This window comes from Dipodomys merriami, unplaced genomic scaffold (genome assembly GCF_024711535.1).
Source record: "Dipodomys merriami isolate MVZ:Mamm:240054 unplaced genomic scaffold, mDipMer1.0.p SCAF_2, whole genome shotgun sequence".
Lineage (NCBI taxonomy): Eukaryota > Metazoa > Chordata > Mammalia > Rodentia > Heteromyidae > Dipodomys > Dipodomys merriami.
In genome coordinates, this window is record NW_027203381.1 from 63,790,567 (window position 1) to 63,862,655 (window position 72,089).

A 72,089-nucleotide genomic window follows, 5' to 3' on the forward strand; every position below is an offset into this window, starting at 1 on the left:
ATTATTTCCCCGTATTGAAGGGGAGGAAACTGAGGTTCAGAAGAATTTAATGTCCTTGCCAAGGTCAGAGGATTAATTGGAACTAACTTGGTCACTGAAGCTGAGTCATTGTGAATTCCAGCCCCGACTGGAGAAAGAGTGGAACTGGTTCCCGTCAGAGCAGGTGGCTCCTCATTCTTAGAGCTGTGACTGCCCTTGTTATTCATTGGCACAGACAAGCCTCTCACTACTTAGCCCTGGCACTGGGTGCTGACAGTCCATCTCTCCTAGGAGTTGTTAATGACACAGATATCTCCATGCTGGATCAGTGTGCCCAGTCATGGTGACAGAAAGCCTGACAGCCTTCCTACAGGACCTTGAACTTGGGTACAGAAAAATAAGGCTTGATGCTTAAGTTCAGAAGCGGTGACAGCTTTTATCCTTGCTTACTATCATGACTGACAGGGTCTGGAAGATGATTCTTCAGAAACGTGACAGGAAAGTCCTCTGGAGAGAAATGAAGTACAACCTGATGTCTAAAGAGTCTCCAGAGCGTGGAACTTGTATAGAGGTTTCTGATCCAAGTATCTTCCCTCCGTTTCCCATTTGAAAAGATAGAATTGATGGCTACTGGTCCAGACGCTTGACATAAAGGTTCAAGCCTAATTTAAATCGTGCCATTTCATTTCTGGGATCTCTTTCAGCAGCAGCTGGAAGAAAATTTTTAGCAAAGAAAACACATTTTTTTCTCTCCCTCTGTTCTTCACCATTTTCATTCTTGTAAGTTTCGGTCCTAGCATCAGTATTCGAATGAAATTCTACAAAGAGGAAACTACACAGAGAGTTCATCATTTGTGCAGCGTTATCTTTGTCTATGTGGGTGGTGATGGGGTGGATGGGGAGAATCAAACCCAGGGTCCCTCAGCATGCTGTCTCTTAAAAGAGACAGAATCTTATTAGATTGTCCAGGTCTGCTTCAAATGCAGTCTTTCCATCTGATCTCTGTAATAGTTGGACCTACATGCATACCAACACTGTTCCGTACAGAAGACTGGAAAAGTCAGCAATAAATTGTTGTTACAGTTCTTCCTAAAAAGCATCTCATAAGCATTGAAAAAAAGAGAAATACTTAACAGCTTTTCTGTGTGTGTTTTGTGCCAGAACTGGGTATTGAACTCAAGGCTTTAGATTCTGGCTTGACTTTTGTGCTTAAGACTGGTACCCTACCACTGGAGCCATACCACCACAGTCAACCTTCTGCTGGCTAACTAGGGAGAAGAATCTAACATATTTTTCTTCCCCAGTTGGCTTTAAATAGTGCCCAGCTCTTAATTACTTATTAATTATATATATATGTATATATTTAAATACCAGCCTAGAGTTAGGCACAGTTTTAGAAATGAACAAAATTGTATAACAAGATAGAAAAAAATAGGATCTTCACTTCTCTTGGAAATATTAAAAATGTGTGCAGAAACCAACATGTATATGTAAGTTGAGGAGGTGATAAGAATTACAAATTTTAAAAAAGTAAGATTTATAGGCACGTGATATATTCCTATAATTGTAACTAATCAGGAGGCAGTCATTTGAGTGTCATTTGAGGACTGCCCAGGCAAAAAAGCCCATAAGACTCTGTCTCCTAAATAACCAGCAAAACAGGGCTGGTTCAAGTGACAGAGTGTTAGCTATAATAGCATAAGAAAGCCACCATAGTAAGCACAAGTTTCTGAGTTCAAGTTCTGATACCAGAAAAACAAATGAAACAAAATAAAACATGTAACAAATAAGTGGTAGGGTACTAGCCATGTAAGAAAGTTGAGAAGGAATGAAGTCCTGAGTTCAAACCTCAGTAACATCATCACCAACACAAAATAAAGAGTCTAGCAATTGATGAGGGCTTGGGTTTATGCTATTTTGTAAGTGCTGCTCAATAGAGGTTCATAGATATAGTGACATTTGAGCCTAAAGAGTATAATTGAGGGAATATATACTGTACAATAGTAGGGGAAGGCTTAGGATCTATCTAGGAAGAAAATGTAAATGTCCTTAGGTGGGAATAAGCTAATGTGTCTGAGGAGGGGCAAAAAGTTCCATGGAGCTGATGAAAAACTAGAAGAGCCCTGTAGGTCATGGCCCAAAGTTTTTAAACTAAGGGCATGGTACTTGCTAGGCCATGTCCTCAGTCCTTTGTCATTTAGTCATTTTTTAAGACTCAGACGGCTGTCCTGATCTTTACCCCTCATGTGTCTGGGATTACAGGCCTGAGCCACTGAACTCATCCTTAGCTAGATTAATTTCTTTAAAAACATTTTATGCTAAGTGCCATGGAAGCTCAGCATTACCTAATCATTTTTTTTCACACACAAACACTTTTGTTAGTTTTCTCTACAACAGACAATAACATCAGTCTTTTAAAAACAGATTCTCAGTTCACTTGAGGCCAAATGGATCCAAGGAAAACAGATGAAAATTAAATATTTAAATCAGTTAAAAGGTACTATATAAGATATCAACTAAAACCTATAACCACAGTGGTAGCAGGCTGAAAGATAAAACTACAGCAAATTATCTAGTGTGAACATTAACAATTATACAGCAGGAAGCAAGATTGTATTGCAAAAAACTACAGTACAATGACTAGTTGGGCCCAAGATGATATTTGGCCAGGAAAAAGTCAAGATAGCTGAATGTAAATCCAACTGGAAAGGAAGAGGTACAAAGGAGTATTCAAGCTACAGTCAAGCAGATGATGATGATGGATCAGGCTTCTTCCTCCTAAGACATATTTGCTACACTGAGTTACCCTCCATCCCCACTTCAAGATCCTGCCTAACAATTGCTTAAGCTAAACTGCTTGCTTCTGCCTTACAGGGGACTCAGCTACCAGGAAAAGGATTGAGGTTGCTCAGACCTGCTTTAAGGTATTAAGCCTTGGAGAATCTATCTCACATAGGCTGGCTTTGTTGCTAGGAACAAAGAGAAAAAAAAGATAGTATTCACATGCAAAGGAGTCCAAACTTTGTCAATCACATTTAAACCAATTTGCAGAACACGGTCAAAAGTCTGCAAATTTTACAGCAGCTGAGCTATAGGTAATGCTGCAGGTGTCATAAAATGACCAAGGAAGCCAGGATAAGATAATTCAGGTAGAAAATCTCAGCAATTCATCTCACTTGCTTTTCCCCAAATTAGGATCCGCTAACTCTAATATACCATGTGGGATATAGAAAGCTACACTGGAGCAAGCTAGGTCTTCTGCTAAATTTTTCAAATACTAAGAGAAACCAAGGGAGAATAAGGGGTGAGGTTAACTTCAGTTTTCAAAAGCCTCAGAAGTTATTCTATTATAAAGGGACATGGCTGAACAGGTAAGAAACAGATTCTCCATTGTGAGTTCTCCTGATGGCTTCTGCAATACCTAATCATTTTGATACACAGTGCTGCTTTAATAATAAGCATGGATTTGTACTTAAAAAATTAATCAAAACTCTCCCTCTTTGCAGATGACATGATCTTGTATTTAAAGAATCCCATAGACTCCACTCCCAAATTACTCAAGCTGATTCAAAACTTTGGCAAAGTAGCAGGGTATAAAACTAACCCCCAAAAATCAATGGCTTTTCTGTATGCCAACAATGAGAAAAGTGTGGCTGAACTTAGGAAAGCAACTCCATTTGTAATAGCCCCACAAAAAATAAAATACCTAGGAATTAACTTAAACAAAGAAGTGAAGGACCTCTATGATGAAAACTTTAAAATCTTGAAAAAGGAAATTAAAACAGAACTTAGAAAATGGCAAAACCTCCCATGCTCCTGGATTGGAAAGATTAACATCGTGAAAATGACAATACTTCCCAAGGCTATCTACAAATTCAACGCAATACCTATCAAAATTCCAACCTCATTCTTCAAGGAAATAGAAGAGGCAATCCAAAAATTCATATGAAACAATAAAAGACCCCGAATAGCAAAAACGCTCCTCAACGGAAAGAACACTGCTGGAGGAATATCAATACCAAATTTCAAACTCTACTATAAAGCCATAGTAATCAAAACAGCTTGGTATTGGCACAAGAACAGACCTCAGGACCAGTAGAAAAGAATTGAAAACCCAGAAATGAACCTACAGACCTATAGCCATCTAATCTTCAATAAGAGAGCTAAAACAATAGAATGGAAGAAAGACAGCCTCTTCAGTAAATGGTGCTGGCAAAATTGGTTAACTACTTGTAGAAAACTAAAGCTATATCCTTACATATCACCCTGCACCAGAATCAACTCCAAATGGATCAAAGACCTCGAAGTCAAAGCAGACACTCTGAAAACATTACAGGATGGAATAGGAGAAACCCTAGGGCTCCTTGGCTCAGGCCAAAATTTTCTGAATAGACACCCGGAAACACAACAAATCAAAGAAAGGTTGGACAAATGGGATTGCATGAAGTTGCAGAGCTTCTGCATGGCAAAGGACATAGCTAGCAAGATCAATAGAAAGCCCACAGATTGGGAGAAGATCTTCACTAGCCATACAACAGACAAGGGTCTCATATCTAAAATATACTTGGAACTCAAAAACTCCTCAAAGAAACAACTGCCCAATAAATAAGTGGGCTAAAGACTTACAGAGAAACTTTTCTGAAGAAGAAAGAAGGATGGCCAATAGACACATGAAGAAATGCTCAACATCCCTAGCCATAAAAGAAATGCAAATCAAAACAACATTGAGATATCACCTCACTCCAGTTAGAACAGCAAAAATCAAGAACTCTAACAACAACAGATGCTGGAGGGGATGTGGACACAAAGGAACCTTACTTCATTGTTGGTGGGAATGTAAACTTGTTCAACCACTTTGGAAAGCAGTATGGAGGTTCCTCAAAAGACTTCACATAGAGCTCCCCTATGAGCCAGCAATCCCACTTTTGTGCATTTACCCAAATGTTTACAAACAAGACCATACTAAAGCTACCAGCACAACTATATTTATTGCAGCATTATTTACCATAGCTAAGATATGGAACCAGCCCAGATGCCCCTCAGTAGATGAATGGATCAAGAAAATGTGGTATATATACACAATGGAATTCTATGCCTCCATCAGAAAGAATGACATTGCCCCATTTGTTAGGAAATGAAAAAACTTGGAAAAAATTATATTAAGTGAAGTAAGCCAGGCCCAAAGAAACATAGGTCCCATGGTTTCCCTTATTTGCAATATCTAGTATATGTATGAGTCAAGCAGAAAAGGTCAGATAATGTGATGTTAGGAAAATGAACCCTTAGATATGTATTTTAATGTTTTTTTTCTTTCATGCATGTGTTTCTAATGCATTTATAAGATTATCTCTTTGTTGCTTTGTATGTCCCTCCCCCAGGGTATAACCCCTGCTTTCACTATATTTGATGTCAGTATAACTTGTAGAGGAGATGGGGAAAAACAAGTCGTTTAAGGATACAGGTGGACCTGTTGCAACAATGAGAAGTATAAGTAGTCATGTCGAAAACGAGCTTTACAATGTTGGTTGGGGGGGGGAAGCGGGGATGATTGGGGGGAAGGCTGGGAAGGGATATAAAGGGTAAACAAAGGAGGAGGCTGCAATGCTTGATAAGAAATGTATGCATTAACCTGCCCATGTAATTGTCACCCCTCTGTACAGTGTGTTCACAAAAAAAAAAAAAAGAAAAAAAAAGAAATTAATCAGTCAACTGAAACACAAAATCAGAACAATGATGTGTGTGAGTTGGGGGGAGGAGGAGAAAAAGAAAATAAACTCAGAGTGAGCAAGAAAAAAAATTAATCATTTAAGTTGTTAGTGTTAGATAAGAGCTATGTTTTATTTTGTTGTGAGCATGTAATTAATAATTTTGGCTGAATAATTGATTCAAAAGAATAATTAAAGTGAATATGTGTGCTATAAAAATTTTACTATATATAGGGACGGGGATGGTGGCTCAGTGGTAGAGTGCTTGCCTTGCATGCATGAGGCCCTGGGTTTGATTCCTCAGAACCACATAGCAAAAAGAAAAAAGCCGGAAGTGGTGCTGTGGCTCAAGTGGTAGAGCGCTAGCCTTGAGCTGAAGACAGTGCCCAGGCCCAGAATTCAGGCCCCACGACCAGACACCCCCCCAAAAAATTTTTTTTACTATAGAATGGACAAATATATAATTTTAAATTTTCTATATGATGTGTGCTTTTAATTTACTTCTTAAAATAGACCTCAATTATCCTTTAATAACATGAATAAATTTCATCATAATTTGTTTAAATGGTTAAATAAGTTCTTTACAAGAGTTAGAAAGTATAACCTTAATACAAATGATTGGTATAGTCAACATTATGATTACATTTTAATTTACAAACAATTTTATTTAAAGAAAACCATTCTTTACCTTGATTTATTTTCCCAAGGTCCAAATCTGACACATTCAGGCTTTGTCTACATTGTCCCTATTATATAAAATAGTTTAATGATGTAAATTGTAAGTTAGCCAACTACTGGCAACACATGAGTGTTTATAATCCTAGTTACTTAGGAAGTTGAGACATAGAGAACCATTGTTCAAAACTAGCCTGGGAAGAAGATTCTGTGAGACTCCATCTCTGATTAGCAAAACCCAGGGTTGGAAGCATGACTCAAATGATAGAACTCCAACTGTGAGTAAGCAAGCTTATCCAATGAGTTTGAGGCTTTGAGTTCAAATCATGGAACTGGCAAAGCAAACAAATTCTACATTAAAACAATTAATATTAGGGGATCAGTAGGAAAAATGAAGGAAGAGGTGATACTGTTCAAAGGAAATGTACTCATTACCTGACTTATGTAACTGTAACCCCTCTGCAAATCACCTTTGCAATAACAATTTAAAAATTAATATTGAATTATTTTTTAAAATATCTTAAATACCTAGCAAATACAATGATGAATATAAGGTTTGTGTTTATGTAGTTTTTTATTTCTTTATTTTTTGAACTTAGGGCCTGAGCACTGTCCCTGAAATTTTTTTCTCAAGAATGGTATTGTACTACTTGAGCCACAGTGCCGCTTGCAGCTTTTGCTGAGTAGTTTATTGGAGATAAGTCTCACAGACTTTCTTGCCTGGGCTGCCTTTGAACTGTAACCCTCAGATCCTAGCTTTCTGAATATCTAGGATTATAAGCACATGCCATGGTTGCCGGGCAAATAAGAGGTTTTAAACAGCAAGTCTAGATAGTCAAAATTTTCATATTTTCTCTTCTTCAGTAAGTTTAAGCTACGATAGAGAAATTAGTCTTTGCTAACTTGATGTTAATGGATAATATGTGGAAAACTTGAGCATCCCATACAAGGATTATGTCAGTTTGAAAATGATAAAATTTAAGGCAATCCCACTACAATGTTTTCCATGACCCTAGCCAAGACACATTTTGTGTTTAATGAGTGTGAGGTACCAGTCTCAGGATGAGTTGTGGAAGCTGTTAGGTACACGTTAATACAAAGAAACAATGAGTGTTCTTTATTTTCCAGGATACAGAGATTAAAATGATGTGTGACCTGCATTAAACCTGAGGGTGGAGTGGAAGCATGAATGTAACATGTAGAGGAATAAACAAATCTTTATAAAAGTTATTTTCTTTTTCCCGGCAAGCCTATATTGCTTCAGTCAAACTGAGAGGATTAGTCCTGATACTTTTTTTTTAATGGAGTATTTTATTATTTTTTCTTAGCTGACTTTCCTCACAGTGAGGTAGCAGCAATTTAGATTTAAAGAAGATTAAAGAAGACTGTGAACTTCATCTCAAGCTACTTAGTTTCCTAGGATTCCTGGCTAGAATAGGAGTCAGTTTTGGAAATGCACAACCTGTGCTCTAGCTAAGACATAGAATGGAAAAGGATCAAGAGTAGGACTCAGAAAGTCTATGTTTAAATCTTGTCTCCATCATTAATTTTGGGAGTGTGGGAAAATCCTTCTTTTTACCAGGTCTTAATCTAATTATTTGTAAGAGAGAACACAGGTGAACTGAACAATCAAAATTTTCCAGGAGTAAAGGTAGCAATGTAAGCCAACGTGCACATTAAGAAAGAATATTCTTTCTTATATATGAAGTTTGTTTTTGGATATAATGGAAAAGTAGCGGGAGATGTGCCTGGATCAAAGGGATTAGGTTATATGCTCAAGCTCTGTCATTCCTCAGTCTTTTTTTCTCTAGATAGTTGGCTTCATTTGTTTCTGATCTCATTTTTGTGGTTCAGGCCTTAGGTATCTTAGTTTAATCTAACAATTTCTCTAGGAAAGAAATTTTCTTCCTCAACACTCAAATGTAGGCTCATTCCTCTAACCCAGGTCACATGCTTTGCCTTTATGTTAATCACTATTCATTAGCTTATGAATTTAGGAATAATTAGTTGAATTCTCCTATGTGATGGGTACTAGTCTAGATCTCTATGATACAAGGATGAACAAAAGTAAAAAATATGTATAAATACACTGATGTCCCTTCTTCAAAAAGCATTCACTCCAGAACAGTTGGTCAATACAATAATAATATAAACAAAAATAGGATGCTCTCTCATTATTCTATGTTACCCAGAGTATTTTATATACAGGTTTTTTGTTGTTGTTGTTGTTTTTTGGTCAGTTGTGGGGCCTGAACTCTGGGCCTGGATTCTCTCCCCCACCTCTTCAGCTGAAGGCTAGCACTCTACCACTTGAGCCACAGTGCCACCTCCAGATTTTTTATGCTTATGTGGTGCTAAGGAATTGAACCCAGGGCCTCATGCATGCAAGGCAAGCACTCTATCACTGAGCCACCTTCCCAGCCTACCCAGAGTAATAGAGAGAAAAGAGTAGAGAACAATGTTGGGCTAGAAGTTCTTATAATTTAACCAGGGTCTAGGAGGAAGAAGATAAGGGGTACTAACTTAATTAACCATATTTGTAGGGTACATCAGAATCAGAAATAAAAAGGGGTCAATTCTATGCAAAACACTCAGGAAAAGATGTAAAGAGATATTGGTGCTTGATTGACACCTTAGAAGGTCTAATAATTTACATTTCAATAACAATATAATTACCATAAGAATGTATAAATATTTGACATTAGTACATTACAGTCTACTATTTATTAGTTCTTAATAAATATTAACTATTAGTTCTTAATAACCATTATTTGTTTCTAATAGTTATTAATATAATAATTAGCAGAATTTAGGCATAACTAGTAATTAGTATATTACACTAATATTTGAGACTAATACTAGCTGATTAATATATTATTAATATAATATACAATTAATATAGTAATTAATAGAATATAAGTATAATAATTATACTAATTAGTATAGTAATATTGAGAGTAAAATATCACAATTTACTAGCAATTATTTATTAATAATTATAAATATAATCACACTAGTGAAGTAGCAGTATAATAATTCATAAAATCATAACAGGATAATAATATACTAATATTTGAGATAATAGAATACATTATTATTCCCAGAAATCAGATAGATTTCTGGAAGAAATCAATATTGGGAGAATAGCAGTAAATTGAAGAAGCTTGCCATGTGTTTCCATACTAGTATGGAGACCAGTTGGGACAGAATAATCTAGGACAGTGAGTAATTGTGTAAGATATAAGGATGGTAAAACTTGATTAAAGATGACAGGCTTTATTTGAATTCAGTCGGAAGTCCTGGAGGACTGTGAACAGTGAGTGGAGTGATGATAAATGAAGACAATTTGGAGGATTGCTCCTGCTGCCAGCCGGAGAACAGGCTGTTGGACCCAAAGCTGGAAGTGGTGGATCTGTTAGAAGATAAACCCACGGGGAGCTGATGGTTCTATAGGAACCCATGGGGAGAAATCACCACATCCAGGATAAACTTGGAAGACAAAGTCGACCAAGTTTGTTAATGGATTAAATATCCTCCTTCAAGAGAGAGACCAAGAACTATAAGATAGGAAGACTCAGTCTCAGGGAGGGAATAAGGACACAAATGTACCTATGTATTTCTTGGCTGTGCTCATCTATATTCCCTAAGTGTATTCATAAAGATATTTATAGCTTTGCTGGGATTGTGAAATGAGATGATGTTCCTATCTCAAGTAGGAGGTGAGCAGTAGAGGTGGCTATCTAAACCACACACACAAGTAAATTCGAATGTTTCTGTTAAACAAATCATTACATGTGATCGGACAAGAGGAGTAGTGAACACAAAAAGATCACAAAAGATGGCTAGTATAAAATCTCCAGAAATTTCCCTTTAGCTGTCGAGAACTACTAGTGATTTTTCCATTAGAAAGTAAGTGAAATCGATAGCATTATCTCTTGAGGTTGTACATATAGGCCTAAGAAATCTATAAATGGAATTCTCTCCAGGCCTAGGAATGAGCCAAAGCACCATTAATCAAATCCTGTTTGTCCTCAGACTGGTAAAATCACAAACATGTGTAAATGGAGAGCTTGGGAAGGAGCTGGCCTCTATGAATTATCAGTTTTCTCTCTTGGTTTTCTGCTAGTGACCAATTCCTCTCTTCTCTCTCAATCTCTGAATGTGCTGTGATATTTCATGTTTTTGTGCATGGGGTCAGCTGCTTCTTCAATCAGCCTGAATTTTTTATTTCTGACAACCTTCTCCATATCTGCAAGCCTTCTAAGGTGGAGACCAAGCACTAATGTCTCTTTACATCTTTTTCTTTAATCAATAATCCATGTATAACTGGCCACTTCTTTATTTATGACCCTATTGTGCCCTGTACAAACACCTCTCAAAGAGAGTCTTCTCTTAACTTCCCTCCCTCCACACAGCACATGGTTGAGATTCAGGGTACAGAAATACACTTTCCTTTACCTTTATGAAACTTATATATTTTTAATATTATTTTATTTTATTTGAGAACATACTGTACAGAGGGGCTACAATTACATGGGCAGGATAATGCATACATTTCTTACCAAGCATTGCAGCCTCCTCCTTTGTTTACCCTTCACCTCCCTTCCCAGCCTCCCCCCTCCCCCCACTATGAAACTTATATTTAAAAGCACAATGCTTGGTAGAAAGTTTGAGAGAGCAGATAGGGAACAGAGAAGAGTAATTTCTCCCTCTGATTTTTAGTTTCTTTAGAAGTAGAATTGTTAGGCCAGGTGTGATGGTATATGCGTAAAATCTCAAAACTCGGAAGAGAAGAGGATCAAGAGATCAAGTCTCACTTTGAACCACAAAGTGAGACTCTGCCTTTTATAAATCAAATCAAGTTTAAAAATAGTGTTATGACTAGAAAATATAATATGCAGACATGATGGTTATGAACATATTTGAAAATATATGGGAGGAAGCAATGTGAATATACGTGTGAAAACTGTAAAATGGATACTCAATGAACAGTTTCAATCTTACCACTAGGTAAGTTACCCTAGGTTGGTTTACCCCAAGACAGAAGTGGTTCTTGGATATTTTGACGTTTTCAGTGGTTTTTTCCAGCCCTAGCCAGACCCAGCCATACTTTTGGACTTTACTCTTTCCCTTAAGCTCAAAACTGGCAGAGCAGCTGATGATCTCAGAAGTACAGTTAGACATGATGACACTTGTCATCATTTCCCCTGAGTTAGAGAGAATTGGAGGGAATAGGTGAGGGGAATATTTGTTCTCCTCTCTCTGAAGGGCTGTTAACATGGTTAGTAAGCAAGTGTTCTGTGTGACTCCAGAAGGAAGAATGGGAGTCAAGTGATAGAAATGTTCAAAAGACTGACCTGGACTTAGGCAAGGAAAAGCTTTTCTTTTTTCTGCTCTTTTCTTTGCATGTGAGAATTGATGAAACAACTTCTGCTGAGAAATCATCTCAGCAAACCATCATGATTCCTGATCATTTATTTATTTTTTATTTAGCATATTCGTTACCTCATATAGTAATCACCTCTTCATGGTAAAAAACTTGGAGAATTACCTGGCAAAACTCTAACACTACCAAGCCTGTAATACTATCTATTAGGGAGGCTGAGATCTAAAATACGATGATTCAAAGCCACGCTAGGGAAGAAAAGTATGAGAGCCTCCCAACTCCATTCCAAGTGTCCTGGCCCATCCTTTTACATACAGTTCTACCTGAGGGCATTTGTACCTGCAGTATTAGAATGCTGTTTTCAACCAGATTAAAACTCAGTTTACTTCCTCAACTTAAAAATATATTTATTTATTTTCGATGATATTGAAGTTGATAAGGGCCAGGTGTTTGCTACACAAGTGATCTGCCACTGGAACCATGCCTCAAACTTTTTCTTTATTTTGTTCATTTTTGAGGGGGTGGGAGAGGTAGTTAGATAAGTTATTCTGTTTTTGTCCTAGAGCAGCATCTATGATCTTCCTATCTCTACATCCCTAGTAATTCAAATTAAGAGTATATAAATTTTCTCTTAAACATTATTTTATCCCTGAAGACTTCCATGGCCATATGATTGAAACCTGCATTCTCCACACATTCCTCATTAATTCTTATCTAATTCCCTTTCTATACATTTGGTATACCACAGTTTAATATACTATGAAGTTAGTATAGTTAGTATATGTATATGGCCCAACATCTGTATTCTCTGTTTAGAGTATAATATCCTAGAGGGAAGGGAGCTTGGTCTATTTTTTTTAATTCATGGCTTTTATGTTATACAACTCCAGGGGGTACCATTTCAACTTGACAGGAAATAGTAAATATTTGGTTTAAAAGAAACTGAATGAATGAAAGTATGTTTGTGAAATATTTATAGTCTCAGTAGATTACCATATACTTAATTAAAAAATAAAGCAGAAATCTAAGTTATTTTACAATTAGATTATATGTAAAAGCTAAAACATAAAAATAAACTCCAAAGCTTTTTGGTCTATAGGAAATTTTAAGATGGTAAAGAAGATCACATCAAACTATTGAAAAGTCTGGCTTTGGGTAACATAGATATTATAGTCTTTTGGGCAATTTTCCTATTTTCCTCATTAATATATTTAATTACATTATTAAAATGAACACTGTTGTAAAGAAAAGTCAAAGTTTATGAAAATATCTGTGATGGCTCAAAGGAAGCTCCTTCACCATTTATTTTCTTCTGAGGGTTTGAACTCAGGGCTTTGTGTTTGCAAGGTAGGTCCTGAGTGGTAGATGCTCTCATCTTTTTATTTTTGGTAAGGTCTCACGTTTATGCAGGGGAAGACCTAGATGCTCTAGTTCTAGTCACTTAGTCCAGTTTTCAAACTCTCTTCCCTTAATTGGCATGTGTGTGTGTGTGTGTGTGTGTGTGTGTGTGTGTGTGTGTGTGCACTTTTTCACTTCTGAAGAAGAATCAAAGCAGTAAAAGAAAGAAATTATGAAATAAGTAAACTAAAATCATATAAATGCCATTTAATTAAAAATGAGTGAAGCAATGTTGAAGATTATTTTGTGGCTTCTCTGAAAATTTATTTAAAATACAAATTATTCAAGCTCCTATTAATCTGTAGTCATTTATTGAATTAATGATACTGCATTGAACTGGTGCCATCTTGGCAACACGGTGGGTAATAGGGAATAGAGCCCATGTTGTCTTCTTGGTGGATGAAGGTGAATCTCACCCCCAGGTGATGATCATGCCTGAATTCCTAGAGGCAGGGGCAGGGATTTGGACAATAGGTTACTGGACCTGCCAGTTCTGTGCCATGAACTCTAGAGACTCTCGAGTTCCCTGTGTCCCTGCCCCCGACCATGACGCTATTTAGACCCAGATCAGTTCAGCCACCATTTGTTATTTCGTGTGGTGTCTCTTGATTCTCCTCAGGTCACCATGGTATCCCTCTTCAAGTCTCCATTAGAGTTGATTTGCTTTGTTGCGGTTGTTTTTCTGCTTTTTCTTTGCTTTACTACTCTCATGGCTCAGTTTTCTAAGAGCATTATGTGGATTTAAGGCTGCAAGTTCTTTGGGGACATGTGTCCACCTGCAGTCACTGGCTTTCTAATGAAGACTCTCAATTCGACCACTCAAAATGTGGCTTCTCTGTATCTTGTGATTGAATTCCCATATCACATTATCTGGTTGAGATCACATTGTTTGTTACACAGAAGGCTATTCTTCAGAACAGTATTTGTTTTTTGTTAAAGGCTACTGCTGGGTGTAAGTTAAAAATAGAGAATTTCAGGAAAGAAAATTTTTGTACCAAGCAAATATGAGGGAAATAACCTTCTTTAGACCACCTCCCTTTAATCCTCAACATCAATTGGATACCCAGATCCCATGACAATAAAGTGCAATGATAGTATGCAAGAAAGCAACACAATATTACAATCAATATAAACCATTGCAGCCTACACATGAGTTCAGTCAGCCACATTTGGGGCACAATTATTCTTCAGAGATTTATCCTTAGCACTGATATAGTGCAATGGTTCGCCATCCAAGCTATACGTTGAGATCCTTGAAAGAGTTCAAACTCGGTCTTTACCTCAAAAGTTCTGATAGTACTGACTTGCAGAAGATGTCTGGAATTACCAAATTTCAACCCGTATTTGTAACACATGCCTGTGATCCCAACCACCCAGGAGAATATGAGGAAAGATAATAAAAACCTATATCAAATATGTAAAATAAAAACAAACGGTCTGAGGGAACATCTCAAATGGAAGAACCACTTGCCCAACAGGAGTAAGAACCTGAGTTAAATTCTTAGTACTGAAGTTCCAAAAGCTCCCAGGTTATGGCCCCTTGCTATTTGAGAAAGGAAGTACTTTATGAAGCTCCTAAGTCCTATGTTTCAACAGAGGGGTAACTGTGAGTTGGGCTCTCCATGACTCACATAGGGCTGATTGGTGAGCTACCATCACTGAATTTCAAGTTCCTTTCTTTTCTCACTTAACCAAAAAACTGCTCAATTCATTTCATGTCCTTTATAGTCTGTCTGCTTTGAATCAAACAGCCAATGGAAGGCCTTCAGTAAATATCAATTTAATGAATTTGTACTTAGTTTTCAAATCCCAATATTGTCTGTTTGGAAAATCAGTCCGTGGAAGTTGAGAATGTAAAATCATGAGATTTGCTGAAGTTTGGCATTGACAGTGTCTTATTACCAAGTTTTAGGACCCAACAAGCGATGTCCCCCACCACGATCACTTTTCCCCCTCTTAAGCATAATAAGTATTAGCTTTTGAACTCATGTTCACTGTTACTGTAACACTACACCACACCTCCAGCCTTCATTTCTGTCAGTCAATTTGAGATAAGGGCTTGTTTTCTTGTCCAGGTGCACATCTGAGAAACCTTCATCTATGTTCATAAGGGTTTCGGGTAGCTAGGGTAACAGGCCCATGCCACTGCGTCCAGCTCTAAGACTTCAACAATCTTAGCCCTTTAAGAAGCTAGAATTGCTGGTCTCAGTCATATTAGCACTCCTCTCTTACTATAACTTTCCATCTTTTATTAGAGTTTCTATGGTACCAGCTAAAGGAAGAGACTTTTTTTTAGAGAAATCTGATGTAAATACTGTTGAAGATATGAAAGTGGAAATCATTCACCTGAGGGAAACCCACAACTAGATTCTACTAGGATTATTGGCATGGTAAATTATGTGGAAACATTCTCAGGATGTAGACAGAGCTAAGAGAAGGAGGGGAAATGTCACAGCTGAACAATGGTACTCAGACAGGAATGACCTCACACAGGGTGGGTGGCTACACGCCAGCTTTTCTTCCAGCTCATGTTAAGAGCAGCTACAGATACTACTTCTTCAAACGTCATAGACCCGGACCTTACTCTTACAGATTTAAATTTTGTATAAACAGAGGTCAAATTTTGATGAATTTGTTTAAGAGGAATTCAGAATGGACAGGAAATGATCCTGGTCTCTCACCCATCATACTAATGCCTGAGAACCACAGCAGAGCCGCAATCTCACACCTGTTTTGTCTTATTAATATGAAAATTGCTCAGGGAGTGGCCTCATTTAAAGAATTCCCAGTTATTGATACATTAAGATAATGAGCGAATGCATTTCATCACTGGCTTTCTTAAGAGGTAGTTTTGAAAATAACCTTTACACAAACAATAATGGATTTCTAGGAGGTTTTCTTTTTAGTTCTTTAGTCATTGTAGCTCACGCCTGTAGTCCTACATACTAGGGAGGCTGAGATCAGCAAATTGAGTTTCAAAGCCAGTGCCAGCAGGAAAGCTCGTGAAATTCTTATGTCCAATTAGCCAGCAAGAAAGTTAAAGCTATGGCTCAAGTGGTAGAGTACCAGGCATAAGCAAAAAAGTTAAGGGACAGTACCTAGACCCTGAGTTCAAGCTCTGGTACCTGCACATACACACACAAAATCAAGTAATTGTTCGTGTCTTCTTGTATCTCCTCTATCCCAGCCTAGAAAGGGGCCAAAATGAACAGAGATGGGACACTGCAGTGAGTGGAGCCAGGCAGATATTTGGTGGATGGCCCACAGGCATCACACATTCGCCAGAGATACATAGTGAACCAGATATTAACTCAAGCTACCTCCTCATGCAAGCACAGTGATGACATAAGTGAATAGAAAAGACATAAGGATCTTTTTTAATTAAAAAAACATTTATTGTAAAAGAGTAATGCTTTATACAAATCCCCATTACAAACCCCCGAAAATCAAGTGGATTGTTTCTGGTGTGATAGCAGGGTATAAAAATATCAAAACTGAATAAGTTCTTACATAAAAAAAATTCTGATGAATCATTTTTGGACTACAGATTATTTTGTGAATGGGAACACTTCTCTATATCATTTACATGAGCATGTCATTAGGTTCTGTGAATGCAGTAAAGGCTTTTTAAATGTTAACTCCTAGAATCATAGACAGATTTGAGGTTACTAGGTCTAAGTTCTCGTCAGACTCAATCCTTTGACTAACTCATTCCATTCTGTTTTATCATCAAGTACAATTCCCAATCTGTTGTAGCAATACTAGCTACTATCTGATAACAAAGAATCTGGAAGGTAACATTAACAAATAGCACCTAGATCCTCTTGTAAGATATAATTCAAAAAAGTCTCCCATAGTCTTTATTGGCTTTGCCAACACTTATATTTCTTTCCCCATTACATCTGCTTAGCCACAAAAGCCCTCAGTCCATATTGATTGAAGAAACTAAAACTGCCTTAGAATCCATTGTGTTCAGTGAGATGAATTTTCCCAGGATCTAGGCCTACAGAGGACAGTGCTAAATGTAGGAGGGGGAAATCATGGCTGGTTGAACAATGGCAGTCAGATACCAATGCACTTACACAGAGGTGGGCCTCTGCTTGCTATGGTGTACAGACCAGCTTTCCCTTGGGTTCTTATTAGGAGCACTTCATCATTTGAGAGATTAATCAAGGCAAGAAGCTCATTTGTCCACACGTCTCTCTTTATCATTGAAAAGTAGCTCCAAATTCTATGTACTCAAATACCTTCTTTTCTCCCTTGGTATATAACCATGTTATACTTCACCAAACTACATTTACACGTATTCTCTCTCACTGAATCCCAGTGACAGCTCTGTGGTGCAGATGGGTCAGGAATTACAAACTCTTTGCATAGATGAGGCAATAAATTTAGGGCAGCCAAATGCCTTGCTTAAACTCAGTAATTGATAGCACCAAGATTCAAAGCCAACAACTTCAAATAACAAAGCCAACGCCCTTTTCATTATATTATTTAGTTCAGGAGAAGGAGCCTTTACTACAGCTTGGAAAAGTGACAACCCTTGCTAGAATGGAACAGGGCACCATCATCACTGAAAGAAAGGAAGTTGACCTGGAGATAAAGGAAGATACAAAAAACAAGGTGTGTGGTTTCATTCTGTGACTTCAAAACTTCCCATTGAGCACAGAAAAACACTACTTAGGCATATTTCATGTTCAAAGTATGAGAGTCATATCAACTAATTAATACTCACATTACCCTTACCAGCTGGTTAAGTGTAATTATTTCAATTTGGCAGATGGGAAAAGAGGTATAAAGATTAAATGACTTGCTCACAGCTCCAGAGAGAATATTTGTCACCAGATTATTGCTCCAGCCAGTCTAGCCCTTTGTTCAGATAAACAGACCACACCCCTCTGGGAAGAAGTAAACCACATGGTAATTACATATGGAAAACTGCAGCTGAGGAGCAAGACAAAGGTAGATTGTGGGATACAGAGATGTGAATAACTACCTTAATTATTTTTTAATCACTAAAACTGTGTTATACCACCAGGATGGGCTACTTTATGAAACAAATATTTTCATAGCAAACAAGAGTATTAGGGGTCAGAGTACAAGGAGCATGTAAGAATGTAAATAAGTAAATAGGAAAACATTTGGTCATGCAGAAGTTTGCTCCACAGCTCTGGTCTGTAAGATTTGTCATTGGGTTTAAGGTATTCAAATGGGGTATGCGATGCATTATCAGGAGCAAAAGAACAATCATTAAAAAATAAGGTCCAGATGAAACAACTGCTATGGGTTCAGGGTAAAAATGAATCTTAAACACATATGAAAGGGTACACATAAAGAATAGAAAGAATCCATTCTTGGTAAAGTTGTTTGGTCTGATTAACGTAGTAAGTGATATATGACTTATTATATATGTATATAGCAAGGAGAAAGGATAGGATGCCAGTAGAGTCCTTATTTAAACAATTGAGAATGATATCTACTTTTCTATGTTAGAGAGACTTTTAAGTATGCTAATACCAACATATAGAGAGTATGAGGATTTTCCTACCTAATTTCATAGGAAAATGCCAATATACATATCTGTACATATTTAAGGGACACCCTTCCCCTCTTTGAGTGGGATCACTCACTGGGAAGCAGCCATACAAACGGCTGTATTGAAGAAAGAGGTTAGAGTACAACCAAGGCATCTCTAGCAATGGGCATTTATAAAAATATCCTTTCTTTTGTAATACCACAGTCAAAAGTCTAAGATGTTAATGTCAGTGACAGTATTTCAATGTTCATTTTCGTGTTTATCCAACAGGATTGTCTCCTCTCGCCACCATTACACGTAGTCTTTCCCACTAGAAGGTGCAGCTTTGGGATAAGGCCGAGGTGTTGGGTAAGAGGTTGTTTTACGAGGACAGGAGCAGCAAAGTAGGCCACCTCCCAGGAGGCAAAGAGAGGCAGCAGCCCAACCAGTGAAGAGAGCCTGGCCAAATTCATACCTACAAGACAAGACAAATCATTGCTGGTCAGTGAATTGCTGGTGACTTTCCTAATAGACTTAAGGAAGCACGTCGATATCCATGATCTTTTCTCTATTGAAAGTGATCCCTATGATTTTTTACATAAGTATTTTATGGTTCATGAACATATAAACACAAAACTGTTTACACTGAAATTATTGGCAATGCCTTAGTTTATCAAGCAATATGGCATTGAATACCAGCTTAATTACTTAATTATTGCCAACCACTTTTCCACATAAAGGAGCTTTAAAGTATTTTATATATTATAATGTGGGCATTGGACCATAGTTTCCATTAAGCAGCAACCATATGCTGCAGTGTGGTGAAGATTATTGAAGTGTTCTTTTTTTTTTTTTTTTTAAGAGACAGCCTGTTGGTCTTTAAATTAACACAGACTGGCCTCCATGTTGTGATCATTCTGCCTCAGTCTTCTGAGTGTAAAATTACAAAAGTACGCTGCCACACCCTACTTAGACTTCGTGTGTGTGTGTGTGTGTGTGTGTGTGTGTGTGTGTGTGTGTGTGTGTGTGTGTGTGTGCTGGTTCTGGGGCTTGAACTATGGGTCTGGGCATTGTCCCTGAGCTTTTCTGTGCTTAAGGTTAGCTCTCTATTCACAGCTCCACTTCTTACCAGAAGGTCTCACAGACCTTCCTGCCCAGGCTAGCTTCAAACAGTGATCCTCAAATCTCAGCTTCCTAAGTAGCCAGAATTACAAGCATGACCACTGGTGCCTGGCTCCATTTAGACTTTTTAATAGTTGAGCTAAGGTACCTACATAAATTAAAACCCCAAATTTATATTTTATTCAAAAGAAAAGTCTACTGAGCAGCCCAGGGTGCTTTCTAGATTGAGTTTATTCAGGTGTATATAGATTCTTGTGTTGAGCTGTCTTGTCACTAATTGTGGAAAATAGGAAGCAAGAATGGTGGTTTTGAAGTTATAAGATGTGAGTTTGAATCCTAAGGCAAACTCAGCTGCTACAATTCTGAAATAGCAAATTTACCTCTTATTCATGGTTCTTTTATAATAATCCCACCTGCTTCTCTGGACTGCATTCAAGATCAAATGCAATAATATGTAACAAGTGAATACTCCCTAGTAATAAATAATTGCTCTCACATGCACTGCAGGGATTATTACTCTGATTAAATATTGGCCTATTGACCTCCAGGAGTTTCTGTCCATGTATCATAAATGGGATGGGCTCCAACACTATCAGTGTTGTCTGTGTTTTCTGTCCGTGGGTGATTATATAAAAAGCAGCACATCTTATCTCTGCCAACACTGAGATTTTCATTACTCGTCCTAGTACTTACAAACAATAATTACATCTTAACATCTTGATGGTGAATGTAGTTATTAAGATTTAAAGATGTAAGAGCACCGAGACACTAAGCGCTGTCCTTGATCAAAGGCATTGTGACATGACAGCAAAACAAAACTAGCTCTTTAACTTGCACAACTGGCAGTGTTAAGAAAGATGACCTTTGTAAATTCAGTCTTATGGTTGAAATAGAACACAAAATTTCCAGGTGGTTAGTTGATAGTAGGAAAAACACATCATGGCTTTACATGGAGAAATTAATTATTGGGAATTAACTGCTGTATGTTTGCTACCATGACAGTACTTTTTTCTTTAATCAATCATAAACTTCTCACTGAGGGACAAAACAATCATAATCACAATATACTTCAAAATGAAAATGTCAAATATATAAACATTTATCCTTTCTATTGGTAATTGGATAGGGCCTGGGGAATGTCCTTTAGCTTTCTCACTCAAAGTTCTACCACTTGAGTTAATTGGAGATAAGAGTCTCACAGAGTTTCCTGCCCTGGCTGGCTTTGAACTGTTACACTCAAATCTAAACCTCCTGAGTGGCTAAGATTACAAGAATGAGCCACTGACATCTGGCTTATATCATTATTTTTGTTACTATTTGGGGGTAAGAAAAAAAGTATACAGATTAGAAGTTTTCTACTTTGAAGTACTTTTTTTCCCCATCAATTCAGGTTGTTAACTCAATTATCAAACTCATTTTAACATGAGTCACAGGTCATTTAAGTTGTTTGCAAGTCTGACATAAACTTCTATACAACTCTTGAAGTCAATCTGAAAAAACATGGCAGTAACAGAGCTCTGCTGAAACATAAAAAGGGTATTTTCTCAGAGTACAGCTATGTTATGCATGAATAGCATTACCTGGCATTGACGGGAGTCATAGGGTCATAGAATTCTTGAACAATCCTATTGCCATACCATGCTGTGGCAACTAAAATCACCAGACCTACAGAAATGCCAAACAAAAGACTGTTAATCACCATTGAGCATAAATTCACAGTATTGTTATAAGAATTCAATCTCATCGGGAGTTCTGACATTTTTACTTTAGTATTATGAAAATAAACTTGATTTAACTATGAGCTATTCTAAATTTTCTGTTAAGATAGATAAAAATACTAGGTCAGAGTTAGGCATATTTATCTTATTCATGACATCTTTTTTATTTATACTTCAAGATCACTGACACAAATAATATTAGCATTCAATTTACTCAAGATCTTCTTCAAAAATATGCCAGTACTGTAGATTAATGTATTAAACCACTTCTAATAAAACCATTGTTTTCCTGAATACAGAGTCGTTCACAGAAACTGAGATGACAACCCTTAGACATTCTTTTCTCTTCAACTTTTTCCAACTCAAAATTTACATTTCTTCTAGATGAAAAGCAAAATAATCGACTAAATATCAGAGAGATTAGCACTTGTCTCGGAATGGGCCAGAACACCCCAGTTCCTCCTACAACAGAGTGCAAGGAAACTAAGCTAATTTCCCCATAGCATTTTGAGTTTGGGAATATCAGGGGAATCAGTCAGAATTACCGATCCTGTCAGCTAGAGATAATACAAAATAACCACATATTTTCTTATCCAAAGGCATATGGTCAAAAGATGCACACTTTGCAGGAGGAGCAATACAGTGTGAGAGTTTTATTGTTCAAATAATAAATAATATTCTTGAAAAGTATTAGTGGAGAGGGTGACTTACCACAAAAATTATAACTGTGTGAGACAAGGCATATATTATTTAGTTTAGTCATTGTAGAATGTACATATATATGCTTCAAAATATCATGTTATGAATGGCAAATACATACAAATTTGCAAATCATTTGTACATAAGCTAAATAATTGTATATACGTGTGTGTGTGTGTGTGTGTGTGTGTGTGTGTGTGTGTGTGTGTGTGTGTATGCGTGTGTGGGGAGCTACTGGTACTTGGGCTTGAACTCAGCCTGGGCACTGTCCCTTTTTTTACTAAAGGCTGGTGCTCTACAACTTGAGCCAGAGCTCTAATATAGTTCAATATAGTTAGATTATTTTCCATGTGACTTCCCCTCCCCTCAAAAATCTGGTTCAGTCCAATTACCTTTAGTAGTTAAGCATAAATACCACCCTTTTGCCTGATGAGATAGACCACATCTAGGCTCTTGAACTTGCAACTTGTGTTCCTGAGATAGTCACAGAAATTGAAGGGGGAGGGATCTATCACAGAAGGGAGTTAAAAGGATGCAAGCAAAGTCAGAACACTGCAGTGAATTTATTCAGAGCTACTGATGTAAGGCTGCATTGTTGGGAATAACTGAAAAGTAAACTCTCATGTATAGCCCTAACCTGATCTGTGAGTCCATGTGTCAAATTTTCATCTGATTCTTGTTGAGAATATGAAAGCCAACTGACCAAAGTGTCTGTATCTGCAGATTTTCAAAGTATTAAAATAGTGAAGCACCAGTGGCTGATACCTATAATCCTAGCTACTCAGGAGGATGAGAGCTGAAGATCATGACTTGGAGCCAGCCCAGGCAAGAAAGTCTATGAGACTCATATCCAATTAACCAACAAAAAGCTGTGGAAGAAGAGCTGGGGCTCAAGCTTTAGCCTTGGGCGTAAAAGCTCAGGGAGAGCTCCCAGGCCCCAAGTTCAAGCCCTAGAACTGTTACAATGATTTTTTGAAGTAAATACAAGTGCAATCAACCTAACATAACCCAAGGAAACTGGAACTAGGTATGAAACCTTACTTAGAAAAGGTGAGAAAGGATAAATGGGAAGTCAGATTCTTACCTGCTAAGAGAAATATCATGCCCCCGAAGACAGCCATCCGCATTTTCTGCACCTCATCATCTTCCAGGCATTTCATGCACTTCATACCAACAGTGGACACAAAGATTGCTATCAGCCCCAGCAGGATGCCCACCACCATCAAAGCACGGGTGGCTTGCAAGGTGCCTGATGGAAAACATTTTACCACATGTGAAAATCATGTCAAGGCCAACAACAAGAGAAAGGAGATAGAAAATCAAGTGTACTGCAGGGAAGAGAGAAAATTAACTAGAAGTCAGGAGATCTCATTTCGAGTGACATTCCTGCTGTCATCCAACCTTGTATCTCCAGAAAAGAAAAAAAAAACACAAAACAACCCCAAACAAGGCAGATGATGGGAAAAATACCCTCTAGCCCTAACAGTTTATTAAGTTACAACTGACTAAAAGATAATTCATGGTCTATTAACTAGGGTTTGCTGAACTGATGCATATTTAATCCCTCAGTACAATGTTGATTCTGAAATAACAATCACACATGTTATTCTTGATGTTTACCATTAGTAATTAAAGTGGCTCATATGTACCTTCAATACTAGTCACCACCTTGACAGTGTAATCATCAAATTTCAGAAAAGCCAGGTGAATTTAACATATCATGAGTTCTTCTTGAGATTATCAAGGCTGGAGAAGCAAGATTTGTATCTCCAATGACTGAAAGGATGGGGTGGGAATGAGGTAATAAAAGTATTTTCTTAAAAGCAAATATACATCTTCGAGAAATTCACTTGGAGAGCTACACTCATCACTTCTTAAAACTGCCTTAGCAGTTATGTTGTAAAGTGTCAAACACTATGTCCAATGTTGTATTTCTCAAGTTTCTACTCATTTTCTAATTTCCTATTATTATCCTTGGTGTACTAGGTTATAATCAGACAGGATCAGATTTGAGGAATTTACACTAATATGTTTCTCAAAGACTAATCAAGTGGCATAAAGGTTGCCACTAGTCTGGTTAGATTTTTATCTAAATTATTCATTTCTTTGCTCCTTCAACTAAAGGTCACTATCTCATGGACAACATTTATATGTGGCAAGTAATTTGTACATGTAAAAATTATTAACAATGTAACAAACTATGGGATCTTGGGTAAATTAGCAGGCACACCATATTTCTATTATAAAAAATATTAATAATGCTACCACTGTCCAGGGAGTTAGAACAATTGATTCTTTGCTGAGCTTCAAAAGTAATTGAGATGGTAGAAAAGTTTTATATCCCAATGTCTAATTTGTACCCCAGTTTTAGTCTTTATATCTTCAGGGTTAAGAAGTTAGCTTACCAAGCATAATTAAAACTAAATACTTCTACAATTCATTATTTTTTGTGTGCTAAAACTCAGGCCCTTATACTCCTACTACTCTTATCATTCAAGGCTAGCCTCTACCATTCAAGCTACACCTCCACTTGGGCTTTTGTTCATTAGTTGGAGATAAGAGTTTCATGGACTTTCCTGCCTGAGCTCACAGACATTCCTATGTGGGTTGTTTTCAAGCTGGGGTTCTCAGATCTCATCTTCCTGAGTAGCTAAGATTATTATAGTGTGAACCACAGGTACCTGACAACATAATTAAGTTAGATATTTTTATTTTTGTTATCACCAGATATTTTTTGGAGGGGGGGTCTGGTCATGGGCCTGAACTCTGGGCTGGGCGCTGTCCCTCAGCTCTTCAGCTCAAGGCTAGCGCTCTACCACTTGCGCCACAGCACCACTTCTGGCTTTTTTTTTTTTTTGCTTATGTGGTGCTGAGGAATCAAACTCAGGGCCTCATGCATGCAAGGCAAGCGCTCTACCACTGAGTCACCTTCCCAGCCCCCACCAGATATTCTATAAAAGCAAGCTCATCTCCTTCTAAGAAGTATCAAATATGGTTTTTTTTTAAGTATTTGAGTGACAGTTTTTGGAAACCAAAGTAAAATCCAGACTTTATTTCATTAAAATAGACCTGCCTCATGAAAATACTTGCAAACCTGGGTGTGTGCATATCTGCACATCCACACCTTCACTCATCTCCAGATTCCAGACTAGTACAGAAACTATGGAATCAAAGCATGGGTTCCACAGACCACATATTTACCAGTAACTGAAGCTGCTTACATGATTATTATACTGTATTGGGATATGAAGGGGAAAGTACCAAGAACTTCCTAAAGTATGAACCCCCTATTGCATTTTTTGTTCTTTTTTATTGTAAAAATACTGTACAGAGGGGTTACAGTTACATGAGCAAGGTAATGAGTACATTTCTTATTGAGCATTGTTGCTTCCTCCCTTCCCTCCCACCTCCACAGCTACCCCTCCCCCATTCCACCCCCTACCAAAGTGGTAAAGTTCATTTTCTTTTTTTGGGGGGGATCCAGTCATGGGGCCTGAACTCTGGGCCTCGACGCTCTCCCTCAGCTCTTCAGTTCAAGGCTAGCGCTCTACCACTTGAACCACAGTGCCACTTCCGGCTTTTTGCTTTTTGCTTATGGGGTGCTGAGGAATCGAACCCAGGGCCTCATGCATGCAAGGCAAGTGCTCTACCACTGAGCCACCTTCCCAGCCCGTAAAGTTCATTTTCAACATAGTGTTTTTGTACATTTCATTGTTACAATGAGTCAACCTGTATCCTTATTTAAGGATTTTGTTTGGAAGGGAAAAAACAAAATCCTATTGCATTTAACAGCAGATTTTACAAAGACTATTTACTTTGAAGAAAAAATGAAATAAATTCTTTTTTTTCTTTTCTTTCTTTTTTTTTTTTTTTTTTTTTTTTTTGTCAGTCGTGGGGCTTAAACTCTGGCTTGGGAGCTGTCCCTCAGCTCTTCAGCTCAAGGTGAGCACTCTACCACAGCACCACTTCCAGTTTTCTAGTGGTTTAAGAGTCCCATGGACTTTCCTGCCCTGGCTGGCTTTAAACCACAATCCTCAGATCTCAGCCTCCTGAGCAGCTAGGATTACAGCCATGAGCCACCAGTGCCCAGTGAAATAATTAGATTCTTAACCAGATTTCAGATTGGGTGATACTATTTCACTTGGAAGGAAAGCACTTCAGGTAAGTGTTGGAAGTAATAAAGATGATCCATTCTTGTGCCTGCCTACAGGGTAGGTCAACTACTCCTGCCAGTTTGCCAAGATCTAGCTTTATTTTATAACAACTAGTTTTATTTACAACACTGGGGAGAAGGCTCACACTTCCGGGCAACCTGGAAGAGCTGATTATGCTACAGGAGCTGATTATGCTACAGGAGTATGATAAGATATGGGAACTGAAATGAAGCTCAACAAGGTAGGCAGAAGAAATACATAATGCAAAGCTTTGTGAGTCAGTGTATGGAATTTAAAGTCTTTTCTAGGCATAAGTCCTTGGAGGATCTTGAAGTGGTGTGACATTTCTTATACACTCACTAGAGAGATAATGTAATTAGAAAATACTTTTTTCTCAGGGGTGACATTGATCAAGAGTCATTGTATTCATAGAATACATTATTGGATGGCAACTCCTTTGTATAAATACTGAACAATAATAACAAGGAAAGCCGGGCGCCGGTGGCTCACGCCTGTAATCCTAGCTACTCAGGAGGCTGAGATCTGAGGATCGAGGTTCAAAGCCAGCCAGGGCAGGAAAGTCCGTGAGACTCTTATCTCCAACTAACCACTAGAAAAATGGAAGTGGTGTGTGGCTCAAGTGGTAGAGCGCTCGCCTTGAGCTGAAGAGCGCAGGGACAAAACCCAGGCCCAGAGTTCAAGCCCCATGACCGACAAAAAATAAATAAATAAATAAAAATAAGGAACTACTCTTTCTCTAGTAGGCCTTAAATATTCACAGGCTGTTACATATCACAGGCAACTCCACTTCATTTTAGCATAAATACTGTTTTTCCAGCCCTCTATTAATGCTTATTGGTGCCTTCTGTGATCTTTTTCCAAGGTTTCCACTGGGCTCCAGTTGCAGGGCCCCAGAATTGACCTAGCTTATATAATGTGATTGTGTTGGTCTGTTCATCAGGTATAAATGGCAGGCTATTCACCCAGCAAGTCTGAGAGCTCAGCTCAGGGTATCCTTTACAAGGAGTCAACTGAGCATCAGTCTCCTGAGTCAGGCTTGTATAAACCCTCTGATCTCCTGGCACACAGAGCACAGAGCACACAGATATAAACTACCTCAGCCTCCATCTACACCCACCTAGAAGAATGGAATATTCACAATTTTAATCTCTCTCTCCTCCTCCTGCCTCTCTTTCTTTCTCATTGGCTTCAACTTAGGGCCTCTAATGCTTACGTGGCTTTTCACTCAAAGCTGATGTCTTACCACTGCAACCACACTTCTGCTTTTTTGCTGGTAATTGAAAATAAGAGTCTTGTGGATTTTTCTGCTCTGGCTAACATCGAACTGCAATCCTCAGATCTCTGCCTCCTGAATAGTCACTAGTGAACTGTAATTGTCCGGCTTGTTTTGCCTTTTTGTAAGAAAATACCTGTGTTTTATTCCATGGTTATTTTGGCTACTTCTTTTGCAGTGTTTAAGGAGGATGGATTGTTCCATGCTTACTAATTACCCTACCTTGTTTCATTTTCCTGTAGATTAAATCATGTTATAGGTCTAATACATAAAATGTAATGGAGAAAATGAATAAAAACATACTTAGGAATCACAAAACCATAGATATCAAGGGACTTACTTAGGTTTCACTTTAAAAACTGTGAACAGTAGTAGAATAAGAATATTGGTTTAAAAAGCGACATTTTTCATTAATAACCTGGCAGCTATTGGCTTAGGGAATTTCTCTGTCTTTCACAATGTTATGCTGACATCAAACTCAAATTCTCACCTTTAATTCATTGGAAACTTTGGGTGAATTCTAATTATAATCATATGTGGAGAAAAATGTAAAAATAATGCTTACATGTACCCCTACCACAGGCAAAAGGATTGAGAACCCTAATGACTTGGAAGTGTAATTTGCTGAGCACATGTAATATCAGATTACAAGCCAAAGTAAGCAACTATTGTGTTATAAGTTATGAGGGTTTTATGTGACGATTGAATCTAAATTACAGTTTTAAGCTGGAGGCAGATGAATTCTTTCAAATTAAGGTCGTGTAGAATTTTTTCAAGCCAGAAGTCTACAAGCTGCAATTGTGACCTGGTGGATGACTTGAGTCAGGTATTTGTTAGTATTTCTGGGGACATGTGGCGCAAACCTGTACTACTAGCTACTCAGGAGGCTGAGACTTGAGGATCATGATTTGAACCCAGTCTCAATAAGGAAGCCTTTGAGACTCTTTTCTCCAACTAACCAACAAAAAGCTATAAGTGGAGGTGTGACTCAAATGGTAAAGCATTACCTTTGAGTAGATAAAGCCCAAGAGCACAAAGCTCTGATTTCAAGTCTCAAGACAGGCACACAGACACAGAAACAGACACAGACAGACAGACAGACACACACACACACACACACACACACACACACACACATACACACACTAGTTAAGTTCAGTACCTGACAAGTCATGTGGATTGTCCAACCTATATTCAATGGTTGTTAAAAGAGAAACATCTTTATCCTTCAAAAATGGTAATAAGATAGTATATAAAATATACTTTCCTTTATTTAACTCAATCTTTGAAATAGCACCAATAAACACTTCTTCAGAGAGCCTAAGGATGCTAAAATCTTGCCACATAAAACTAGATCTCCATTACCAAACAAGGAACTCTTGTTCTAGAGACAGACAGAGAGAGAGAGAGAGAGAGAGAGAGAGAGAGAGAGAGAGAGAGAGAGAGAGAGAATTCATCCTTTTTGCTTAATTTATCTTTTAATCAAATACAATGAATGAGATGACAGTGGCAGAGGAGAGAACTTCAGAAAGATGTTTGAACACGATATAGAATACTATTTGGCCCAGAGAGATATGGCTTTGGCTTTTAACTTTGAAGCTCTCTAATTGAATCTAATCTAATAGCAAATGCATTTCTTCTCAGACTCCTTAAATTTGCAGACAACTAAAGTTGTCTGTGGAGAATCTGGTTGGCATACATTAAAAAAAAAAAGTTACACTATTGTTTCTCAGCATTATTCAGCAGTAAACAGAGAAGGCGGTCTTTTAATTACACTCAGCCAGACTGATAATCTGGAGTTTAAAAGACCCCCTGAGGAGTTCTCACCACTTTCAACCTGAAAGTATAATTAAAAAAATACTTACAAAGATCTCTACTTATAAGACAAGAAATGAGTTCGGCAGTTCTGCTCTACTACAGTGATGTTGATCAACATAAGTGTAGAAAGGCAAGCATAGACAAGTACATAGAGTTTCCCCCCCCCCCAAGTTTTAATCACTTGCTACACAAGAAATAGACTGCTGTGGATACTTGACATTGTTTTTGCTACTTACTAACCATATTCTTACCCTATTTGTATTTATATCATAAACAAAACCCATTTCAATTACACCACCACCCTTACTCAGTCCTCCTTTGCATCAGTACTTGCTACTAGGTATTAGGTGGTTCAAAGGGCTGCCCAGAGGTGGCTAGAATGGAAACACTCTTCTGTCTCTGTGATTAAATAAGCTTATCACAGATGGCCATAGAACTATGCTTCTGTGGATTCTTTGCTTTGTATGTCTTTCACTTCTGCTAATGTTCAAGTTTCACCGAAGTTGCCATTGTTTGCATTTCCATTTTACTTTTGCATGAGCTGGTATCTACTAAACGTGATGTGTGAGCATAAGCAGAGGCCTGAATCAGGGATCAAAGTGGTCTAGGACGAGGAAGGTCTAAGAAGTCCTGCCATCCTCCTTTTGTGTCTAAAGAAACTGTCTCGTGACTGCAGTTGTGCCTCTGTATTACTCAATATCGCTTACTCATGGCTCTAATCAAGGAAATCTAAGCCATTCCATTGATATCTCCCTTTTGCTTAAGAGCAAAGCATGTTGACATGGGAAGGAACCTATGGAATGGAGTGAGAACAGGACCAAGCGCTTGTTTGTTGAATGAATCTTGGATTTCATCTGTTCCTCCTACACTGCCCTGATTTTGTAGGGGGGGGGGGGAGGAACTACCTGAGCCCTGGGAGATCAAGTGACTCATGATTATACAATCAGCTACTTAGTGCAGAACTAGGGGAATAACTGAGATCTTGTGATCTCAAGCCTGGACTGTGGCTTTACCTTCCACCCTTTCAAGAGTCAGAACCAATGCGGGAGACATCTGAACACAATGAACCTCTGAATGTTCTCCATCTAGCAGGCAGGGAGCAGTCTGCAGAAGGCTAAGTGGGCACTCCCCTTTCTGCCTCTGCTTCAAAGACATCCAAGTTGGTGATTTTGTTCCTCTGATTGAGCCTGACATCATGGTGAGCGGGCTGGGAAACCTCCTGACAACCAATACTCATTAAGCACACCTACACACATGTGGATTCATGCAGAGCCAGTTCAACAGGCCAGAGTGGCTCATAAACAAATTACAGAATCTCTGGGTTAAATGAGACTTAAAGAGAGTCTAGCCTAACCTCCCATTTGTCTGGTGCTTGGATCTTCCAACATTCTTACAAAATGCTTACTTACTCTCTGCTTGGATACCTCCCAACACGCAGACTCCCAGGACTGCTCAATCTTTAGAAAACTCTAGCTATTTAAAAAGTTAAACACAAAAGAAGCGATTAACTAAGCACAAAAACCAGGCCACTAACTTCCCCAAATGTTGGGAATCACATCAAACGAAGATAAGGTATATAGGCTAATGAACAAAAAATCAACTATAATTGTATCGGCCAGGTGAATAGATGAATCAAGAAAATTCTTCTCCAAGATGCTTTACTTATCAACTGATTGGTTGAATTAAAACTACGTTATACTACAACTTAGATAATAAAATCATCATCGCCATCATCGCCACCATCATCATCATCATTGCAAAAGAAAAAAGGAAACAAAAAAAGTATTGCAGTTGTATCTTTGTTTCATGCATTCTGCCTCTGAGCTGCAACATTCAGAAGTGTCAACAAACATCACAAGGGATGAAATGGAAATCAGGCCTACCATAGTAAAACCACAGTCCACCATGTAACATTTGTTACTGCTAAGACTGAACTACCTGAAGAGACCCCCCTCCCCAGCTCTATCTCACTTCTATTGTACACAGCAGCATATTCTGCAAACTGTGTAACCACACCAGGTTCCTTTAGATACTTTGTGAAGCTCACGATTTTTTTCCCATTGATACCAAAGACAGCAGGGAAACAAGAGAGTTTAATATGTGCCTTCAAAACACACAGGTGAATTCCTGCATCAGGAGCTATAGTGCTAAGTGGACTCTACTGGCAAGAGACAGCAAGCTATAATTTGAGGAAATGTGTAGCCAAGCTTTGCATCTAAAAGCATTCTGTGAAATGTAACCTTTTATGAGGCACACTATTTATGTATACACAACACAGTTAATCCTTTTCATCTCTAGGTGTCATAGAACTACACCAAAACCAGCCAATGAATCACCACCCCAGATCTCTTCATCAGGTGGGCGTGAGTGCCACTGCTCAGGTGGAGAAACAGAGACAGGTTTCCTGGGATCCATCCAAAGGCATCCAGTGAATCATTGCCCAGCTGAGAGAGAGAACCTGTGAGTCAAGGCTCTATGTTCTGGGAATTGGTTTGGAGAAAGAGGCCTCAACTCTATCTTGGATAAACTATGGTTTTAACCAAAACAGAAAGCAGAATCTACTCACAGTTAAAGCAAGCAAGAAAACAAACAAGAAATCTCCAAAATGTGTGTGTGTGTGTGTGTGTGTGTGTGTGTGTGTGTGTGTGTATTTAGTGCTCCCACCACAGTTTAAAAAGCTATAAGCACGACATTTAAGAAAGAATAAATTAAATTGTTTTAACCCAGTATCACATGTCAGAATAATTTGATTGATCATTTCCAGGATGAATCACTCTTCTAGTTGGTCACTTAAGGAAGTGAAATATATTAAGGTGAACAATTTTGCTTAGAAGAATAAAACTGATCCTTAAGGACTTCTCTGGAATTCCCCTGAGCAACTTCTCCACCTGCCAGTTGTACAAGGAGGTACTGAAAGAATTTTGTACCGTTTTCTTAAAAGTATTTCTCCTTCCATGAGGAGATTCGACCATCACTTCCTGTTTGTTCACTTTCATAGGGCAAGTCTATCCTAGGAGGATAATAATCAACAGAGAGTTACTAAACCTATAGTAATTTTGATATAAAGGAGTCCTGATGTGGGAGCCTGAAAAAAAGCTGCAATGACCCCTCACAAAACCATCTTGCACAATCATTAAATTCTCTAGGTATTGGAATTGATTAGGGAAAGGTTGACTATACCTGCACTGTAAGTTTCTTGCTAGGAGGAGTCAAGGAAAACAAGATGAAAGGGAGCAATGGCACTGGAAGTCTTTCGCACCAGAAGTCTGGAAACAAACTTTGCCAAAGCAAAGGCCCAGGTGCCTTTTTTTCATGGCAATTAAGACAGAACAGACACAAAGTACACCACAACTAGTATGATTTCTGCAGGAAGATGATCTAGTCACAAATCCTGTTTACCTTGATGAAAATTTCAGTGGTTTTTTCTAACAAGGCACCTAAAATGATTTATTTAAAATAAGGGGAAGATGTTGGGTGCTGGGGGGCTCTTGCCCTTAATCCTAGCTATTCATCAGACTGAGCATGTGGATCATAGTTCAAAGCCAGGGTAGATAAATCCTAGATACCTCTTATCTCTAATTAACCAGCCAAAAGCTAGAAATGGAGCTGTGACTCAAGTGGTAGAGCACCAGCCTTGAGCAAAAGAAAAAAAAGTCCAAGTAGAAACTGAAGCCCTGAATACTGGCACACAATAAAATAAAATACAGTTTTTTTAAAAAAAGATAAGGGGAAGGGAAAAGCCTTCCTATCACCCTTCTCTGTAACATCCAGAGAACTATTTCTTTCTGTGTAATCCTTTCCAACCTGACAATTGGGAGGTAACCATCCGTGAGACAGCAATTCCTTTGTCACAGTGGAGACCTGGAGAGGGCCCCTGTGTTCGCCCAGTGGTCAGGCCTTCCCCAGGTGACCTCGGCTGTCTCGGTAGGCCCCCTTGCTTCAATTTCCTTCCTGTCTCAGTAGGCCCCCTTGCTTCAATTTCCTTCCGTACCTTGGCCCTTCCCTGCATGTTATGTTACTCAGAACATTTCTACTTATCCTGCTTTCCACTGGCCACCAATCTGCTCTTTCTGAAATGCAGGTGCCCCTTGCTGAAGACCTTAAGTTCTAAAGCTGAACTTGTGGGAGGATCTTGTCTTCTTCAACAAGAACAACAACAAAAAAAAAAAATCCAAAGAATCAATCACACAAGTCAACTTCAGATGTGAGTAGAAAATACTTCGATGGGACAGAACCCATAAAAACCCAGTGTGTGGGTTTTTATTATTAAAAACCATGGTAAAGTTTCATTTATTTTTTAATCCTTGATAGTTGGGGATGAACCACTTTGTTTTGCACACTTGAAAAACTACCCAGATATATTACTACTACTTTTTTTTCTCTTTGCCAGAATTCTACCAATCCTAAAGTTATATACAGTCTTAGCATAACCAGAAGAGGCCCAAGAGGTTAAAATTTCAACTTGATTTTTACCTTTCCCATGTCCAGCCACCTTCATAGGAACGGAAGGTGAATGGATCTTTAGAGGGGCACCCTAAAAATGTGTCACTCAGGGATACAGAAGCCAGACAGAGTTTAGTGCTGGGCCTCAGGGCCTGTTCCTCTTCTAAATGGAGCACCTGAAATCGGATCCCCTTTTAAGACTTGGTAACCACGTAATCACAGATGAGGGCTTACAGGCGCGACTCCAGAGTCCCAAAACCAAGCAGAGGGACTCAAGGTCTCTAGGAGGCTGCTGTGGGATGGGGCTAGAGGGTCAGGGCAGAGAAAGGGGGCGGGAGGTGGGGGGGGGATGCACTCACTATTCAGATTCAGCAAGGAGTCGAAGACTTTGCACTGGATCTGCCCGGTACTCTGCGACACGCAGGCCATCCACAGCCCCTCGTACATGGCCTGGGCGGTCACGATGTTGTCGCCCGCATAGGAGTAAATCTTCCACTGAGGCAGGGCCGTGCTGACGATGGCTCCGATCCAGCCCAAAAAGGCTAGGATGAAACCCAAGAGCTGCAGCCCCGCGTTGGCCATGGCTCGCTCCGGGGACTCGTTGGCGCGTGCGCGCGCGCGCGGCGGGGCTGGCAGGTGCAGAAGGTGGAGAGTTGGCAGGTGCACGCCTGGAGCTCTCCGCAGCTCCGCGGGGCACGCGGCCACGTCAAGGAAGAGACCGTGTGCCGCCCCGCCGGAGAGGTTCCCCCTGGGTCCGGCTCGGAGTTTGTGTAGCGCCGGAGTCGGGATGCCCGAGAAGATGCCGCGGCGCCCAGGCTCAGAGACTGAGACGCTGGGGCGCTGGGGGCCCGGGATTTAAAGCAGCCCCGCCTCCCGCCCCGGCCGCGCGGCGCCCCCTGGTGGTTTCAGGTCGGCTGGACTTGCGCGCCCCGGGTAGCTCGACCTGGTTCAGCCTGCTTCTGTGTCCTCTCCTCTCCCATACATATTTCCTGCCTTACCACCTCCAACCCCCCCCCCACCCCCCGCCATTCGCTTCTCTTGGCTCTGTCCTCTTCTTCCCTTCAAGGTCATTCCAAGTCTCTCTGCAAGAGATCTCAGAGATTAGAGAACCTGTTTCGTACAAACTCATCCAGCACTTCAGTAGCACAGCCATACTCAATTCCCAGCCCTTGGCCCCAAGATGCCTCTCACTCCATCTTCAGTTGACTGAAATGCATGATCTTTTGATTGATTATCACCCTTTAACCTATCACCCTTTGCTTGGAGCACACAGAGGGACAGACAGACAGACACCTACACACACACACAGGCCTCCTAAGGCAAATACTTTGTCTTAGATAAGCCCTGGTTATCAGAGGTCTGTGGCCCCTCCCCCTCCAGGGTATTTTTCCTTGATCCATTTTGGTTCATCATATATCAGTCAGTACCCGGGCTTGCTTTAGTGGAGAGAGGACTAGGTTTTAGGAACTCCAGGTTCTGGCTGTGGATTTTTCAGTAACTAGCCATGCCTTTCCCTCCGGTTCTGGTTGGGCCTTTAGTGTCCCTCCCTGGGTCTCCAAAGCTTTCTTCTTTGGTACTCAGAAGCTGTGCTGTGGTTGGGAATAATTAAGATGTTTTCCCCACTGCTTTTTTATGTGTGGTTCCATGTGGTGGGAGGAGAAACATGGGTGGTTTTAGTAAAGACAGAAGAAACCTGGAGGCAGAAGTAAACATACAGAGAAAACAAGAGATCTCCATAAATGTACTAAAGGAGCTGCCAGGTTATATAAAGAACAGTATAACATATCCGAGGAAGACCAAGGTGAATGGCTTAAATCCTACCGCCCTCACCCATTCCCCTTACCACAACATGGCTATTTCCAGATTTCTTTGCCAATATTTAAGGCTATAAATCTGGCCTGTACAAGGTTTGGGAAGGAGTAATGAAGAGGATAACATAGAATCTGGATGAAGAACTTTAGTTCAGAACAAGATTAAAACGAGTGAGGACTGTCTTTCTATGCCTCTCCTAGGCTCTAGAACATCTTCAAGGAAAATCTATGGGACGAGATTGGATCAGTGCATGGTGCTGGTGGCTCAGGCCTATAATCCTAGCTACTCAGAAGGCTAAGATCTGAGGGGTATAGACTCTGATCTCCAAATATCTACCAACAAGCTAGAATAAGAAATGGGACTCTAGTGGGACAGCATAAGTCTTGAGTGGAAAAGCTAAGGGTCAGCAAGTACCTGGTTCCTGAGTTCAAATTCCAGTACTGGGGAAACAAACAAACAGAAAGTTTGGTGTAGAGCTTCTGAATCCCCCAGCAGATTTTCTCTATAGATTCAGAGAATCATACACCAAGTACCTACCCATCGATGTGGAGGGAGAAGCATCAGTCATGTTTGTTTGTTTTTTTGTTTATTCCTTCATCAGAGACAAGCACTCAGAATTCACTGTAGGGCTATAACTGTGTGAGTCATATGAACTCTTACTTTGATCCTAATCTTTACAGAATTAATTTGAAAAGAGTGGATTTAAATTCAGTGGATATACTGTGTACTAGCTCTTTTTATCTGTGCCAGGACCTATTTCTACCAGCTTACAGTTGGCTGGGAATTGGAAGAGTGAAGTCTGTGGTCAGCAGGCCCCTGGGTTTTGTGTTTTAGGCTGTCTGAGGCTGATGACTTCACTGCCCACAGTCGTGTTTGTGAAGTTGGGGTGACTGCTGTTTGTGCCACTGGGCTCCCTCCCCGTCCTGGATATCCTAATCATATCTAGTTTTCTGTCTGCATTTCCCAGAAGCAACAGGTGGGATAATCGCTCAGCATTAACCCCCAAACAACCTACCCACCTATACTAAACTTTCATATACAAAAGAATTACAATCTGTGACCCAGAAGATTCTAGAAAAGCTGGTAATATGCAAATGTCCTGAGATATTAGATTTTAAAAATCGGATTATCTGCCTTCAGATAAATTACTTCTTTTCTCTTCCTCAGTTTCCCTATTAAGAAACATTAGGGGTGGATTTCTAAAATGTGGTGGTTACACTGATTAGTAACTTCATCTCACCAAGGATGGGGCTCGGAGTTTTATATAAGACAAGCATTAAAGAAGTGAATTCATGGATCCAGGTTTATATATAATAAAAGGCAGTGCTGGCATTCCAGACTACTTGGTTTAAGTCAGGAGCTGAGGTAGGGAACTCCCATCCTACAGTAGTTCTCTGTGAGATCTAAACCAAAGGAGCATCTGTATTAGGACCTGTTGGCTTTTTGCATGGACTTAGTTATGTTTATTATGTGTTTCTAGCTCCAGGCAAGGGTAAAGGGTTCACCGTGATGACCCTTGATCATTTCTGTGTCAGCCAGCAGAGATTCTATACTTTGAGGAACCCGAATCATGTGGTAAAGTGTGGACATATCAAGACAGGTATGACTGCAAACAAGAAAGAGCTCACTGATGTCCTCCGTGTGTGTGTGTGTGTGTGTGTGTGAGAGAGAGAGAGAGAGAGAGAGAGAGAGAGAGAGACTGATGCATGAGCATAACCCCGGGCCCACAATCAGCGATAAGTAGAAGAGATATGTAAAGAAGTGGTAGTGAAAGGTAATAACAGGGTGGGAGAAGAGAGCAGACAAAGTAGATCTGTCCTTTGTCTAACAAGGGACAGGGAGAGAGATACTCAAAAATGGCCTATGATGGCAGTCAAAAGGCTTTGGAGAGGCAAAAGCTTCCCATAGTGATGGCGCATATTTGTGGTAAAGTTTCAGAATCTCTCCAGTGGTAAAAGGTCGAGTGGGAAGACACATGGCTAAGTGAGCATCCGGCTGTGTGATTGTTTGGTGCTTACACAAACAATCATAGTTCACATGTGAAGCTTTTGTAAGAATTTCAGCATTAGAATATGCAGGTAACTAATACTAAAAATATTACTGGTTTTGTTGTATTCACTTCTAAATCAGACTCTTGAAACTTCTTGGAGCTTTTGGGAGGGTAGTAAGGGGTAATAGTGAAAAATATCAACTTTTGGAATTCTAGTGACAAAATAGTGGAGAAAGTTGAAAAAAATAAAAATAATTGTATTGTAATTATTAAGGTACAGAGGGAAATGAAAAATCTTATAAAACATTCTGTGTCATCTTTTGAATGAATCAAATGTCAAGGCTGTTGTGAACATTCAATAAGACTAATATGGTTGAATTGGCGAGAATGGTAGTGAGTATATAGCAAGCACACATAAAACTGTAGTTATTGGGCTGGGAAGGTGGCTCAGTGGTAGAGCGCTTGCCTTGCATGCCTGAGGCCCTGGGTTCAATTCCTCAGCACCACATAAGCAAAAAGAAAAAAGCCGGAAGTGGCGCTGTGGCTCAAGTGGTAGAGTGCTAGCCTTGAGCTGAAGAGCTGAGCGACAGTACCCAGGCCCCAGATTTCAGGCCCCATGACTGGACCAAAAAAAAAAAAAACAAAAAACAACTGTAGTTATTATTATGTTTGAAGAGGTCAAGTTCAGCAAATCTGATGGCCTTACTGTTACAAAGGCTTCTCCTGCTGATTCAGAAAGACACTTTCTTGCTTCAATGGTAGGAGAGTCTTATTCAATGTCATGATGAAATCACGGTGACCAGATACAAAGTTTTTGAACAGGAAAATCCGTGTCGGATCTGCAAACAGAAAAGGCTGCATGAGAGGCAAATGCCTTTATGTGAAAGCAAAACAAAACAAAACAACAAACCTGTCCCAGGTCCTGCACAGGTTTCCCCTCTGAGTACCACAGATTTTTTCATGGCTAGGACCCATGCTTGGGAAGAGGCCAGAACCAAATGAACATGTGGTTCCAAGCATCTCTCTTCTACAGATCAGGGATGATTTTCAGGGGCCCAGGAGACAAAAAATGCCTTAGTTATAAACATTTATAATCAAAACTGCTGTATACGGACATAAAGCATCCCCTTAGTTTCTCTTTTCTATGTCTGGTGTGGCAGAGCTATCTCTTCAGAAAAACATAATGGAAAGATGACATTTCAGCTAAAATCTATTAAGTCAATCATGAATATCTCCTTTGAAGAAAATTGGTGAGGAACTGTGCTCTATATCACTTTGCTTGTGTGGTTGGGGAAAGTTTCCCTTTAATCATTAGAGATGCTAGAAACCCCTAACTAGTCTGATCAGAGAGTTAAGGCCTAATTGGTCAGCATACTTTATATATCTTAATATAATGCCATGTGCACTAGAGTTAGAGTATGCCTGAGAACCAGAACAGGTGGGAGGAGTCATCATGGGATAGAGAGAGGAGAAAGATGTATGAGAGAGAACTTAATGTATTGCTTCATTCAGTTATGGGAACTCTCAAGCTTAGAGTTGGTAGCCCATCCCTGTAGAATCAGAGTTGATGAGGCAAACATTCACCTATTGAGGAACATTTCAATTTCTTTGTGCACTGTAGGCATCCGGTGCCAAGCTAGCTATAGGCAATATCTGATAGAGGTTGGGATTTTATCACATATTAGATAATACATAGAAGTGATCACAGAATTTCAAAGAGGATCTTGAACAAATTTCCTTTTAGAAAGTCTTGTTTAGTTAGCAAGGGGCAGAGAGAGAAGTTAGTTTACTGAGGAGCTTGTTGGAGCGGCATAGAAAGGGGTGATGAAGGAGGTTGAATAATGTCAATGCAAGGCATTGGTCACAGAGAGAAAAATGCGCCAGGCAGAGATGGTAAAAGATGAGTGAGGTTGGTCTTATGCACCTGAGAAAAGAGTGTAATTTCACAAAATACTGAATGAGATGATTGCTCATCCATGGGGACATTATGTGTTTCCCTAAAGGACAGCCATGGATGCAAAACCTGATTCCAATTCCCTATCATTTTTGACATTTTGGAGATAGAGGGTAAGTAGGAGATTTGGGGCTTGTTCAGTATGCCAGTCTGTACTGGGGAGCCTTCCCAAGGGACTATGAAAGGGAATTGTGATTTATTTTAACTAGTCAGAATCAACTCTCCCACATTGTATTAGCAAGAGGAGTAATATAGTTAGATGAGGGATTCATGAGGAAGAATGGATTATAGAAATCTAAGTAATATATTTAGGCAATTTTTTCTTGAAGGGTGATTATAAGCAGCAAATATGTTTAGTAGAAAGTTAGATGCTGGTGGTATACACCTGTAATCCTGGCTATTCAGGAGGCTGAGATCTGAATATCATAGTTTGAAGCCAGCCCAGGCAGGAAAGTCCTCGAGACTCATCTCTAATTAACTACCAAAAGGTAGAAGTGAAGCTGTGAGTCAAGTGGTAGAGAGATAACCTTGAACAAAAAAGCTCAAGGACAGTGCCCAGATACTGAGTTCAATTCTCAAGACTGAGACCAAAACCAAAATAAAACAAAACAAAAACACACAAAAACTCTTTAGCAGAAGAACTGCCTGATAAGAATGGCATTTTTCACATTACTCTGAGGTGTGAGTGGAGAGTGGACTGCGGATGGGGAGGATGGCGAAGTCCAACAGGGAACTGAAGGGAGAAGGCATGCTGGGACTGAGAAGTTCAAATAGAGAAAAACATGAGAACAAAACAGTTGAAAGACTGTGTTTGGATTAGACCTTTGGTATGCTGAAAATCAGTTATTTGTTTAATTAAGAGATTGTTGTAATATGTTGGCCCAGAGAGAATAACATCTCCCAACACTCCATACTATATATGACAAAATGCAAGATTATACAAAATTCTGTATAAATGTGTCCCAGTTTTAGAATAGATACACCCAAGAGTTTACTGAATTCTAACTGTAAGTCCATTGTTCTAAGCACTCTAAGCCTAAGACTTTTAGATGCAGAAATTTGAGTTCCTAGTTCTTAACTGGAAATAGGTTATTTCATCACCCAAAGTGGGTTCTATTAAATAAACTACGTTATTAAATTAACTATGTTATTTTATAATATAGCAAATTGGGTCCCATCTTCTAACTAATGCTAACTGGCTGCATGCCATAAGGACTTTGTTGAAGTCAATGTGGTAAAATTGTCTAGCTATACCTCTCCCTTCTTGCCTTCTAATTCTAGCTTTTCCATGTTAGCTATGTATTAGCAAGAAATCAGTTATGCTCTGGTTATAAATAAGCATATTATTAACATCCTTGGTAATAGTAAGCAGTGGAATATTATCTATAACATATTTAAAAGAGGCCTAACACAGGTTAACTGCTCCATGAATCTTAGCTCTTCGGATATTTGGAAGCCGTGAGTATTAAAAGCAGAATATAATGGTGGGGATGGATATCAGAATGAAGATGGAGATATTGCAAAGGGAGAAGGTGCATGAATGGTGCCATATAAAGTATAAACGAATCAGAAGTCACTGAAGCTAATTTTCTAATGGTCTACATATGTGTATGCACTTGTTAAACATCAAAAAATAAAACAACTGAGCTCCAAAAGCCTGCTACTGTTTCAACTCTGTTTTTTGTCTTGTTTTTAGTCCCAGCCAGGAAAGCCTTAGAAGATTTATCTTAGGGCAGTTGCACAAAGCACAAATTATACCTGGGATAGACAGAATCAATGAGTAAATGTGAGTAATGTAAAGTGGTCAAAGGACAGCATTGCACAAGTCCCACAGTTAGGCATGAGTTGGAATCTGACTTTTCTGTCACTCTGACCTGTGTGATACCACCCACTTCTAAGGTGGGCACCAAGAGATGAGTGAAATTTGCGGCCTGAGAACTCTGGCCCTGCCCTGTTACAGTGACTGAGCTGCCCAAAATCAGTGGTTAACATCTACCTTTTCCGAAGTAGCTGTCTTTTTCCACCTCCCTAGTTGGCGATTGCTGCCACTACATTCCTGAGGGCTTCATTAAATATTTACTGAGTACACAATTTACCAAATGCAGTTCCAGGACTTAACAACAGGCAAAAACTTGCTTCTGATGTGTTACAATATTGTTTGTTGTAAAGATTGCCTTTCAAAACCTAGACAAGTTGGAGGGAGAAATCATTCATTAAATTAAAGGCACTACCTGTGCTGTTCAGTTTGATAAACCATTGTTACCCTCAGCCATTTAAATATTAACTAATTAAGATGAAAACAAAGACATTGATTCTGTTGTATTCGTGTCATTTCAAGTGTCCAGCTTAGCTGGTAGTTACATTTGGGAAAACACAGAGAAAATTGCATCATCTCCAATATTTACCTTAGTTAGTTCTGTGTGCTGAATTTTCTAGTCAAAGTTCCAAAACAGGTGAGAACAAACGTATAAACTTTCCATCCTTTGAGGATTTCTGATGATATCCTTCTCAGTATGAGTATATTAGAATTCTTTGTCTACTATGAAAATGAGCACAAATTTAGTAGCTTGAAACAATAAATTTAATATCTTAAAGTGTTTTGTTCGGTAGTTCAGAAAACCAAAATGGATCTCATTGGTTTAAGTTAAGTATCAGGGTTCATGCACTTTTTCTGGAAGTTTATTCTTTCCTCATGATTCTAGAAGCCAGCATTTTTTGGCTTGTTTTTTTCATCTCCACTTTTAACTAAAGACATTTTAAAACAAATACTTTTATTTTTTATGAAGTCATTTATCCAGTTCTCTTCTCTTCCTTCCTTCCTATACTTGTGAGCCTCTTGTGATAATAATTGGTTCACTCAGATGCTTCAGGATAATTGATGAGCAACTTAAAATCTGTCTGCAACTTTAATTCTCAGTAGAAGGGTACATTTGATTAAAGTACTTTTGTATGCATGTATGGAAATGTTATCATGAAACCCATTTGTGTAATTAATTTACTCTACAATAATAATTATGATGATAAAAACTAATTCCCTCATTTCCATACAAGGTAATATGTTAGCAGTTTGGAATATTAAAACATGAACATCTTTAGGGAGTAACATTTTACAAAGTACAGTGATTTCCTTGAAGAGACAGGCTATGTAAATATGTTGCTGATAATTATTCATGTTTCTAATTTAAAAGATTCTGATTACATATCAAGTAATTTCAATAATTAATTATGGAAAACAAGGTATTAATAACTTGTGCTTAATATGCACCAGGAAGTATGTGCTAAAATTCTAACAGCTTACATATGAACTCAGCAACGAATGAACACAGACACTATTAGCACCTTAAGTAACAGTGTGAGGTAAATGAAGGCAAACAGTGCTTATAATTAGAAAAACAGAGTTCTCATCCTGGCACAATGACGAATCTGTGCAATTTCCCTGGGCTGAAGGGTTTCAAGTAACTACAAGACCAGATAATATAGTCTCCATAGGCTCTTTCAACTTTTTAAAACATTTCTTTTTAAATTAAGATAGCAGAAAAGACAAGATTACAGAGAAACACAGTAGCAAGCAATTCAGGAGTATTCTGTATTCAAACAAAAACAAGACAGCATGTACTAGTATGCTGAAGAGACAAAGCCAAATTAGATTCAGAAGGCTACTTTTACAATTCAGTTATCAGAAACACTTTGGCTGATGAGTTAATGGAACTCGGTAGGAAGAGCTACACGGAGGCCAAGAACTGGGCTCAAGTTAAGTTGTACTGGATGAATGGTTAGACAGAAGGCAAGACATTTGTATTTCCAGTTGGCTGACTATGGGCATTATCTGTAAGTTAACACATGTTTAAGCAACATTTCATGTCCATGCTTAATTTACTTAGAAGTTTAGAATAAAAAAAAGAAGATAATATTGCCATCCAAGAAGCTACATTTCTGTCAAAAGATACCAGATGGTAAGCAAATAAACCTCTGTACTAGACCAGGTTTACAAACAACAGAGATCTGCTTGGCAGTGCATGCTAGCCTATAGCTCATTGGAGTCATTCCACAGAGAGACTGACTTCAGGGCTGCTTTATAAAATGAGGTAAGCAGGTGCTTCCAGAGTGAGCTGAACTTAAGTTTAGGATCTTCAAAGAGCCGCACATTCAGATCCAGGAGTTAAGATATCTATTTCTAATAAATCAGTGTTAGTTCTGAGAATCAGATTCTCAGCAATGTTTCAGCCAACATCATTCTAGATATATTAATTAATCTCTGTTGACTTTCCCACAGTACTATAGCTTAAATGTATATATCCTTACTCAAAATCTGTACATAAAATGCTATCTATCTATCTATCTATTTATCTACCTATCTATCTCTATCATCTATTAATCAATCATCTACCTGTCTTTGAGTAGTTTTGGGAATTGAACTCAGAACCGCATGCTTGAGCGACATTCCAAACCATTTTCGTTTTTAGTGGTTTTTGTTTGTTTGTTTGTTTAGATAGGGTTTTTACACTTTGCTCTGTGTTGGCTTTGGAAAGCAATCCTCCTGCTTCTGCCTCCCAACCAATCTGGAATTACAGGTGTACATTACCACACTAAGCTTATTTTTGTAAGGTAGTTTCCAGTAACTTTTTCCCAGTCTGGCTTTGAAGCACTATCATCCCTATCTCTGCTTCCTGAGTAGCTAGAATTATAGGCATTCACTATAAAATATAGTCATAACTTGAAATTAAGTCATAAGAATTGAAAATTGTTTAATAGTGTTACATCTATGTCTATATCTGTTGATTGTGTTATCTCTCTGTACTTAATGTTGCAAAAGGGGTTGTGGTTTAAGACTGATTTGAGTAGAGAAGTTCACAAGACTCCATCTCAACCAATAGCTGGGTGCAGTAGAATATACTTATCATCCCAAGAATGAAAAGAAGCATGAATACGAGATTGCAATCTGGGCTAGCTCAAGTATAAAGTAAGACCCCGTCTAGAAAATAATCAACACAAAAAAGGTGTTGGAGGAGTGGCCCAAGTGATAGAATGCCTGCTCAACAAGGCTGAGACTCTACCTAGTACCAATAAGCAAAAGAAAAAAATTGTAACAATAGAGAACCCAAGCTAGGTGCTGGTGGCTGTGCCTGTAACCTTAGCTACTCAGAAGGCTGAGAACTGGACAATCATGCCTTGAAGCCAGTCCATGCAAGAAAGACTTTTTATCTCCAATTAACTATGGAGCTGTGGTTCAAAGTTGTAGAACACTCAGTCTTAAGCACAAAAATCTAGGGACAGCACCCAGACCCAGGCCCTTAGCTCAAACCCTAGGTCTGTTAAAATAAATAAATAAGAACCAATTTAAGATAATGCTTGTCAGAAATGTTCCTATGGAGCAGATTCTAAAGATTTAATTCTGAAGTTGGATCATGCTCCAGCTGAATGATATTGAAAACCTCATTTCTTGTGGACAGCAAGCCATTGATAATTTATTGTAGGTTGTAATGGTGCAATTACCAAGGTGATGGAGAGGCATACAATTTATAGCAGCATCGAGGGAAAGCAGTAAAATTAAGCAATGTGGGGCTGGGTAACTATTAGCAAGGGACTATTTTTTACAGCCAGGACAGAGAAATTATTAATTTTTTTAAGAAAAACTAGATACAATAGTCAGAAGTCCTCTTGGCAATGCTTAAAGACATTTGCATCACCTGCAGCTTGAGTGGGAGAGTGCTCATGGAACCCCTGAGAAGGCGCAGAACTTAGTTGTGCTAATAGCAGAACTTCAGAAAGGCTGGGGGTTTACAGCCTTCATAAGACTCTTGTCATGATCTGAGAGGGCTTGCTGCTACATCCGCAATGTTTTTACGTATCCATTGGTCTTACAGCTTAGGCATCAGGCCATTCAAAAAAGAATCCAAGTGTAGCCAATAGTACTGATGGCAATACTGCACTGGAAAATTTAGCAAGTAAGGTGGAAAGCTGCTAGTTTTTGGTGGGGCTCAGAGTCAGAAAGGACATGTCCAATCCACAGACATATAGTACATGCTGTCCTACCATGAGTTTCCTGGGACCCAAGAAATCCTATAGTGGTGCAAGAATTATCTCTAAGAGATAAAGATGCCCGGCAGAGTCTCTGGGAAGCCCCGTTGAAGAGTTTCAAAGCACACAGATGAGGTGTTGGAGTAAGGCCATATAATCTGCAGAGAGGGTGCAGGTGCTGCAAGACTCCAGGACTTGAGAGTAAACAGCCTAGCAAGCAGCATCAAGTAACCATGCCAGAGATTACTTGTCATGAATGCCAGGGGCTAGTGTTTCCATCATATCATAAGCTTGATCATCCCCAGAAGCAATCATTTGTTAACCTGAAGGGTTTCATCTTGGATAACACTTAAGGAGGTCCAAAGGGCATCAAAGTAAACGAGAATAACAAGCATCTTGGCAAATAGCACAGTTTCAGTAGACACTATTCAGCTGGAACTCAGCCTTGTGGGTGAATTTTTATAACCAGGTAATAGAAGAGGAAACCAACCTAGATGTGGTGCATGAATGATTCAGATCTGGGTGTTGCAGTGGTACAAAAAATGGACTGCTGTTACAATATAATCCCAGCATTGAAATGCTGAATTATTTGTAAAATAGAGGGATGCATCTGGGATCACCCAAAGTGGACTCTAAGGACATAAGTGAGCTGGGCTAGCTTAGTTATGATGATTCAACTCCTGGGTGGGATAGAGTGAAACTTTATCATCCTACTCAGAATAGCATTCAGTTTTATAAACTAATACATAAAACCATAAAGATCATACATATTACAAGTATATGGCACCATGGGATATTTAATGTGTGTATGCATTGTAAACTGTTTCAACCAAGTTGAACATTTTTGTCTTCTCAACCATTTATCACTTTTTCTCAGTGAAAACTTTTAAAATCTTCTCCTAGCTTTTTGAATTGTATACAGTTTATTCTATAGTCACCATAGTCGTGCAATAATACCCTAGTTTCTTGCTTCGATTTAACTTTACTTAAAACATATGAATTATATCCAGAATATTACATTTAATATTTTTGAATTGTGTTTGGCCATAGGTAACAGAAACCATGGAAAGTAGGGGGAGGGGAATTTACACAAGAAAGCTCAAGCAGAGATGGCTATTTTGCATCATTTATCTCAAAAGGTACAAAAATGCACAGATTATAGAGAAAAAACAGTATAGGGAAGAAAAATGTGGGTAGAGATATGGGAATGGGCCACAATAAGAGGATCTTGCCACTCTAGATTGTCACTTGCAGCTAGAAAGCCTGCTGAGTGACTGAACAAGCATAAGACTTAACTGAGAGCATCCATTCTCTGTTAGACACAAGCTGACCTTGTGTTGTATAGGACCATTCCATTAGATTATAGTAAGTCAGTGTCTTTGGTAGCTCAATGACCTCATGAGTAGAGTAACCACAGCAGCAGAGATGGAAATGATCTAGGGGCCCAAGACCATGGGACTCTTGTCAGCATTAGGTACCTAATGGCTTGACTTAATGTTTAATAGATAGATGATAGATAGATAGATAGATAGATAGATAGATAGATAGATAGATAGATAGATAGATAGATTCCAATAAGTGTCTGCTGGTTCTACCAACAGAATCTTAGCATCACTCCAAAGGGATCACAGAGAGATCTACCTTCTCCTACATTATATTCTTTGTGAAGGAGGCAAGTTCTTGGGAGTCCTGCACAGGTTTTCTGGTTTGAGATACAATCAATCTTTTGGAGGCTGCTGATCTGATAAAGCCTGTTATCCCCATTTTAAGGTACCACTGCAGTTTCAGCAAAGAAATGGCACACTGAAATGGGGACACAATCCTTTAGAAAGCAGCCATTGATCCTAAAGCAAGAGTCATTTGGTGTTACTGAGTCTCGAATGTGGCAGTCTTGAAATGAAAAGATGGAAGAAGTTGTGACCTTAGTTCTTTGCCATGACTCTTAGGCCTCATGGGGAGATTTTGTATTTCCTGTCTCCTCAACTTTAGGCCAGTGAGTCCAGGGATCTATTTCTCAGAGCAGAAGCTTTCACTTTAGGGACACAGAAAAACTGGTTAAATTCAAAACACGCCTGATAACTGATATTTCAATTTCATCTGTAGACTCAGAGAGCAAAGAATTAGGGAACAACAGTTTATGTACACCGAGATTATTTTAATATCCTCCGCAGTATTTTAGCCTGGTTATCTAAAATGATAGTTATCAAAAGCCACTAGTTAATAGGGGCATGGAAGAATGTCTTGGGTCCTCAGGTAAACCACAAGGTATGTCTTGGTACTGCCCAATTTTAATTATAAATTAGCACGTATAGTAATTACTTGTCTGGGAAGGACGTGGTATCTAGGAAATCAAGCTTCTCTGGAATGAAGGTCTGAGTTACCTCACCTTTCAAAAGTCACCCACAGTCTGAGGGTGCAAGGAATTCAGACTTGTAGGAGAAAGATGTGATAAAGATCCTTTACAGCTGTGAAACTAATGACATTGCAGAAGACTAGATTTTATCCTTTATTATTTTTTCTTTCCTTACAAGCTTTTCCAGAATTTGACAGCAACTCACATTCTAAAGCACCTGAGACCCAGTGAGTAAAAAGCTTATGCTTTGAAGTAAGAACACTTGCATTAAGAAGTGCAAGTGGTCAGCCTGGCAGAAGCTCCTGGTGGTTCTTTGCTTGCTCTTGATGGGGCTGGCACATCCACCCTCCAGTTGCTGCAGGTTGACATCTCCTCAGCCAGGTGCCTTTCTCTGTAGGAAAACTACCTCCTCCAGACATCCTTGGATGTTACTCTCTGCCCTCCTTAACGGGTCAGCCTGTGTGGGCAACGATTGGCCAAGGCAGGGATATGACATTGAAGGTCTCTTTTCTTTCTTTTTTTTTTTGATCGGTCGTGGGGCTTGAACTCCGGGCTTGGGTGCTGTCCCTCAGCTCTTCAGCTCAAGGTGAGCACTCTACCACTTGAGCCACAGCGCCACTTCCGGTTTTCTAGTGGTTAATTGGAGATAAGAGTCTCACGGAGTTTCTTGCCTGGGCTGGTTTTGAACCTTGATCCTCAGATCTCAGCATCCTGAGTAGCTAGGATTACAGGCGTGAGCCACTGGCACCTGGCTGAAAGTCTCTTTTCTTTGATCAGGAAAACCCTTGGTTACAATCTATGTTCTAGAGTTTTCTTTGGGGTTAGATGTAACCTAAACTATCATGAGATCAAGTGTTTGTTTTTTTCCATCCGTCACCTTTTCCTGCTCTCCTTAACTTTTTGCATTTTTTAAATTTTGTTTTGTTGTTATTGTTGTTATTTTGTGCCAGTGTAGGAGCCTCAACTAAGGGCCATGTGCTCTTGCTTGGTATTTTTGCTCAATGCTGACTCTCTACCACTTGAGCCTACCTCCACTCCTAGCTTTTCAGTGGTTGATTGGAGATAAGAATCTTTTTGCCTGGCTTTGAACCCTGACCCTCAGATCTCAGCCTTTCCTGAGTTACTAGGACTATAGGCATAAATCATCAGTGCACAGCCAGATGTGTTTGTTTTTTTTTGTTGGTTTTTTTTGGGGGGGGGGGTCCGATCAAGGAGCCTGAACTCAGGGCCTGGGCGCTGTCCCTCAGCTCTTTAGCTCAAGGCTAACGCTCTACCACTTGAGCCACATCACCACTTCCAGCTTTTATCTTTTTGCTTATGTGGTGCTGAGGAATCCAACCCAGGGCCTCATGCATGCAAAGCAAACGCTCTACCACTGAGCCACCTTCCCAGCCCCAGGCCAGATGTTTTTTTAGGTCTTCTCTCAATGTATCACTTGCAGAATACTCCTTGTTTTAACACCATGTTCTACAACCAGTTGGAAGTAGCAGTGGCTGCATTTATCCCCTGAGGACCACAGCCTCTTTTGGAGGCCAGTCCTATACCCTCACATCAGTGTCAGATTGACATTGTATCCTTTTCCTTGTAAGGATGATTGCTATAGGTGAACTTTACTGTTGATGGTGCTAAGAGCATTACAGTTCCTCTAACTTGTATCTTTGAAAATCTCTTCATTTAACTCTTCTCAATTCTCTTATGTGTAAGTGGTATTGGTTTCCTGTCACATTCCTGCCTAATAAAGCAGCCAGACGCAGGGAGTGATACAATCAGATTTAGATTTAGAAAGATCAACTAGACAGCAGTCACAGGAGAGACTGCAAGGAAGACAAGTGTAGCTGTGAAAAGGTCATTCATTTAGCAGGTTTAGGTAATAATCTAGAAAATAACTTCAAAAACCCCTTAAGCTTCAATATCCATGGAAATGGCATGTTGCGATAAATTTGAACAATGGGTAAGCAATGGAATTGACTTAAAGATTAAGCTGTCTTAACCCACTAAGAGAACATGCATTATAAAATGTTTACTACTACCCTTGAAAAACTAGTAATTCTTTTCTTTTCTTTTCTTTTCTTTTGTACTAGGATTGAATTAAGGAACGAGGACTCTACCCCCTGAACCATGCCCTTAGTCATTAAACTCTGGAGATAAATTTGTTCAGGATGGCCTTGAACTTCAATTCTTCTGCCCCTATCTTTTGAGTCACTGAGATTAGAAGTATGCTCCACAGTGCCATATGAGGAGCTTATTTTCTTAATAGTAAATTATGTCTACTATGATAGTTGTTTTAAAAGGCAACTAAGGTTTAAAGCAAAATACTACAGAAGCAAGCTGGGTACCAGTGGCTCCTTCTGGTAATCTTAGCTACTCAAAAGTCTGAGATGTGAAAGATCAAGGTTTTAGGCTAGTCAAGGCAGAAAAGTCCAAGAGATCCCATCTCCAATTAACCAGCGAAATTCCAGAATAGAGGCACCAGCCATGAACATGAAAGTGGAGCAAGAGGGTGAAACCAGAGTTTAAATCCTAGGATTCATGAGAGAGAGACAGAGAGAGAGAGGCAGAGAGAGAGAGAGGCAAAGAGACAGACAGAGACAGACAGACAGACAGAGAGGGAGAGACAGAGACAGAGACAGAGGACAAAATCTCAGAAAAGGAAATGGCAATGGCAGTATCTCAGATGAACACACATGAAAGAGTTATCAGTAATACAGAGCCCATCAATTCATCAAAAAGTACATCATGATTAAGTGGGATTCATCCTGTCAAACTTGCTTGTCAGCTGCAAATTAATTGATGCACTATATCACATCAACAGTGTGAAAGACTATCACACTCATATCTGTACATTTGTGAATTTACACACATATACATGTTCATTTTTATATATCCATATGCACATTTCTGCATGTACATGAAGTAAGATATATGCATAAAATATATGTATTTATATATATGTACACACATATGTATATAAATAATAAGATAGTACTTAGACTTACAAAAGATCTTGTTTTTGTACAGAATGAGAAGTTTTTGAGGAAATTATCCTAATGAATTAACCAGATACTGAAATAAAAACATTTAAATCATCATATGTATTTGTAGAATGTTGAAAAAGTAATCAAATATATAGAAAAAGAGAATACAGTAATGGATTGAGGAGAAAAAATGTGGAAATGTAGATGAATGGATACAGAGTAGGAAATATAAAGGAAGAGTAAGTTGAAAGATGTAGTGTACCCCCCAAGGGGGGTTAATAATAGTGTGTTGTATTCAAGACTTTCACTATGTACATAGATTACAGCAGCTCTGGCCACAGCAGGAGAAATTGGGAAGTATGCTAAATGATGAGAACGTCTGTGTCTATGGTAGTTACTACCATGTGTGTAACAAATATATAAAATATATTTTAAAACAACTATGAAAGCACATAGGTAACAACCATCCATCTAACATTATAAAGTTCAGAATTGTTTAATTTCTATAGCTAAATATCATCTTCAAATAAATTGTATTTATTATTTAAAAATTTCTAATTTACTGAAACCACCAGAAAAGTTACATAAGATATGCATCTCCAGGGGTTATCTTTAATTGTTTTAATCCTGTTCACTAGGGCTATTAAAAGTACTGCGAAGTTAATCCTATCTGGCCCTTATTTTTCAAGAATGATAAGGAATGAGTAATGCATGTTACATATATAACTTCATAATTTCAAGTGGTGAACACTATTTTTTTTTGTCAGTCATGGGACTTGAACTCTGGGTCTGGGCACTGGCCCTCAGCTCTTCAGCTCAAGGCTAGTGCTCTACCACTTCAGCCACAGAGCCACTTCCGGTTTTCTGAGTGGTTTACTGGAGATAAGAGTTTCACGGACTTTCCTGTCTGGGCTGGCTTTGAACCATGATCCCCAGATCTCAGCCTCCTGAGTAGCTAAGATTACAGGTGTGAGCCACCGGCGCCCTGCTTGGTGTACACTATCCTGCACTATGTATTCTTTATCTATGTGCACATAGATCAATACATTTACAATTAGTTGTTATAATTGTTTTTGAAGAAAATGTCATTATGAAACCAATTATTTAGTAGAATTAACATATGCGAAGAAAATTAAGGGCAAAAAGAAGGAAATTACAAGAATGTATAATTTCTGAATATATATTTTCTCAGTATAAATTATTACTTTGGCAAAATATTCAGATTTACATCAGTATGACCTAGTCATTCTGACTAATGGCTTCAGAGAAGAAGGGAGATGGGAACAGAATGTAGGAGGATACTGTCTTCAGAGATCATTGTGCCATTCAACCAAGGAGAACCTCTGATACGTTCTTCCTGTCTATGCTCAGATTTCACTAAGATTGAATATTGGCAGAAGAAAGTCAGATAGCTTTGACTTTTCAGACTGGATGAGGAAGTGAGAAATGGTTCTGTTTTAGATAGAAGTTTCAGGAATAAAAAGAATTCACTTTCACCCAGAGGAGAGTAGAAAAACAAAAGAAAGGCTCAGAAAGACAAATGATGCATTGTTTTCATTACATGCAGAATCTAGATTCAAAAAGAAAACAAAAAACAAACTAACATAAAGACATCGGGTGACTCACACCTGTAATCCTAGCTATTGAGAAGGCTGAGAGCTGAGCTTAGTGGGAGAATGCTTGCTTTGCATGCATGAGGCCCTGGGTTCAATTCCTCAGCACCACATAAGCAGAAAAAGCTGGAAGTGACACTGTGGCTCAAGTGGTAGAGAACTAGCCTTGAGCTGAAGAGCTGAGGGACAGTGCTCAGGCTGAGAATAACCGACCAAAAAAAAAAAAAGTGGAAAACTGGTTATCTTATGATTCTTGTCTTGATCCTGTTTATGCTCTGTATTACACTTACTGATTTATGTATATTGAGCCAACCTTACATTCCTGAAATTAAACCAACATGGTCAAGTAACCCTCTGATCTGTATATGTATATAGATAGGTAGGTAGATAGATAGATAGGTTTTATCAATATGTATTATATACATATATATATATATAGAGAGAGACAGAGACAGAGACAGAGACAGATAGATAGATCTCAGTCTGCTAAAGATGTACAAAGAAGGAAAGTGAAAAAGAAATAGGCAGAAATTAGGGACAAAATGTGCCTCTCACCCCAGGGTTAATAGTAGGATTGACTTATTTAAGAGGTAAAGGACTCTTAACTAAAGATATCCAACACTGGGTTATAGATAAAGTGGCAAAAAGACCTAACTAAAGGCCTTTCCCATACTGACACAGGTAATATTGCCCATATGTATATTAAGTTGCATTTCCCTGTTTTTTCTTGTCTTTACAACGTTGCCCATAAGCCAAAGAAACAGAGAGTTGGCATGTGCATCTAGGGGCATGCGGGCAGGGTTTGGGATTGAATGGATATTGCTAGATAACACATCTTTTATAAACTTTCTGTTCCTTCTGCGGTATGACTCAATTTAAGAAATTTCTCTTCTTCCCAGATCACACAGTCAGTGCACTCCAGGAATTTGACTTCTCCTCCCCTGGCTTACACATTCTCTCACTGCACTTAAGGAATTTGAGTTAGTTCCTGTCAGTTTGAATCCTATTTAGCAATCCTGGGGTTCTCTGTAACTACTCTCAGTTCCTCTGTAAACAAGTCTGCTGTTTGACTCACATCCATCCCTTCAGTTTCTATTAACTGTTCATTTCCTTTTATTTCAAAGTCCTGGCCCCACCTTGCATGCTGTGGATGACGTTTAGGATGGAAAAGGTGGCTGGCTTTAATTTTGCAAATGATGCCGGTTCAATTTGGAGCAGATGTTTTGCCTCATTGGGCTTCTGGTAATCTGTTCATTAAAGACAGGAAAGAGCTAAAATTAGTGGTTTTCCTTTCAATAATGTGTGTGTGTGTGTGTGTGTGTGTGTGTGTGTGTGTGTGTGTGTGTGTGTGCGTGCGTGTGTACTGGGCATTCTTTCTTAGCTTTTCCCACTCAAGGCTACTACTACTCAATCACTTGAGCCACAGATCAATCATTTCGGGCTTTCGGCTAGTTAACTGGAGTTAAGAGAGGCTCATAGACTTTTTGCCAGGGCTGGTTTGGAACCTTGATCTAGATCTCTCCCTCCTGAGTAACTAGAATTACAGGTATGAGCTACCAGCTCCTAGTTGAATAAAATTTTGACTCTTAATTTCCCCCATGTGGCCTTCCAGCCTTTCTATCTATTCTACAAAGTCATGATTTTATATTTAGCATTATATCTATCAATTTGCATTTAAGCATCTTCAATTATTTATGTGATGTCCAACCATTGAGCTCATTCTGACCACAGACCAGATATTTGGCTAAGCACAAACCTAAGCATTAATCCTCTAGGACTCACAATGTAACTGAGAGTACAAATGAAAATTCACAAACATGACACAAATAGTAGAATTCAGAAGTGGAATTTGGAATAGTGGATTCGTGTTGGCACTACATTTGCATAGAGGAATGTTTCCTAATCAGAAATGGCTTCCTTGAGAGCCTAAAAGCATGAGTTACCTGTGGAATATTAGGTCTGCCTGGGAGAACAGCCCCATCCCCACTTCGTTTTCATGAGAGACAGCACCTAGCCTTACCAGAAATCACCTGCCCAATACCAGATAATCACCTGACTGTGAGTCAGATGAATCACCTGACAGTGAGACTCCAGACTCTAAGGTCACATCCTCATCTGCTGAGGTCACTTCCTGAACTAACTGCTCTGTTCACGCCTCCTTCAGACAGTGAGAAGTCCCCCAGGCTCTGAGATCACTTCTGCAATCACTGTAGTCACACCTCCCCACCTTTTTCTCTATAAAATCTCTTTCAACTACAGTCCTTCCCTCTTTTTTCTTCTTTTCTCTCTCATGCTGGCTGGTAGTTTACTCTCCCTCCAACAAACTCTTTTCTGCCTGAACCACCTAGCAATTTCCTTTTGCCAAACCTTACATGGAAGAGAGAGAAAGATTAATATAGACAAAGGAAATAGATGTTAGAATGCCTGGAGACTGCAGATTGCATTTGGGGAAAAAAACATTCTGCTTAGACAAGAAGAGATAATGAAGTAAAAGAAGAACAGACAGGGTGTTACATAATTAGGTCTTATTTTATGAGTGCTCTTAAAGTTTTTGACTCTATAGATGTCAAAAGCTTTCAAAAATTGTAAGCAGGGATTGTGCGCCAGTTGTTTTGTGTTTTAAGAATCTTAATCTAGATTCACAATGATCATGAAAATTAAAGAATATATTCTATGTTTACCATGGACACTACTATGAATTATTTCATGAATTGTTCCACTTTAATCTCATAAATGAAGTGGACTCTGAGATGGGGCCCCAGCTGGTATGATTCCATTTTGAGCTCTGCCTTTGTTTTAGGGATTTTAGACTTGATGGGCCTAGTTCCCGAAATGAAAAAAAAAATGCATCTGCTCCCTCTCCCCTTAACAACCTAATGAACCCTTGATTGTTGAGTTAAAGACTGACCCATAAAACAGATAGGTTGTAATCTGGCTCCAACCAACACTACCCATGTGCTTGTGCTTATGGTACACCCTCCCTTTTGCATATGCCTACGGTAAACTCTGCCTATTGGCCACCTGTGTGTGGTCTGGTATGACTCCTTTGTGTGTTACGATCCTATTGGTCACCAGCGCTTGACCAGGCTGGATCTCATGGATTTTGCTTTTAAAAACCAAAGAATGGGGGCTGCTCAGGGTCTCAGTGTCAGCTCCCAAGCCTGTGCTGGAGCCCTGACTGGTCAGTATAGGAATCTTCTCAATAAAGTTGCTTCTTTGTTCACAACTTTGTTGCAGTGGGCTCTGTCACTCCGGATGACTAGGTGGGCTTGCCTGCCTGAGTAGGGGTCTTCATACTACAATAAACAACTGAGTTAACTTCCCAGGGCTGTTGTGACAAACTACCTCAGGGGTGGCTTAACATAAAAAAAAAATGCCAGCATTCTTAATTCAGCATCATGGAGTGTTGAAATGAACAAGGTCATGCTCTCCCAGAATACTTCAGAAGAGCTTTGACTAACTTCTGGCTTCAACCCCTCCCTTTGACTGGCTTCTGGTGGTTGTAACTATCCTTGCTGATTCTTGTCTTGAAGGCTGACTGCTCCAGTCTTGACCTTGATTGTCTATTGGCATTTTCCTTGTTTCTCACATTGTCTTCTCTCTGCCCATGCCTTCACTCCCAAATTTTCCTTCTTTTACATTCATCAATGAATATAACATGCAATTTAACCATGTCTTAACTGATGTAAAAAATACCTTGTTCCCAAATATGTTCACATTTCAGAGATCCCTAGACATATACTTCAGAGGACTTTATTTAGCCAACAGTAATAGCCTACAAATATTAACCCAATTGAAAGGTGAAGGAAACAGCAATACTGGGAAGTCAAGGCATGTATCTGAAGTCTAAAGGCTATACCAGCTGGGCACTGGTGGTTTAAGCCTATAATTCTACCTACTCAAGAAATCTGAGGGTCAGGGTTTGAAGCCAGCACAAGTAGAAAGTCCATGAGACTCTTATCTCCAATAAACTACTTAGACAAAAATAAAAGTAGTGCTGTGGCTCAAGTGGTAGAGTGCTAGCCTTGAGCACAAAGAGGCTTAGGGACAACATTCAGGCCCTGAGTTCAAGCCCCAGGACTGGCACAAAAAGGAAAAGAAAGAAAAAAAAGCTACAAGGTCAGAGAAAGCGGTTAACAAATTATTGCAGGGCAATATTTTTCATGGTAACAGGGAGGAAAAATTGCAGGTAATTCTGATAAACCACTTTAGAATAGTGTCAGCAATATTGGTTAGTAATTTTGATGTGAAACATTAGAATATAGGGAAAGTCAAGAAGAACTACCAGTGTGAAGGTGTGTTCCTTTGTGAAATGTTTTCACACAGTATGGATGTTATTGAGATTCATGTCCAAGAATATTCCATGAACAACAGGAGAGAACAAATAGAAAAAGTACTATTAATCTATGGAAAAGAGCTCCCTCACAGAAAGTCCTTAGGCAGGCTTAGCTCTGATAGACAGAGCTTTGAAGGATTTCATTAAGGCTATTTTTGCAGATTCTTGAAAACATGGGAAGCTGTTTCTTCTCCTTTCTGCATAAGATTCTAGCACCAAGACCTTCATATTTGTCTCTGGTATTGTCTTCTATATTTGTTCAACATCTCTTTAACTCTATACTTGACTTTGTCTCCCTTTTTCCTGGACCCCTATCTGTTCCAGCAGGATGCCTAAAAGCATTTTGACTTCACTTTGACCCTGAAGTAATGGCACAAACAAGATGGCCTTGATGAACACAGAATTCCTGCTTCTTTATCTGCTGAATGTTTACCAGATGTTTGCCAAAAGTTCTCCTTATGGTTATGGAGAGCCCTAGACAAAAGATAGATATGAAAAGAAATAGGAAGCTTTAAAGTTGTCAATGTTGAACATAGGTATGAAGATTAGTATGGAACATCTAATTGGAAATAAAGACAATGGTTTAGTTTCCCAAAGCAAGGTCTGATTAAGCCATCACCAATCTGAATCACTCATTGTTCACCAAATATTTATGAGGGTCAACAATGGGTCTCCTACAGTTACAGTATCAAGGACACAACTATGAACACACAGATAAAATTCTTACTTGCATGGAAATGAGTTGCTGATAGGGTAGGCAGACAATAAACACTAAATTAAACAACAAAATTTAATGTATAAGTTAGTGCTGAAAAGGATGAAATAAATACTTGAAAGAGATCATTGGCCTCTGTTTAGAGTAAGACAAAGTTTCTCTGGGAGACAATTGAGCTGAGACCTTCAGAGGTAAAGGAGCTAACCTCATGGAGGTAAGTATACAAACTAATAAATGTAGGAATAATTGTGTGGAATAGTAAAATGGATACTGTGGCTGCAGATACTGTGTGTGTGTGTGTGTGTGTGTGTGTGTGTGTGTAAAAGATGTTTCTTATAGGGACACACGTACACATATATGCATCATACATGAACATGTGCATGAAAGGATCCTTCAGGACCCTCCCAGGGGACTGTAAGTATATTAAATAGGTAGGTTTCATTAGGTAGCCGATGAAGAGAACACCACAAAGAAGTTTATTTACCGAACTGCTGCCCCCTAACTGCTGACCCCGCCATGCAAGGTGGAGAAGCACGACTGAAAAGGAAAGGTTGGGGGAGGAAGAGAGTGACTCATCTCTGGGCCAGGACTTATCTAGGCCAGGGACAGGAAGAGGTGTGGCCAGGTGGGTTGTGGCCACCCTGGATCTGGATGTGACCTCAGGGTTTGGGACCCTTCTAAGGTCAGATGGGAGGCATGTGACCAGAGGTGGCCCAGGATGTGACCTAGCAGGAGGGGAAGGTGACTGCTTCCAGGTCTGCCAGTTACCTAGGTAACAGATACTGGGTGGAAACTTAGCCAAGAGGGAGGGAGGTGTCTCTGTGCAGACCTTACAGGGACCATGCTGGGGCAGGCAGGCAGGCACAGGAGAAAAATTATTGTAAGGTTTATTAAAAGGACCATAACTCCCCAAGAGAAGGAACACATAGCGTCTGCCCCCATCGGAGTCTATGGTAGGTCTGGGGCAAGTGAGGTGCAATGCATGAGTGAGGGGGTCTGGACAGAGAGAGGGAGTGGCTGGCTGTAGGGTGGGAACTTCCGGGCAGGGAGGAACTCAGGTCTGGGTGGAGCTGAGGACCAAAGGTGGGGACAATACTAACAGTGCATGCACTTCCCAGGGAGGCAAAGAAGGGTAAGGACTAACAAAGGAAAGCAGCTTGCACTTTCAGCCTAGTGGAAAAGAGGTAATCAGACTGGAAGGGATAAACTATAATGATTTCATGTCTGCTTCTTTCATCAAAATGGAAGCTCTTCCCTACTTTTATACAAGACACAAATGTCCTGTATAAAATATTATCATTTATTTATATATTTATATTTATATATATTTATATTTATATATTTATTTATATATTTAATAATTTGATTTAAAATTGACAAAAGATGTTAGGATGTAAAAGCCTCCATATAGGTTTTTAAAAATATTTTATTGTAAAGATGCTGTACAGAGAGGTACAGCTACATGAGTAAGACATTGAGTACATTGCTTATCAAGCATTGTTACTCCCTCCTTTGTTGTTCGCTCACTATCCCTCCCCTCCCTAAGCTCCTTCACTCCTCCCCCCCACCCCAACTGGTAAAGTTCATTTCCAACCTCATGTCTTATGTGTATCTCTGTTATAATGGGTCATCCTGTGTCCTTGTTTCAGCATTTTGTTATTCCCCTTCCCCTCCCCAAATAAGACACATATATACATAAGTTGCAGGGTACCAAAATCAAATACAGTGACAACAGCAGACATACCATAGGGGGAAGAACATACAAAGGAAGCAAAATAATCACAACAACAAAGAAAGAACTGTGTCCATATATTGGGGTACATTTTGCTTAGCATCATATTATATGGTCTTATATATGTAGATTTTGAACTTTTTTGCTCATCTGATAAAAATTACTCTAGATGTATACTAATTATTGCAAATAAGGGAAACCATGGGACCTATATTTGTTTGGGTCTGGCTTATTTCACTTAGTATGATTTTTTTCCAAGTCTTTCCATTTCCTAACAAATGGGGCGGTGTCTTTCTGATTGAAGCATAGAATTCCACTGTATATATATACCACATTTTCTTGATCCATTCACCTACTGAGGGGCATCTGGGTTGGTTCCATATCTTAGCTATGGTGAATAATGTTCCAATAAACATAGTTGTACTGGTAGCTTTAGTATGGCCTTGTTTGTGATCATTTGGGTAAATGCCCAGAAGTGGGATTGCTGGGTCAGAGAGAAGCTTTATGTGTAGTCTTTTGAGGAACCTCCATACTGCTTTCCAGAGTGGTTGAGCTAGTTTACACTCCCACCAACAATTCAGTAGTATTCTTTTGGTCACATCTCCAGCATCTGTTGTTATTAGATTTCTTGATTATAGCCATTCTCACTGGGGTGAGGTGGTATCTCAATGTTGTTTTGATTTGCATTTCTTTTATGGCTAGAGAAGTTGAGCATTTCTTCATGTGTCTATTGGCCATTCTTATTTCCTCTTCAGAAAAGTCTTTAGCCCACTTATTAATGGGGCAGTTATTTCTTTGAGGATTTATTTTTGGAGGATTTAATTTTTTGAGTTCTAAGTATATTTTAAATATGAGGCCCTTGTCTGTTGTATAGCTAGTGAAGATCTTCTCCCAATCCATGGGCTTTCTATTGATCTTACTTGCTATGTCCTTTGCCCCACATCGTGTTTTTATAGATAGCCCCAACTATATATTTTTTGGAGGCTGAATCATTTGCTGTGTGGCTATTCCATTGTTCTCTCTCACCTCAGAAGGACTACGCTAAACAGAGGTCAGTGATATCTTTCAAGTATTTATATCAACCTTTCTATTGTCTGTCCAGCACTAACTTATATGTAGTAGTTTCTCAATCCTGTACTTGCATACGGCTTGATGGTGTGATGTGTCTTGGTCAGGGACATGAGGTGAAATGACAGTGTATCAATTCCAAATGATGGAATTGCACACATACTTCTGCCAAGTTCCAAGAATATACCTGAACTCAGCCCAGCATGTAAAAGGAGGATCAAGATGGATGGATGGCAATAGTCCCTGCTCCACACACCCAGCCAAACCTAGTCAAGTACCCTATCCCACTGAACTTCAGGTACGGTGAACCCAGTCTGGATCAGTTCAGTTATTAACTTGTAAGCATCAGAACTTCAAAAATGGAAGATTGGTTGTGAATCCACTAAATTTGGTAACTGATTTATTAATCATTTCAAGGAATGGCCTAGTTAAACAAACCGTGTGAGTGTGGGAAATTGGTTGGTTAAAACAGCTCATAAAGAAAGAAGTTAGTCATTTCCAATATGCAAGCACTTCCCAATATTTCACAAAAATACTAAGAATTGAAAAGAAATATTTGCATATTTGGTTTAGAAGGAAACAGACTTTTGAGATATGATTCCTTTTAATTCAACTATAACACTCCTCAAAGTGATCCAAAGCCTGGTATAAAATGACCATGTGTGGGTTTTTATTTTTACAAAAGAGTTTTGTTTAGGGTTTAAGAATCCTAATGTATAGTGACATAAAAAAGTCATTACAAAATTTGTATGTCATTATACATTATACCTTTGTATGTTGCAAAGTGTATGTGTCATGTTAAAGGTATTGAAAATGACTCAATGTTAGAAAAGGAAAAGGTCAAACTATATTTTAAAATAGGAATTGATGGGTTTTATTTTAAAGTATTGAGTGGAATGTGTTTGATATAAAAAAATCAAAAGAATACACATAGGCCATGAAGATACCACAAATCAATGGAAAGACAGCTAGAGCCAGGGTTATGTAAGGTTAAACTGCAACTTTCCCGACCTGCCTACAGAGGCCATGAGAATTTATCTCCTATCTAGACCTACAGGGAACAAGACAAATGGTTCTAGCTACTGGTTTAGAAATCTATTACATTGTTGGGATTGAGGCCATGCCTTCCTGGGTCACCTGCCTGTGACTGAGTTGATGGCAAAGATAACAGGCTGACTTCACTTTTTGTTGTAGTTAGAAAACTCTTCCTTGCAATGACTTTGGTTCATGGGGACTGGATAATTTTACTCGAAGTTCTGTAGCTGGCAGGTATTTGGGATAATTGTACTCAGTCTTCTCCCGCTGGCCCTTCATGTTAGATTAGTCTTGCATCATGAACTGATTTTCTCTCCAGCCTTCTCCAGCTCCCTGTATTTTCTTCTACACCAGGTGTTTCCTCCAAATCTCTTCTTATCCATTCCCATTTTGGGAGCTGCTTCTTGAGAAAATAGACTTCCATATTGCCCTCTTCACAAATGGAGAGCCTTCACCATAGCACTACAGCAATATCTAAATGAACCTACACATTTAAGGCATGACTGTACAGTGACTTTCACTTAACAATGGTTGGATTAACTAACAAAACTTTTTATAATTGCTCCTATTATGACTTTGTAGGTTTTATTACGGCTAGAAGTCACTAAGCAATTGCTCTATCACTTTAGCCATGTCCTAGTCTTTTTGCTTTTTAGTTTATTTTTCTGGTAGGATTTCATGCTTTTGCCTGGGGCTGGTCATGGATAGAGATCCTTCTACCTCACCACCACCACATAGTTGAGATGAAAGGCACATCTCACTATGCCCCACTTGGTTTTGTTTTTGTTTTTGTTTTTGTTTCTTGTGGGGCCTGACCTCTGGGCCTGGGCACTGTCCCTCAGCTCTTCAGCTCAAGGCTAGCACTCTACCACTTGAGCTACAGTGCTACTTCTGGCTTTTTCTGCTTATGTGGTGCTAAGGAATCGAACCCAGGGCCTCATTGCATGCATGGCAAGCATTCTACCACTGATCCACCTTTCCAGCCCCCCCCCACACTTGTGTTTTTTTAATGTTTTTTTTATTGTAAATTGGTGGCCAGAGGGGTTACAGTTACATTAGTAATGAATACATTTTCCATTGAGCATTGTTACCTCCTTCTTTGTTTATCCCCTACCATCCCTTCCCTTGTTTTTCAAGATAAGATTTCCCTATCATTTTTGTTCAACCTGACTTTAAATTGAGAACTTCCCATCTCTGCCCCCTATGTATCTGAGATTATGTGTTCAACACCATGGCTGGCTTTCTTATTGCTTCTTTAAGATTTTTTTTTAATTCACAAACATGTAATCTATTAACAGATCCTGTGTGAAGGAGATAAAGGATAAAACAAAAAAGAACACAGTAATTAGGAAACAAACTATGTAAAGGCTTAATGAAAATATAGTATTACAAGTACATAAAGACTTAAGGTTGTTTTATCTGAGAGTGAAAGGCAATATTGATCCAGGGGCAAGTAACTTGGCCTTGGAGTTACAGGGCCATTGGGGATTCAGTTCTTTTTTTATTGTGAGAAAATTAAAGAGCATTAAGGTGAAACTGAATTATCTACTCTAAAATATAATTCAAAATGCCAGGGAGAGGTCTAGCAAGTGCAGCAAAATGTTTGAATTATCCCAGTAATTGCATGTATTTTACATTTTGCTAAGGTTGAGAACATATAGGTAATTAATGGCTTTAATTTAGGAGTGATTATAATTTGGAGATTATGCTTCACTCAACAGTATTTACCTGATACTTAAGTAGGAGGGTTACTGAAGGAGTGATTTGCTTTTGAAACAAAGGAAGGGGAAATAACTTAGTGAACTTAATAAACCAGGGAGAGAATTAGGGATTGCTTCTTTCTAACTTCAAGCATAATTTAAAATTTTGAAGTATAGGAAGGCTTGCCAAAAGAATTTACCTAGATTTTTTCTATTGCCATTCCCAGCATATAAATTCTCAATACGCATTTTTGGTACTTAATTATACCACAACATTCCAAAACTATCTAAGATATGTGACATCTTTATTCAAATCTGCCTTAAAGTAAAAGAATGAATAAGGTAGTCAAGGATATTTCCTGCTTCAGGAATATTTAGGATACTATTTTAGAATGTTTTAAGTAAGAGTAAATTCCATTTTCTTTAGCAAAGTTCTATTTGAATTTCTTATTCAGGTTAGCTGCTAATCACATAATTAAAAATCAAATTTGCTATGGTTGAGAACAGTTGCACAGAAAACTGCTGAATTTGAATGTGATGGCTTTCTTTTCTTAGTGGCTCATTAGTATAAGCCAAAGCTATAATTCTAGGACATCAAAAGGAGCTTACAATATTGCTGATACTTTCAGAATAACTTAGGCTTCCAGGGAAAGAACCACTTATGTTTCATCAGGGCTCTGTTATTTTTCTCAGAAAACACATGCATATGTATGGTGTGTATATGTGTGTATACATACACACACACACACACATATATATATATATATATATATATATATATATATAGATGTATATAGTATAAATGCTCTTCAGGCATAGGGAGATCTCTGGTTTTAAGCAATTCTGATAGCATGAAATCCTATTCATTTATGTTTCTCTCTCCCATTTCTTTGGTCCTTTAGAAGCAGTTAAAAAACAGAGCTAGAAATGGCAACGGCTCATTATCTACAAGTAGTACAACTTTAGGAAAGCCCTTGGTCATTAACTGAGTTTCCTCCTTGTACCCTAATAAAGTATTAAACCCATAGCATACACAATAATTTTGTTGACATTTTATAAATATGAGTACATACAATATCATTGAGACAGCCACTCAGTTTTGCCAATTCTGTATGTGTCCTTGATCTGGAATTAAGGTATTCCTAAATTCCTGATTCCCCACAGAAGGGTTTGGAGAAGAATATTTCCTTTGTTTCTTCTAATTATTGTCAACATCCCTTGGCTTGTGAATGTATCACTCCAATCTCTGCCTCTGGTGATATTGCCTGTGATCATAGTTCTGTCCATATTAAATCTTACTTTTTAGTGATTCAGCTCACTGCATTTAAGACCTTGCAATCTGGAAGCCATTAACTTAATCACAAGAGAGGGTTTTGTCTTGTCAGAAAAACTCATAGGTTTCAGGGATATGGAAGTAGATATCTTCTTTGGGTCCATTACTCATCTCACTAGAGAATTTTTTTTCCAGAATGTTTACTAAGACTGTAGTACACAGAATTGTGACATTTGTCATGATTCTCATCACTTGCTATATAAACGTTGTCTCCCTTTAAGTGTGAGTGGATTGGTCATATGATGGATTTTATTTTTGTAATGATGTTTTAAGAGGAAAAAACAGTTTCAAGATACAAATAATGTCCCAAGCCAGTTTACGTCAAGTTGATCAAAAGAAAAATTATCTGGATAGATCTGACTTAAGTACTCAGGAACTCTGAAAGAAAAGAAAGATTTGAAGAATTGGAAAGATTTCTTTTGATAGCCTTGAAGAAGATGGCTATCATGTGATATTGAGAACTGAAAGGAACTTAATTCTGCCAGCAACCTGATTGCCTTTGGAAGGAGCCTGCAGATTTCAGGTGGGAGAGAAGCCCCAGAATCCACTCTGATTGCAGGGAATCAAGACTCTCACCAAGGCTCCATTCTGCCTGTGTGGCCTCCTTCCTGTGCCATGAACACTCTGGCAAAGTAAATGTATTCCATTTTCAATTAATTTATATACATTGTAAGTTAGAAAATGGTATTGGAAGAGCAATGCAAAGTCAATTGGCTTCTAATGAGAATTGGTTTAGCAAATCCTAGACAAATGTATACTGAGGAATACAAGCTACTAGACCTGTGGTAATTCTCTGAATAAAAACAGACAAAAATGTCACTGCTAACTTCTTAGATTTGTGGGCCTCTCAATTTATCTATTGCAGGGTACTTTGTTTACTATATTCTGGAATATGACTACTTGTCTAGTCAATCTACAGGCAGGGTGTCTGGCTGATCTAACCTGACACTTAAAAACCTCCACAATTTGTTTTCAGCCTAATTTTTAAAATTCCATTCTCCAGCTCACCTTCTCTCCTTCTGATCCATTTTCTAAAACAGTGCCAGAGTACTCACAGAGAAACAAAGGCATGGTTCTACTTTATGCCTTGTAAAAACTCTATTTCCACAGCTTTTACTGAAATGCTCTTGTTTTATTTCTCTTGCTGATCTCCTTTTCATTATTTAAGACCCAGTTCAAGTACTAGATCTCTGAGAATCTTTTATAGCCAACTACTATTTTCTGTGCAGCTGAAATTTCTGTAGTCATCCTTCTGTCCAATAGACTTTTCCACACACTTTGAGCATAGAACTCAAATCACAGTGCCTTTTTATAAATTGTAAAACTGAAAAATTGGAATTTTATCCATGTCTCCCTACTAAGAAGAGCACCTGCTGATTTATACGCTCTGGGTAACATCCTCTCATCTTCTGATGATAAGCCATATTTTTTTTTCCCTTATAAAACAAGCAAGAAAATCCCTAGTCATTTCTGTATCTTTTGTGTTGATCTTTAAGGTCTCTGTCTCTATGGCAAAATGATGGGCCAACCACTGTATCTAGTATTGTGATGCTTTGACTACTGTCTGGGAGGCACTGGGTGTGTACCACCAGAGAAGAATATGGATTGAAAAATATGCGCCAGGCTTTCAGGAGTTCATGCCATTCAAGAAGAAAGCTAGGAGATTAGGAAAAGAAAAGAGAAAAGATAGGAAAGGCTGAGAGTTTTATAACCTAAATTTTGGATGACCCTGAGACTAGATTTATCACTATCTTTTCTCATATTCCCACCATTTTGTGGGAGTTGATTTTGCTTAGCTTAACTGTGTTTCCATATACTTTTAGGAGTTCTGTTAAGCACATCAAATACCAAACAATGGTTTTCCTCACAAAGCCAGTGACAGTGGTCTAACAAACCAATATTCTATTTATGTATTTATTTTTAAAAGAAATACAGAGAATATCAATGATATACAAAACATTTCCAAGTTATATTCAGATCTTCTTTACATTAGAATTATTCTTACCTATGACAAACACTCCTATTAACTCTAGTCTCTTTCTTACACTATCATTAAGCACTTTCAGAGATAATTAAACGTCTGTGATAAATCGGATTTGTCATGGCTAGACTAAAACTCACTTATTTTTAGTTGTTAAAACCTTTAACTTCATTGTTTTCATATTTTAGCTGCTACAAAAATATTGATTTCTGTGATCATTTCCACATATAACTTTTGCTAAATACTTAACAATTGCTAACTTGTTGAAAATTCCCTAATTTTCTTCCTTTCTCTTTAAAATTTTGAGTTGGGAAGACAAATGTAATGAAGAGGTAATTTGCTTTAGTTTGGTTTTTAGAAAACTTTCTAATATATATTCAATGAGAAATGATTTTGAAAAAACTTACCTTTCCTTTGAGATGATTTAATCCTACAATAATTTAAGAGAGCCCATCAGATCCCAGATTTTTAGAAGCATAGATAATTCAAGAACTTTACATATAATTCTAAGGTAATTGTAGTAATAAATATTTAATATTTATGCTTATTATATTTTTAAAGAAAGATTTTATCAAATGAGGTTTTTTTCTACTGTTCTGTTTAATTTCCTTTTTGTTCTGTTTGTTCATTTACATGTCTTTGGTAATGTAATGGGAGGCACAAAAATGAAGGGACCAAGAGTAAACAAATGGAACAATGGTACACACTAGACACTGTTGAAAATGAACTATATAACTTGTGAGTAGGGATGAGAGAGGGAAACACTGGGAAAGAGCAAGGAAAGGGGTGACATTACCTGAAAAGAAATGTACTCTTTGCCTGTAACCCCTCTGTATATCACCTTTATAATAACAATAAAAATAAATAAATAGAAAGAAAAAAAGGACAGATTTTCTCACAATCCTCAGAACCCATTCCGGGCATTTTGGTGAAATGGTTCATTCGTTAAGATTCCAATGGAATGAATATAGGCAATGCCATATCACTTACATAAAAAGAAAATAAGGCTCTCGCCTGTGACTCACACTTATGAGCCAAGCTGCTTAGGATATTGAGCCATTGTGTGGATCATGGTTTGAGACCAGCCTGGCAGAAAAGCCTGCAAAATTCTAAACTGGAGACATGGCATAAATTATATGCACCAGCTATGAGTAGGCAAAATGAGAGGGAGCTCAAAGCCTTGAGCTGAAGCACAGACAATGGAAAAAAAAAGAAAAAAAGGCAGTATAATTATTCTTTTTATGTATATTATATTGTAAAAATACTGTATAGAGGGGTTACAGTTACATGAGTAAGATAATGAGTACATTTCCTATCGAGCATTGTTACCCTCTCCTATGTTTTTCTCCTACCATCCCTTTCCTCCCCACCTCCCCACCTCCTCCCTCCCCCACCCTACCAATTTCTTCCTCCCCCACCCTAAGTTGTAAAATTCATTTTCCCCAGTGTCTTGTACATCTCATTGTTACAATGGGTCCACCTGTATCCTTATTTTAGCATTTTGTTTTTTCCCTTCCTCTCCCCAAATTAGAAAAATGTATATACAAGATGCAGGGCACTGACATCAAATACAGTGAAAACAGGGGTTATACCACAAGGGAAGAACATACAAAAGAAACAAAAAAATCACATAGTACATTAGAAATACATTAAAAACAGTAGCAAGAAAGATAAAACCACTTGTATCCCTATCTTGGGGTTCATTTCCTTAGCATCGTCTTATATGGTCATATGTACATAGCTTTTGACCTTCTCTGCTTGTCCTAGTTATATACTAGTTATTGAAAATAAGGGAAACCATGGGAATTATGTTTTCTTTGGGCCTGGCTTACTTCACTTAATATAACTTTTTTGCTTAGCCATTAATTTTTTTTCTAGTCTCTATTTTAAAGTTTCTCATGTATGAGTCAGTTGCATTTTTATTTTGTTTTACTATTTCAGGCCTACTTGAAGTGCTTAATTTTCATCTTTTAAAGTCTTTCATATGAAGAGATTAATTAAGAATTGAATTGTGGCTATGCAGAAGCTCTGCAGTTTCATGCAATCCCATTTGTCCAAACTTTCTTTGATTGGTTGTGTTTCTGGGTGTTAATTAGGAAAATTTTGACCTGTGTCAAGGAATCCTAGAGCTTCTCCTGTTCCTTCCTGTAATGTTTTCAGGTGTCTGCTTTTATTTCGAGGTCTTTGATCCATTTGGAGTTGATTCTGGTGCAGGGTGATATATAAGGATCTAGCTTTAGTTTTCTACAGTTGTTTAACCAATTTTGCCAGCACCATTTACTGAAGAGGCTGTCTTTCTTCTATTCTTTTTTTTTTAGCTCCCTTATCAAAGATTAGGTGGCTATAGGTCTGTGGTCATTTCTGGGTCTTCATTTCTACTCCATTGATTCTCAGATCTGTTTTTGTGCCAGTACCAAGCTGTTTTGATTACTATGGATTTGTAGTAGAGCTTGAAATATGGTATTGATATTCCTTCAGTACTGTTCTGTCTGCTAAGGATTGTTTTTGCTATTCAGGGTCTTATTGTTCCATGTGAATTTTTGCATTGCTTATTCTATTTCATTGAAGCATGAGGTTGGGTATTGCATTGAATTTGTAGATAGCCTTTGGTTATATTGCCATTTTATTAGTTTTGCTAAAAAGATAAAAAAAAACATTTTAAATATTGAAAGGGTAACTTGTTCAAGATATATTGTATTCTTAAACTGCTTTGTTAATAAAAAATAATTTTAAAAACTGCAAAGTAGAACTTATTTTAGTGAGCTGAACATGTGTATTTGTTTTACTTTCATCTTATACTAAACAAGTATAAAATAATGTCAACAATTATATCTTTAGGTTTTTTTAAAAATCACATTTTATGAGATTAACAAACAAGATTGAGTATGTCTCTTTTTCAGAGACATTATCCTACAGTAATTACTGATAAACTACTGCTTTAGTGAGTGTGACAAGATCTAAATGCTATAATGACTTCAAAGTTATATGATTCTTGTTTATAACAATATGTTTGTATAAAAAGACACAGATACCTCATGTCTGGACAAATCTGCAGATTTTCAGACTAAGGTGCCTGTTGATGGAACGTTTTTGAGCTGCCAGGCTCAAATCACACTGGTGGTAAATTACATATTTGTGGGAAACCAAAGCCACCTTTATCCAAAATAATTAGATAGTGCTTCTCCAGTCTCATTTTAAACCCAATGTTATCCATACAAAACATTTAATATAACTCGCTTTGTCATATAGCTGGCATTTACATCAGTTGGTTATGATATTCAGTAAGTGGTATTGTGATAAGAGTTTTCCTTCATACCACAGTCTTACTAAAATAAAGATTTCATGTTACAACAAAACAAGTATTTTAATAACTATGAATCACTTATATGATTTTGAAGCCTAGTGGCTAAGAACAATATGACTGTCATTTAGGTTGAAAATAGTTTGTTATTAATAAACACATACAATATCATATTCAGATTTAAAATATATTGTATGAATTAATATACAAGGCTAACAGTAATTAGTATATTATTTCCTAGTCTAGATTATACCTAGCTTTGCATTTTATATTCTCAAAATATGTTATATTCACCTTATATAAAATCTGTTGATTATCTTCTGACAAATTCAAAGTCCCAGTTCCTTGTAGCTACTTTGTAGATATTCAAATAAATTACAATGTTCTTTTATTTTACTCAGAGATGAATTGCTTTTATTTTTTTACCTATTTTACCTCTACTATTAATATGGAGTAAATATCTTTCTATGGTATATGTACACATGTATTAATGCCAAAGTTTGAAAGATTTTAAAAATATAATTCAAAGAAAAAGAAGTTAAGAAAGAATGAGAAAGAGGTGACATTAACCAAAATACATTGTACTCATAAACTGATATATTGAATTGAAATCCCTTTGTAAGCCTTCCACATGTGATGGATCCCTATGCTGTATTCTTCCCACCATATTCCTTCCACATATATTTGAATTCTGTCTCTACCTAGTGCTTAGTAATGTGTGGTGGAATTAAATGAGTAGAATCCACTTTAACTTTACTGCAGTTCTATAGTTCTAACCAATAAATGACAGCAAAGGAGTATAACTTTAACTTTCTATTCTTTTCATTTATTTATTTGTGTACTGATATTGTGCATTGAACTCAGGGCTTTGTTCATACCCTTGCTTAAATATGTATTACTCATGGCTGGAACTCAACCACTTGAACCGTACCACCAGTTTCAGCTTCATTTTAAGAGTCTCTCGGATATGTCTACCTGGGCTGGCTTTGAACCTTGGATCCTTAGATTTCAGCCTTCGAAGTAACTAGGATTATAGGAGTGAGCCACCAGAACTGGCTTCTATTCTTTCTGTGTTTAGTTTCTTATTCTACATGATGACAAATTGAAAACTGTTTGAAAGTTGGCATGAGTATTAAGTGTGAAAAGAACACAATAATAAAATCTGTTCAATTTAGTAGTTGAGGCAGGCAGATCATATTTAAATTGATTGTGATTTGGAGCAGGTCCCATAAAATGAATAACAATTCTCAAAACAGGAAATCTGGTAATCTTAAAAAGAGAAAATGAGAAGCAGAAAGATATTCCCACCCCCAAAAAAAATAAAAGAAAAAGAAAAGAGAAAAGGTTTTAAAAAAAAAAACAGATGGAAGGAATGTCGAGGGAGCTTGGGGAATCCGGCCTGGCTACAATCTGTGGCTGACTGAGCACTGTAGGGCTTGATGGGAAGGAACAGCAAGCTCCTGTTTTGGCAGTGTGAAATATCTGAACACTTCTCCTGGCCAAGCCCTTCCTCTGAGCCAGTTGGGTTGGGCTGACCTGAAATTAATTGGTGGTTGCTCTGTGGGATCTAAACCAAACAAACTTAACTACAGCATTTAAAGGCAAAGTAGGCAAGAAACAAACTGAAGAAGCACAAGTACTAGAGTAAAAGAGTCAAGAACTAGAGCAAAGGGTGGGAAGTCTAGTCCAAGGCAAAGAACGTGTTTTCAGGGAGACAATAAGGTAGGTACATGTCCTAAGGTTCCAAGACTAAGTTCCAGATTTTCTTCTGTAGATAAGAGACTGAAAACTCATGTGGAGAAAGAAAATGATAAGGTTACCAGTAAGGAAGATTGTTCCTGCTGAGTTCTATGACACCATTTGTCTTTTGGAGAAATTCATCTGGCATTGTTGTGGCTTGTATGTAAGAAAGCAGAGGCAGAGTGACGTTTCTAGGAAGATTAGTCACTAAAATAAGAGACAGGAAGAACTGAAGTAGGTAATAGCAAAATGGAAATCGGGGTGATGAATAAGACCAGAACAGAATATTGCTAGTTCTTAGTCCACTTACATTTTGTAAAATTCCTGATTTGTTTGTACCTGCAAACTCACCATCATCTAGTGTTTTATTTTCCTAAATCTGTTCTTTGTCTCTTCCTCAGTTTTTTTTCCAGTTAATGTTCTCTGTTGCCATTTTGACATAATTTTATTTTTATATGGTTGCTGTAGCGCTTGAAGTATGAATTTTAAATGAGAACAGTTTGCCTTGGAATAATACTTAACTTGAC

At 38.5% G+C, this 72,089-nt stretch overlaps 1 protein-coding gene across 1 annotated transcript; it reads right to left on the reverse strand.

The window, feature by feature from the left end:
• Positions 1 to 16,516: 16,516 nt before the first annotated feature.
• On the reverse strand, positions 16,517 to 34,704 carry Cldn1 (claudin 1). Its single transcript, XM_070029826.1, has 4 exons — positions 34,266 to 34,704; positions 23,282 to 23,446; positions 21,361 to 21,445; positions 16,517 to 19,133 (listed from the first exon to the last, which is right to left on the reverse strand). Exons 1-4 carry the CDS (start codon positions 34,486 to 34,488, stop codon positions 18,971 to 18,973), a joined length of 636 nt encoding a protein of 211 aa, XP_069885927.1. The 5' UTR covers positions 34,489 to 34,704; the 3' UTR covers positions 16,517 to 18,970.
• Positions 34,705 to 72,089: the final 37,385 nt, after the last annotated feature.

What these genes read in the sequence shown, in the direction of transcription:
- Cldn1 (XM_070029826.1), bottom strand. Translation starts at nt 34,488, where the DNA reads ATGGCCAACGCGGGGCTGCAGCTCTTGGGTTTCATCCTAGCCTTTTTG. An exon ending in CTCCTTGCTGAATCTGAATA is followed by an intron (nt 23,447 to 34,265) that starts GTGAGTGCATCC and finishes GTTTTCCATCAG; the next exon opens with GCACCTTGCAAGCCACCCGT. An exon ending in CATGATATTTCTCTTAGCAG is followed by an intron (nt 21,446 to 23,281) that starts GTAAGAATCTGA and finishes GCATTTCTGTAG; the next exon opens with GTCTGGTGATTTTAGTTGCC.